The sequence below is a fragment of the Erigeron canadensis genome, chromosome 3 (genome assembly GCF_010389155.1).
Source record: "Erigeron canadensis isolate Cc75 chromosome 3, C_canadensis_v1, whole genome shotgun sequence".
Lineage (NCBI taxonomy): Eukaryota > Viridiplantae > Streptophyta > Magnoliopsida > Asterales > Asteraceae > Erigeron > Erigeron canadensis.
In genome coordinates, this window is record NC_057763.1 from 13,210,140 (window position 1) to 13,282,228 (window position 72,089).

General features: G+C 35.5%; 2 protein-coding genes and 1 pseudogene across 2 annotated transcripts; all 3 read right to left on the bottom strand.

Moving 5' to 3' along the window:
• Positions 1-7,620: 7,620 nt before the first annotated feature.
• LOC122594525 lies at positions 7,621-8,267 on the bottom strand. Its single transcript, XM_043766971.1, has 2 exons — positions 7,961-8,267; positions 7,621-7,862 (listed from the first exon to the last, which is right to left on the bottom strand). Exons 1-2 carry the CDS (start codon positions 8,259-8,261, stop codon positions 7,822-7,824), a joined length of 342 nt encoding a protein of 113 aa, XP_043622906.1. The 5' UTR covers positions 8,262-8,267; the 3' UTR covers positions 7,621-7,821.
• A 21,586-nt stretch (positions 8,268-29,853) lies between these two features.
• On the bottom strand, positions 29,854-53,152 carry LOC122591517 (annotated as a pseudogene).
• An 11,301-nt stretch (positions 53,153-64,453) lies between these two features.
• On the bottom strand, positions 64,454-64,891 carry LOC122591518 (protein argonaute 2-like). The gene has a single exon (XM_043763783.1). The coding sequence runs from the start codon at positions 64,889-64,891 to the stop codon at positions 64,454-64,456; it is 438 nt and encodes a 145-aa protein (XP_043619718.1).
• Positions 64,892-72,089: the final 7,198 nt, after the last annotated feature.

Sequence of the window (72,089 nt, forward strand, 5' to 3'; positions counted from 1 at the left end):
ATATCACTACAAATGTCCCGGCTATATCACATAGAATAGCAATAATATCACACAGCTATGACTCGAATGTGTCTTAAGAAAATGACAAAATGATCAAATGAATGATCAAGCACGATAGCTCTAGACAAAATGTGATCAAATGAAGTCGGGGACTGGAGCAGAATGTCTCCCTTTTTCAATATCAACATCTTCCAAATGAAGAGTCAATAGAAATGTGAAAATCTCCGTGAGAAATGAAACAAGTATTTGTTAAGAAACACTTGAGTGATTAGGTAAAGATGTGCATCGCTTCACTAGGTCTATGAAGTCTTTATCAAGATATCAACAAATGACATCCGAAAGAAATGTGTTTTACCCGGAGATTTGAGAAATTTAGGAAAGGATATCATTTCTTTTAACCCTTTTCTCACAACATATCACCATAACCTCTCACTTTTCGACTTTACTCCCTCCATCCTATTTGCACGAAATCATCATCACTCAAAATACCCTTACAATCTAATGAAAGAATAGAATACTCCGGGGTAGAACTCATCAGCGATGATGAAGTTCATGGAGTGAACGAATCGCTCAGGTGCAAACTAATCAACGAACTTCAATTGATAAAAAGTCATTTGAAAATCATCAAACGTGTGTATGAAAAGATTTGAAAAACACATTTGAAGTTTTGAACTTTTGAAATCACAAACTCCCCCTTAATCTATGCAAAGGTAGATCAAAATGTTTTTCATAGAAAGGTAGAGCAAAAATTTATTTTTGTGAAATCAAAAAGAGTTTTGCTTCAACAACAATGTTCATAGTAAGACTGCTAGGGAGTATACAAAGGCGTTCGATCCTTCACATTTTACATCAACAAGTTGGATGCAAAATAAAACAATTAAGCACATTTAACTCCATCAATTGTTCAAGATGAGACAACTAGGGAGTACACAAAGGCGTTCAATCCTTCGTTTCTCATATCAACAATTGAGAGTCATTTTTAGAAAAAAATTTGTTTAACAATGGAGATTAACAAAATCTTTTGGCGGGAAAAAAAAATTTGCCCAGGGTTTTCAAAAGAAATCATGAAAATTTCTTTTGGAAATAAATAAAACAATGACGCATGGGTTATACACAGAATATGTATAAGCCACTATGATATAAATAAATCAATGAAGCACGGGTTACATACATAGTATATGTAAACCACTTTTTAAAAAATAAAGAAAATCTTTTTTTTGTTATTTTCCAAAATTTTATATTTTTGTATTTGATTTTTGTCTTTTCAAATTTTGTATTTTGTTTTTCAAGAATGTATCAAGAACAAAATAAGTTAAGGTTCAAGATTTAACATGCCAAGCTTGGAGATAAGAAAGTTAAACCTCTTTTCGTCCAATGGTTTGGTGAATAAATCTGCAAGCTGATAGTCAGTTCCCACAAAGTAGAGCTCGATGTCACCTTTCTCAATATGATCTTTAAGAAAATGATATCTCACATCAATATGCTTTGATCGAGAGTGGTTTACTGAGTTGACTGCAATAGCAATGGCACTTTGAGAGTCACAATAGATAGGGATATGATCATATTTCAGACCATAATCAGTTAGTTGCATCTTCATCCATAACACTTGAGCACAACAACTAGCCACAGCCACATATTCAGCTTTAGCTGTTGATAGTGACACACAATTCTGTTTCTTTGAAGAGCAACTCACAATTTTATCACCTAAAAATTGTAAAGTACTAGAAGAGCTCTTGCGATCAAGCTTATAGCCTGCATGATCTGCATCTGAATAGGCAGTTAAATTGATTCCAGTATCCCTTGGATACCAGAGACCTAAATTAGGTGTACCCTTCAGATAACGAAATATTCGTTTCACAACTTGAAAATGTAAATCAGTTGGAGCAGCTTGATACCTAGTACACATATATGTTGCAAACATTATGTCTGGGCGAGATGCTGTAAGATACAACAACGAACCAATCATACTTCTATATCTCTTTTGGTCAAATGGTTTCCCCTTTTTATCAGCATTAATATTTGTTCGAGCAGCCATTGGGGTAGAAATTGACGAACATGTAGTCATATCAAACTTTTTCAACATATCATTAATGTATTTACCTTGTGATATAAAAATACCATTTGTAATTGTTTGATTTGAAGACCCAAAAAGTAGTTCATTTCCCCAATCATGCTCATTTCAAAGTGATTAACCATTAGAGATGAAAAGTTTCGGCAAAATGTTTGACTGGTTGACCCAAAGATAATGTCATCAACATATATTTGGACAAGAAGAACATGTTTACCTTGTTTACAAATGAGCAGGGTAGGCTTAATTGTGCCTTTGGTAAAGCCACCTCTAATCAAGAAAGTAGTTAAGGAATCATACCATGCGCGGGGTGCTTGCTTAATCTAACCTGTAGACATGGTTTGGCCTTTTAGAATCAACAAAACCTTCTGGTTGTTCAACGTAAACTTCTTCTTTGAGTTCACCATTCAAGAAAGCTGTCTTCACATCCATTTGAAACACAGTGAAGTTTCGGAATGCGGCATAAGCTAAGAAAATCCGAATGGCTTTCATTCTTGCAACTTGTGAGTCCCTCGATAGCTACAGATCGCTCTCGAGATCGTCTATTATTATGTCGTGAGTGCGGAATCCTCACGAGATAAATAGTTTGATTAGTTAACGTGTATATCGCTTAATTATCAAGTAGATAATCAGCCGTATGATACTATATTCGTTTCTATAAGCTATAGAACGAACTTAGTGGTCTGGAGTACGTGTATGTCGAATATGATCATGTTTTTAGGGTATTTATTCGTATATATATGTTTCAGATCGAACCGGGCTTGCTGGGCTTTGTTCTTATGAACTTAGCTGCCAAGCCCATGTAACGAAGTTAATCTTCGTTTGTACCAAACGAAGTTTATCTTTGTTTGCCTCTAACGAAGATATACCTTATCTTCGTTAGATGTAAGACTTAGTTATATTCCTTAGTGTTTCATCATTCAAGGAATCCTAACACATATTATGTTTGTACATGTATATCACACAACAAACATCATACATAACACATATATATATAACACCAAAACATGTAATCGATCATTACAAAAACATAAAGTTCATAATCTATCAATTACATATATAGATACTGTTGGGTCTTTTGGGTTTTATCAAAGTCATATTTTCCTTATAAACATGAAAAACGCAGCGGAAGAAATGAACCTTTCATTATGTTATATGTAGTTAAAATCAAATTTTAACATATAAAAGAAAACCCCAAACAATAAGGATCCATGTATATGAATGTCATACAATCAAAATAACAACCATAGGGTGTTTAGAAGACTACCTTCTTCCAAGCTTATGAGAAGGTTGATATGAAGAAGATGATGTTCCTAGAAAGGCCAAGTCTTCAAGATAGAAGTACCTCAAGCTTGCATACCCCAAGTCTCCAACAAACACCCAAATATGCTAGGATTTAGACTTAAAAAAACTTTCTCCTTTTGCCTTGTTTGTGCCAAAATCAAGAGAAGAAAAAGAGAGAGTTTTTGCACTTGAGAGTTGAGAGAACACTATAGCAAATGCATGTAACAATTGTGTGTTTCCAATGTAGCTAGTGGGTTATGTAAAACAAGCAAATGCATGTGCATTTTTGGGTGGGGTTGGCTGGCCACAAGGTGAGACCACATGGGTCTCACCAACTCAAAATCCACTTGCATTTTCCTTTTATACAATATATATAATGTATTATAACATGTTATATACCTTATCTAACATATTATGTATTATACATAACACACATAAGTGTTTATTTTGCCAAATAAACACATTCACATATTTCTCAAAATAAATTATCCATATAATTTACTTATATTTCTCAAGTGCATTTATTTAGAAACCCATTTCCTAAATGCTTCAAGTATTGATATTTATTTAAAGATCATATCATATAAATACATATCATAAGTGTTTGTCTAACTTGTTATTGGGTATGACCTGACTTGGATCATCACATACTAGCCACGTCAATTTAATATGTGTCTTGGGCATCTGAAATTCCAACAATCTCCCACTTGCACAAGATTCATAGAATATTGACGCAAATAGCAAATACCGCGTAACAACGGTTTGCTACCCCTAATACGTGTGACGTAGTGCCATTCAATAACATCATCCCCTTCAAGTCTCTACTTGAAATGATTTAGGTGAATCGATCATTTTTCCTTTTGTCACAGATGTCATGTTAAATCCTAGAGACATAGAGTGATCATTCTCTATTGATTTAACTTTGTAACAGGCCTTAGACATCTAACTCTCAACGAATAAGAGGGACAAATCCCATTTCGACTACATACGTCTTTCACAATCACCTTATATCATACCTGAGCTTAGCCTTATGTACTGCCATGTTTCAGAACAGCGAAGAACCAAGTCAAAGTGTAATATTCAGTGAATATCAAGACCCAATATGTATCTCAGGTCTGAGGACACAATGATATTCGCCTTTTAAATCAAGATTACTTATGATCAATCACAAAGATTCCATGTAGTAATGCTTGAGTGCAGGTCAGTCCAATATTTGTATCCCACAAATATCTATGAACCTTGGCAGCAACACATTGCTCTATATTGAAAACCTTTTGAACATCTACCAATCCAAGTTCATAACAGTCTTACATTCATATTTGTTCCCACAAATATGATCGACTACGGACATTTAGAATAACTAATTTATTCATGGATTTAAACATGCAAAAAAATGGAACATAACACACTTTAAATGCATAATACCAATATTCATATAAAAGTGTTAACAAATACAAACGTTCCGATATCCAAATACATAAAATAGATCAAATCCAATCACTAGAATATCGAAGTCCCATGGCACAAGTATGACTTTCATGCTTAGGCCTTTCAAGGAGCTTCGTGAGTGGGTCCGCAATATTTTGATCGGTGTGAACTTTGCGAATACATATCCTTCCCTTTTCAACTTCATCCCTTATGTAGTTGAATCTCCGCTCAATGTGTCTAGTCTTTTGATGCGCACGAGGTTCTTTGATTTGAGCAATTGCGCCCTCGTTATCACAAAGGATTTCTAGGGGTTCTTGAATGGAAGGAACAACCCCTAGATCGGCAATGAATTTCTTCAACCATGCAGCCTCTTGTGCTGCCAAAGAGGCGGCGATGTATTCTGACTCTGTAGTGGACAATGCAACCACATCTTGCTTCGAGCTTTTCCAAGAAACAGCTCCTCCATTTAGAATGAAGATGTACCCCGATTGTGATCGAGAATCATCTCGATCAGTTTGGAAACTCGCATCCGTGTAACCCTTTACAACGAGCTCCTCCTCACCAGATCCATATATTAAGAACATATCTTTAGTATTTCTAAGATATTTCAATATATTCTTGACAGCCATCCAATGACTATCTCCTGGATTTTGCTGGTATCTACTTGTCATGCTCAAAGCGCATGACACGTCCGGTCTCGTGCATATCATAGCATACATGATGGATCCTATAGCAAATGCATATGGGATTCCATTCATTTTCTCTTGCTCAACTTTTGAGCTAGGAGATTGAGAAGTGCTCAATATAGTTCCTCTTTGAATAGGTACTAAACCTTTCTTAGAGTTTTCCATCTTGAACCTTTTCAAGATTTTATCTATGTATGCACTTTGATTCAAACCTATTAAGCGCCTTGATCTATCCCTATAGATCCTTATTCCCAAAATATAGGCGGCTTCACCAAGATCCTTAATGGAAAAGCAACTTCCAAGCCAGGCTTTTACACCTTCCAAGGTTGGAATATCATTTCCAAATAGAAGAATGTCATCGACATATAATACTAGAAAGGTAATGATGCTCCCACTGGCCTTCTTATACACACAAGCTTCATCAGCGTTTTTGATGAAGCCAAATTTCTTGACTTCTTCATCAAAACGACGATTCCAGCTTCTTGATGCTTGTTTCAATCCATAGATTGATTTCTTTAACTTGCATACTTTATTAGGATGTTTAGGATCGACAAAACCTTCAGGCTGATCCATATAGACATCTTCCTCAAGATATCCATTTAGAAAAGCGGTTTTGACATCCATTTGCCATATCTCATAGTCATAATGAGCGGCTATGGCAAATAATATCCTAATAGACTTTAGCATTGCCACGGGCGAAAAAGTTTCATCATAGTCGACCCCTCGAGTTTGAGTGAAACCTTTTGCTACAAGTCTAGCTTTATAAGTAAGCAAGTTTCCATGCATATCGTGTTTCAATTTGAACACCCATTTACTTCCAACTACTTTGGAATTTGGTGGTTCATTAACTAATTCCCAAACTTGGTTATCATACATGGATTGCATCTCAGCATTCATGGCTTCTAACCATTTGTCCGAATCCGATTTGGACATTGCATCATGGTAGGTGGTAGGTTCATCAGAAATCATCATATAGCATTCATCCATAAGAAATCCATATCTTTCAGGTGGATAAGAAGCTCTACCAGATCTGCGAACGTTTTGTGTGCCTTGATCAACTCCTTGATCATCTTCAACATATTTTTGTTGAAAGCTAGTGTCACCCAAGTGTGTATCTGTCAGTGGTTCTTGATCTTCTTCAAGTTCCACTATTCTAGAACTAGTTCCTTCCATAAGGAATTTAGTCTCCAAGAACTCAGCCTTTCGAGCAACAAATACATTTTGCTCATTAGGATCGTAGAAATAATATCCCAAATCATCTTTAGGATATCCTACAAAGATACATTTAGTGGATCGGGGTTCTAATTTGCTTGAGGTATCATGTCTTACATAAGCCTCACAACCCCATACTTTTAAATATGACAAAGATGGAACTCTTCCATGCTATATTTCAAAAGGTGTTCTCTCCACTTTCTTGGTTGGAGCCATATTTAAAATTCGGGCAGCAGAGATTATGGCATAACCCCAAAATGACAGAGGTAGTGAGCTTTTGCTCATCATAGAACGAACCATATCTAATAGGGTTCGATTCCTCCTTTCAGACACACCATTATGTTGTGGTGTTCCAGGGGAGTTAGTTGTGAGATTATCCCACAACTTCTAAGATGATATTGAAAAGCATCACTTAGGTATTCACCTCCTCTATCAGAACGAAGAATTTTTATTGTCTTGCTGAGTTGGTTTTCTACTTCATTCTTGAAAATTTTGAACACTTCAAAAGCTTCACTCTTGTGTTTTAATAAGTACACATAACCGTAACGACTATAGTCATCGGTGAATGTAATGAAGTATCTTTCACCATTCCTAGTCATTGGCTTAAAAGGACCACATACATCCGAATGTATGATACCTAATAAATCTTTTGCCCTTTCATTAGTGCCATTGAAAGGTGCCTTAGTCATCTTGCCTTGTAAACAAGATTCACATACATCAAATGAATCATTTGATTTTGTTTTCAAAAGACCATTCTTTTGAAGTGTTAGTACGCGATTCTTATTTATATGGCCAAGACGACAATGCCAAATATAGGTTTCACTTAAATCTAATTTAAGTTTCTTGGTGGTAGCTTGGTACATTGAGTTGTCATATGTTGTGCTTTCATGAACCAATTCATAAATACCATTTCTAGGCATGGCTTTAAAATAAAATACATCATTCATAGAAATATGGATATCATTGTTAACAAATTTAAAATCATATCCAACATGTCTTAAACGGGAAACTGAAATAATGTTCCTAGTTAAACTAGGTGCATACAAAACATTGTTCAATACAATTTCCAAACCATTTGGTAGTTTCAAAAGATAGTCTCCTTGGGCTTCAACTTGTACTTTCGCACCATTGCCCATAAAGAGACTAATGTCCCCCTTCTTGATGTTCCTTTTTCTTATGAACCCCTGTAACATATTACAAATATGAGTTCCACATCCGGTATCCAATACCCATATGTAAGAAAAAACAGTATTAAGCTCAATATATATCATAAATATTGTACCTGAGGTTTGCCCTGCATCCCTCTTAGCTTTCAACTCTTTGAGATAGGTTGGACAATTACGCTTCCAATGTCCTACCTCCCCACACTCAAAGCATGGGTCATTGACAGCAACCTTTTGCTTCTTCGTTTTTGGAGTATCCATTTTTGCCTTTCCTGTTCCTCTGTTGTTCCTTTTGTTGTTTCCCTTTCCTTTAGCAACATTTGCCTTTGGTCCGGGGTTGGCCCTTTTCTTTCCGCCTTCATTGATCATGTGAACGGGTTGAACCTTTCCTCCCATGCTAGCCTCGGCCGTTTTGAGCATCCCATGGAGCTCGAAAACGGTTTTGTCCCATCCGTTCATGTTATAATTTAACACGAAGGTCTCAAATCTCTTAGATAAGGAGTTGAGGATCAAATCCGTAGCCAACTCGGTTGAAACGGGACAATTTAGCCTTTCGAGGCGATCAATGTAGCTTTTCATTTTAAGAACATAAGTTGAGACGGGTTGAGAATCATCCATATGACATGCATGAAGCGCTCGAACCGTTTCGAAGCGTTCAACCCTTGCCTTTTGTTGGAACATTTCCTTGAGTTGGGTAATCATGTATGCCCCATGGTGCTCGAACTCCTTTTGGAGTTCGGGAGTCATACTCGCCAACATTATGCAACTAACTTGCACGGAGTCATCGACATATTTAACCCAATCATTGTAGGCATCAACATTTGTTTCTTCGGGCTCATCGGGAATAGGATCGTCTAGTATATAGGATTTCTTTTCATGCTTGAGAACAATTCTCAAGTTACGAAACCAATCCACAAAGTTGTTTTGGTTAAGACGCTCCTTTTCAAGGATGGATCTTAGTGAAAAATTATGGACGTTTGGGTTGGGGTTGATTGGATTGTTAGCGGCCATCTACAAGATTAACAAAGTCTTTATTAGTATTTTCGATATTAAATATAAATTTTAATTGTTAATACCCTTTTATGTCTCATGGACAATTAATAATTAAAATCTAGAATCCAATGTTATATTTAAATGATGGTTAGGTGACCTTTATCCCATTATTTAAATTAACAAGGTAGTCAACGTTTGACAATTGTAACATTTTACAATTTCTAGTGGTATGGATCGGTTTTAACATCTTATGTTAAGTCGGCATGTTTAATCCCATTAACGCCTTTGGTTACCATGCTTCGGTGACCCTAATCACATGGCTTCCAAGTCAAGTTGTCTCACTTATACACACATGTAAATTTATCTATACAAATGGTTAGGTGACCTTTATCCCACAAGTATAATGAATTTACCTTAACTTATAAGTTCCCTCAAGGTAGTTAGGTGACCTTTATCCTACAAAGAGTTCCCAAATAATTAAGTGTTGTATAAAAGATGGCGTTTTAACTTGTTTTTAAAGGGTCGTTTGAGTTTTTATATTCTAGTTAAAACTTTGTATCATGATGATAATTTTGAAATCCATATTTCAAAGTTCTTTTATAAAATCCATTTTTATAATTGTAGCCATTAACTTTTAATAAAAACCAATTTATTTTACCAAGTTAATGTCAATTTTAAAACCAATTTTTAAACTTTTATGTATGTGGTGGTGATGATGATCAGGCTCATGACGATCTTCATGAAGAACGAGCTGATCAGTTTGAGGGACTCAATGATGTTCCTCTATATGCTGGTGATCTTGAGCATGATTCTGATATGGATGCTCTCATGGAGGATATCGATGATCCTACAAATCTTGTACCACCATCTACTGGAGTTTCTACTTCTACCTCTGCTCCAGTTGATGTTGATGTAGGTCCTTCTGAAGTCCCGGTTAATGTTGTTGAGGACTCGGAAGATGAAGAAGAGGAAGAAAGACTGCCAAAGTGAAGAAGAAGACATGCAAGATCTCAAGCTAAAGTTGATAGAGAGTTTGCTGCTTATTCTGAAGCCATGGAGAGGTCTCATGCACCTACTGTTGGTGATACTCCATTGGTTGTTGCTTTAAGAGCTTCAGTTTCTGATGTTCCTGCTTCTGTGTCTGCTCCTTCTGCTGCTGGTGTTGTTGTTGGGGAGAGAAGGTCGAGACCAAAGTTTATAATAAGAGGAATTGGTTCTCGTGCACAAGTTGTTACTGAGGCTACAACTGTTACGATTCTTGCTGCTCCGGAGTCTACAGTTCGTCAAGAGCCAGAGCCGACACTTGTTGCTCCTAGGCCTTCGTCTGCTCCTATTCAGGCGACTGTTCCTGTTTCTACTGTCATGGGACGTCTGTTGGCTCCTCTGCAAAGACCACAGATGCCTCCCACAGGAATTTCCAGTGCTCGTATGCCTTCGTTTGAAGCTACGATGCCACCTCAGGTCTCTACATCTGATGTTGCTACCACGTCACGTCTAGTTGTTCCGGTTCAAGTGCAGCTGAGTCATTTATTTTCAGAGAAGAAGATGTTGGAGATGAGGGTTACAGCTTTGGAGAATCAGCTAAAGCTCCAAGCTGCCAAGCATCAGGAAGAGATGGACATGATGACCGTTCTTGTTCATTCTCTTGGTTCTAGACTTGACCAATTCTTGGCTCAAGGAGGAGATAAAGATGGTTGTAAGGATGATGAGTTAGCAAAGAAGACTAGAGATGATGATCATGAAGATCAAGTACAAGATCGAGCTCAAGATCCAAATCAACAACAATCAGTTGGTGAGCCAGAGAATAGAGGTTAAGATCAAGATACTGCTGGTGATGCTATAGATACAGAGACTGCAAACATTCAGGGGGAGTCGTCAAGACAAAGAGAGTCAGAGATTACTGGTACAGTTGGTGCTAGTACATCTAGGACTCAAGATAAAGGGAAAGCTGTGATGATCGCTCCAGATGCAGATCCTGATGATCCAGATAACAATGATGATGGGGAAGATTCCAATTCAGGTAACTCCGATTCTATTTCTGATATAATAGAAAGGGAGATAGTGAATGATCCTCATAATCATAAAGAAAAAGAAAATCTTAGCAAAGGAAAATCTACTCAGGATAGTGACTCAACTAAGACTGATTCTACTACCAACGCCTCTACAGAGTTAGATTTGCACCCTTTAATTGTGCATAGACTAGAAAAGAGATTGGGATATGATCCACAAGCTCATATGAGAGCTAGAGCTAAGATTATGGATTATGATGATTATTATGATCCAAGATCACTTAGGGATCAAATGAAAGAACAGTCAGGGTTAACTCATACATCTTCAGTGTCAGAGTCAGATTCGGATTCAGATTCAGATTATAAACCTTAGTGCTATTGATTTTGTATTTTTAATTAATGTGTGTACATTAGATTACTTGGGTTATATTAACAATATAAAGTGTTAATCAAAGTGTTATTCAGCTCAGAATAGTAATCAAAGAGTTATTCTGTTCGGCTTAACATATTGACAGTGTAATTTTAAAATACTCGAGTAATGAAGAATAATAATTATAAGATAAATATGAATGTGTTACATTATATTTATGATATAATATTATTGTTGTAAGTTAAAATAGATAAAGATTATAAGATAAATAATAATGTAATTGTTACATTATAGTTATGATATAGTATTATTTATTTTAATTTCTTTTATGTATTTATACTATTTTATTATGTCTTGACTTATGATTTATGTTCTTTATCTTTGTATATGTAAATCGTTTGAATTGCAGATAAGCTTCAAACAATAGGTGCATTGGATGATCTTGATGCTGAAGAAGATCTAGAAAGTATCGATGATGAAGATTTGGAAGAAGGAGAGTTCATTACTTCGGAAGCTGATAGACAAAGGTTGCTTGAGACACCTTATGACTTTGATCGTGTCTTTAATGAAGATGAAGTCATTCAAGTTGAACCAATAGCTGAAGTAGAACATTTCAATCTTAATCCAATCAGAGATAGTCCAGATGAACCTAAGAATGCTGCAAGGTTGAGATTTGCTGTATATGCAAACATAGTCGATGAAGGACATGACAATACTTTTGATCTATACTGGAATATAGATGCTACACGAGAGGTTGACCTTGGAAGATTTAATATACCTCCGGTGCAGCAAGATCATGAGTTTATTGTTAATAGACTGATTCCAGGTTATAGAGGACATACTGGTTTGATGATACGTGATAAAGCATCGATGTTTTGGGAATATATCTCAGACAAGGATGCACCCAAATACTTCTCAGTCATACAAAGTTGGTTCTATGATCTCATAATCAAATTGTTTATTATCAAGAGAAAGGAGGGTTGCCAGTACATGTCAATAAGTCAACGACACTTCCACTCTCTCAGTGATTCTGACATGATAGATTTGGGAAGACACTGGTTCGTTAATCTTCAGAGCAATGGACTTCCAGATTTCTACTGGAATAGATTTAGAGATGAAAGAATTAAGTATTTCAGTGATAGAGGTCTGAAGCTAGAAGAAAGGTTGATAAAGCCAACACCTTTGAAGAAGATTAAGAATCTAGATGGCACATTTTGGTTTGTCCAGAAGAGGATTAAATGTGTTAAGAAGGTTCCCGCTATCAGATGGGATCAAGATATGCTGACGGAGATGACATTTTGGCAGATAGATATCAAGTCAGGCGAAGCACATATGTTTGTTGATGATTCACAGAAACAAATGTTGCCACGCATGTATGATCCGATGCAGGTTGTCAATTTGTCAAGAGGTGATCAAAGAAGACTTTTAGATACACCTTGTTCAGCTGTGGATTTTTGGAGAGTTGAGGAAAGACGCTATCGCAACATTCTCGCTCATTGTTTACAAGAGAGAATTCATGCAAATAGCACAAGATTGTTGTTCAATGGATAGCTTTGAAGTTCAAATTTTCAAGACTTTAAAGAGATCTAGTTGCAATCGTCAAGGGGAGTCTGTAGATGCAGATTCGTTGTGACAATCGCAACATAGATTTGATTATCGTTTATGTTTTTAGGAATTTGTGTGTAATCATTTAAATAAGAACTTGTGTCGATTTTTAATGATTACGTTTGAACTTCAATATTATATCTGTTTGTGTTTTGTATTGTGTTTGTGTGTTATATATTGTTTTGCAGGTACAAGAATATAGAATCAAGGTTTATAAGTGTTGTAGAACACTTAAACGATGATTGGATGTTATGTACGAGCCAAAGAAAGTCAAACAAAGAGTCAAAGGCACGTCCCTCATGCTGACGTCATCAGCATGAAGGATTACCCTCGTGCTGACATCAGCACGAGGTGAATTGACTTATTGTTAATTCGGGCCTAATTACGCAATTAAGGCCGAAGCCCACACAACCCAATACGTAACTAGTATAAATACAAGACCTAATCTACGAAATTAGGTTAATGATTTATGAATTCTTGAGAGATATTCACGAATTTACGAGCTAAGGTTATTTGTTCCTTCGTGTGTTCTTCTACACGAACCACAAGCCTTGTGCATCTCCTTGGGTTGGTTAATTGCTTATTAATCAACAAAAGGCAATAGCAATCTAGTTATCTCAATAGGATTCCGCACTCTTGACATAACGAATCACGTCTTATTACGATCCATGCAACAATAGGGCACCTTACACAATGCATAGCCATTGAAATCTTCAAGAAGAATCTAAAGAATGAGTTGGCTGCTCACAAGTTAGATATGGCGAAAATGGGGACTCTAGATTCCTATCATGCTGGAAGGTTGTGTGTACCAGTTAAGGTTTACAAGAAGATGAAGGATGACCCCAGAATTCATCAATGTATTGCAGCTCTGGATGATGTCTATATAAGATCAATATACTCCTAGGATGAATAGATGTACGATTCAAAAATATATGGGGAGAGTATATTGGATCTGATTGCCAAGAGAAGGGAAGCACTGGAGAAGCTTCAGACTCAAGTAAGAAAGAATGCTGCAGTCCTTGAAAATGAATATAGAAAGAAGTTCAAGGGTCTGCCGAAGCCTCCAGTGCAAAGAACCAAAGCTGATAGAGATGCAGATCTTAGCACGTTCATTCCTTTGAACACTTCTGAAAGAATTGATAAAGAAAAAATTCAACAAGAGGTTGTTTAGAAAAAGGTGTCCAAGGAAGTTGATGATATGGTCAGGAAGGCTCAGACAAAAGAAAAATACGAGCATTTGTCAAGATTCAGAGCTGATGTCCGACCAATACTGGGTGCTAAGATCCATCTGGCAGAAAATCATGATAATTTCTCAAAGTTCCATGTCAAACTCTTCAGAGAAGGGAACTTTACTAATGAAAAAAAAGATACGTCAGTCAGGGCATTTGGATGGTCAGAATTTAGAGAAATTGGCCTTTCCTATAGAGGTAAAGATGTCTCCCAAGATGTAAAATACTTTGTGAAAAGGATTGGCAGGGAATGGATGAGGAAGGAACTAATGGAGATGGAGTTGGGTTTAAGGACTGCACTAACTAAACCACCATCTCTAGGTTCAAAGAGGAAGGCCTCATAAGAGCCATCTAGGCATGCTGAAAAGAGAAGGGCCTGAATCTTTGTTTTGTACTTCTATTTTGTTTATTTTGATGTAAAGTTGTAACTTTCAACCAGTTGATGTCTGTATATATAAGTTGCAAGCTTTATTTTTCACAAGTACTTGAACAAATTAAGTCTAGTAAATTAAAATGTATAATCTGAGAACACTGATGATCTATAAAGTGATTCTCCAGTAACTAAAATTTAGACTTAGTCAAAATCTCAAGGATTTTTTTTGAAGCACAAACTTGTATAGAAAAAAGCTTGAAAATCCTTGCATAATTTCTAAACAAATAGGGGAAATTTGTTAGGTCCAGATTTACTGGACTCGCTCCAGACGTAACTACTGGAGCCCTCTGAAGATTTGTCCAGAAATTATGTGAAGACCAATGAACGACTTACTTGTATAGAAATCTGGATTCCACCAGATTTGTTCACTGGAATTCACTCCAGTCAAGATCTTTCCTCTGAAGAACATTCTCACTGAAGTCGAAGACTGAAGTCTGAAGAAAGAAGTCTGACAAATAGCGGAGCTCACTGGAAGACTTACCAGATCTCCTGACTGGAGCCCTTGTCAGTGTTCTAGACCTTACAAGTCGATTACGAGGAATTGACTTTATGCCTTTACATGCCTTTAACCGGACAATTCATTTGTTCTTTGTTAAAAGCCTTACACGCCTGTAAAGGTGGTTGGTTAATTAGAAGACAAGTCACTATCAAGTGACTTTATTCTTGTACTTTAACCAATGCATTAAAGGAATTAAATTAGTATCCTTAAATGCATGCAACTATATTTGTACGGCAAAAAGAATATTATATTCATTCTTTTTGTCTATAAATACCAAGTCACTTCCCTCGTCCAAATTACACTTTTGCAATTTGGTGTCTTTGCTCAAATACTCTCGATCTAAAAAGTTATACTTCACAACTTTAAGTATTTCGATCAAAAGAGTTTATTTAGCAAATATTAGATCACTTGTAATTCATAAGGTTGTTTAGATACTTACTTTGTAATATCTTAGTTTCGCAACAACCTTGTATTTTATTTAACATCAATAAATAAAATACACTTGAAAAATTACATTGTGTCTCACCATTTACTTTACTTGCTTATCTATGGCATAAAAGGTTGTCCCATTTAAATTTCAAAAATATCAACAAGTTGTCCAGAAAACAACTCACAGATGGGATACCTTCTGTCTCCTTCAAAAAGGAAAAGCCATGTCCAGGATGTGAGATGGGGAAACAGAAACGTACCAGTTTCAAGACAAAGCAGAACTTTAGCATATTTGAACCTCTTCATATGCTTCATATGGACCTCTTTGGTCCAGTGAATGTTCAAACTCGTGCTGGTAAGAAATATACCCTGGTAGTTGTTGATGAATACTCCAGATACTGTTGGGTAATATTTCTTAGATCAAAGAATGAAACTGCTGCTGAAATCATCGCTCTTATCAAGCAAATTGAACTCAAATACAAGCGAAAAGTGTGTCAGTTAAGAAGTGATAATGGAACAGAATTCCAGAATGCAACTCTGGAGAAATTCTGCACTGACACTGGCATCTCCCAGAATTTCTCATCAGCACATACACCAGAACAGAATGGAGTTGTAGAAAGAAAGAACAGAACGCTGATAGAAGCTGCCAGGAGTATGCTTGCTGAATCTGGTCTTCCTAAAATGTACTGGCTGAAGCAATTGCAACTGCTTGTCACACTCAAAATTGCTCAGTATATGTGAAGAGACACAAGAAGACATCCTATGAAATATTGAGAAATAGAAAACCAAATATTGGTTATTTTCACATTTTTGGATGTCCAGTATACATCCTGAATACATCCTGAACGACTCCAGTCAGTTAGGCAAATTTGATGCTAAAGCTGATGAAGGATATTTCTTAGGATATTTAGCCATTCGCAAGGCCTTCAAAGTCTACAACAAGAGACTAGAAAAGGTCCAGGAATCAATACATGTCACATTTGATGAGTCAAATGAAGCAATCAATAAAAGGCCAACCCTTAATTCTCCCCAGAAAGTCCAATTATCTTTGGTGAATCTGATCCTATCAACTTCAATAAAGATTCATCTGAAGATGCTTCCAGTCATCTTGACTTAGAACCAGTGCAATTTGAAAAACCTTCCAGTAATACTTCATTCTATCCTTCAATAAGTTTCAAACTACCCTCTGAACTTGTTATTGGATCAGATGTTCGTACTACTCCTCCAGTATCAGATTCAATTGATTTTGAGCCAGTAATCCAAGAAATGCCTTTAAAGGAAGAATTTCATGATGCAAATCGTGATCTTACAGATTCTGATGAAGATGCTGAAGTTGTCTGGCAAGATCCTACTCCAGAGAATCAATTGAATTCTTGCACTGATATTGTTGAAAAAAAAATCCTGGTCAATACTCTAAATGGACAAAATCTCACCCAATCAACCAGATTATCGGTGACTCCAGTAGAGGGGTTCAGACCAGAAGTGCCTCTAGTGAACAATGTTTATATGTCAGCTTCTTATCACTGATGGAACCGAAGAAGATTGACGAGGCAATGAATGACCCAAGCTGGGTGATAGCTATGCAAGAAGAGCTTCACCAGTTCCAACGAAATAAAGTTTGGAATCTGGTTGCTCCTCCAGTTGACAAGAAAGAACCAATTGGAACCAGATGGGTCTTCAGGGAATAAAGTTGACGAAGATGGTCATGTGATCAGAAATAAGGCCAGATTGGTGGCACAAGGTTATGTCCAGACAGACCTTGACTTTGAAGAATCATTCGCACCAGTAGCAAGGTTAGAAGCCATCAGAATGTTTTTAGCCTTTGCTGCCCATCATAAGTTCAAGGTCTACCAGATGGACGTAAAAAGTGCATTTTTGAATGGAGAATTAGAAGAAGAAGTTTTTGTCAAGCAACCTCCAGGCTTCATTGATGAAAAGCATCCACATTGGGTATATCGTCTGGACAAGGCACTGTATGGCCTCAGACAAGCCCCTCGAGCCTGGTATGATACTCTGACCAAACACTTATCAGAAAATGGTTTCAAAAGAGGTGCAATTGACAATACCTAATTTATTCTTTGTGAAAGAGGTAATCTTCTATTGGTACAAGTTTATGTTGATGATATTATTTTTGGTTCTACTGATGAATCTTTGTGCAAGAAATTTTCAAAAATCATGTCTTCAAAATTTGAAATAAGTTTAATGGGTGAATTAGCATTTTTTTTCTTGGACTCCAGATTAAACAAACCAGTGATGGTATTTTTATTAATCAAGAAAAATATGTTAGAGATATTTTAAGAAAATTTGATATGAATTCCTCACCCTCAAAATCAACTCCTATTTCTACACCTTTAACAATAAATTCAGACCCTAATGGGAAGCCAGTGAACACCACTGTCTATAGAGGCATGATTGGTTCACTAATGTATTTAACTGCCAGTAGACCAGATATAATGTTTGCAACATGTCTTTGTGCCAGATATCAGTCTAACCCAAAAGAATCTCATCTGGCGGCTGTAAAGCGCATTTTGAAGTACCTTAAGGGTACTCCCAGTTTGGGTCTTTGGTGTCCCAAAGGCTCAGGCTTAGATCTAATGGGTTATTCAGATTCAGATCATGTAGGTTGTAAGATAGACAGGAAATCCACTACTGGTGGATGTCATTTCCTTGGTGGCAAACTGGTGAGCTGGACCAGTAAGAAGCAAACTTCAGTCTCTTTATCCACTACTGAAGCAGAATATGTGTCTGCAGCCAGTTGTTGTGCTCAGATACTCTGGATGAAGCACCAATTGCTTGATTATGGTATTAAGTATTCAAAGACTCCTATCTTTTGTGACAATACTAGTGCCATTGCTATCTCAAACAATCCAGTCATGCATTCCAAGACGAAATACATTAATGTCAGGTATCATTTTATTCGCGATCATGTAATGAAGAATGATGTTGAAATCCACTTTATTCCCACTGATAAACAACTTGCTAACATTTTTACAAAACCTTTGGATGAGAAAACTTTTCAAAATCTTGTCAGTGAGTTGGGAATGTTGAACCCTTAATCTGGAACCTTGTTATGAACGCCTTTGTGACACTGGCAGGGTTCTTTGATTCCAGATTTATAAATCTATACCAGTAAAGCTATCGAACGCCTTTGTGATACTATCTTTGCACTGATAGATTTATGGATCACCATTCCAGGGGGAAAGACTCAGACCACATTTTGTTTATATATATATCTAAGTTTCAGGGGGAATTTATTAATTTATTTTCTCACTGGACAAATTTTTCTGAAAAATGTTTCTAGTACCTTGTAAATGTGTCCCTCTCATTAATACTGGATAAGTTGATGTGCATGTTTGAAGTAACCTCTGTTGCTTTTTAAATGTGTCCCTCTCATTTGTTTATATTAGTTGATGTGCGTGTTTGAGGATTACCAGAATGGTCAATCTGGGTACTTACTGGAGTGTCCCTCCAGTGTACCAGTAATGCATGTTCTAATGGCCTAATCCACCAGTGAAACTGGAGTGTCCAGTCAACCTCCAGATGCATTAAAATGAGTTTGTATGTGTCAAATCATTTCTTTTTAATATTTAAGGATAGTGCATGTCAACCTTACAAATTTTTCATCTGGACAGTTACTGTTCAGCTTACGTAGCATGACACTTTCAATTTAAATGATGGTTTTTGTTACCTTGGGAAGACAAAAAGTGTTAGTGGGTATTTTTTTGTGGGCTGTCAACCGTCATACATTTATATGTGATGGGAAACATTAAATGCGGATGTCCAAACCGATCAAAACTGTTTTGAACTTTTTCAAACTTACCGTTTTGAATTCCATTTTCTCTTTCCTCTATAAATACTCGCATTTACCTTCACTTTCAGATTCATCTCGAAAAATCATTTACTCCCAAATCTTCAAATTCCTTCATTTATTTCCTTCTTCATTTACTCTCCAATCATCATCATCTCTCTTATTAAATTTCTGCTTTCACTTTCATTTTCATAATATCTAAAATGGCTCCTAAACCATCTCCCAAAAATCTTCTTGCTGCAAACTATAATCCTGCCGATAATGTCAAGAAGGCATCTCATATATCTCTTTCTGCTGATGCCATCCGCATAAATATAAATAACTGGATGGCAAAACTCTCAACAAATCACACTGCCACTTCTATCATTGGAAGGTTGACCACCTTCTTCTTAAGTAGTCCACTCTATGGTGCCCTAACTCTAAATCCGGGCAAAATGTACCATGAATACCTTTGTGAATTCTGGTATACTGCTCTGTACGTGGAAAGTGATGAATCCATCCACTACACCTTAAAGCAAGGCACCAAACACTTCACCATTACTATTGATTCCCTCAGAGATGCCCTGAGGATGAATTATTTTGATGATAATGAAATGCCCATTGAGATTCCATCTGGAATCAATACCAGGGAGGTGTGCAGGTTGATGGGGCACACAGAAATAGTGGACAAGAATGGTTAGCTGCTCAGGAAGGGCACTATATATATATGAGCATGCTGACAGACTCATGGAGGTACTTCTTCACTCATCTTGTTAAGTGTTTGGGTGGCTGTTCTGGAGGTCTGGATCAGATTAACCAGACATAGCTCCAGATTGCTTACTGCCTAAGGAATGGATACAGGGTGGACTTTGCCCAGATCTTCTTTAATGATCTGGTGGACAGACTGAGGTTCAAGAGCAGGAAGGCCTTCATTCCTTACATTCGATTTCTGTCCATCATATTCAGAAGGGCCCTGAAGAATTAGTACAATGTAAATACAACTCATTTTTCAATGTGTGAATACCTGAGGGACCTCAACCACTTGACCTCATCTCCTACTGAGGTCGACATCCCATCGGTGATGCTCTATCAGTTCAGAATTCAAGAAGATGCAATTGCATCATCACCTGATGAGGAGGTTGCTGGTGAGCCTCATAATGATGAGGAAATTGTTGATGAAGTTAATGCTGAAAGGGTGCAACCTATTTCCCAGATCGTCCCAGATCTTCAGCAGACTGGTGTAAATATTGTTGAAATTCCACCTAACCCCACCAGGCCAAGAAATAAAACTCGTCGTCTGAGGAGAGACAGAGTTCTGGTATCAGTCCTTCCAGAATCTACTCATCAAGATTCTAGAGAAATGGGTCAGGAGACTGCCCCAGTAACCACTTCCCCAGTCCAAGTAGAAGGAAGTGGTGAACAAGAAAGAGGATCTGGATCACCTTTTGTCATTCCAGTGGCAACTGCTGAAAGTGGGGACATCATGGCTGCTGATGGGTCCCTGATTGTTGAAGAAGTTGAAAGGGAACAAGTTAGGCAGGTTGAAGGAGAGAATCTGGAGCAGGTGGCTCAAATTGATTTGAATGTTGGGGTGGAAAATGTACAAGTAGAGGACCAGGCAGGTGAAACCGGCCCAGATTGGGATATGGTTGATTCTCCACTGTCTGAGGATAATGATTTTGATGTGAACATGAGTTTTCTGGGAGAAGAAGAAATTGATCGCACCATCCACTCTGTCTCCCAGTCAATTCTATCTGATATGCCTCCTCCACCCCTAGTAAATACACCAACACCCCTTCCAGAACAAACAACAACAATTCTTGAATCACCCTCTGCTCCAGAAATTCAACATTCTGACCAACTGGCAGTCACCCAACCAACTGAAAATATCACAAGGGTGTTGCCAGTATCAACTATCACCAGAATTACCAATCCTTCCAGTGGTCTCTCCTCTTCTTCTTCAACCGAGGTCCAAGGCTTTTTTGATAAGGTGGCGGACCTGGAGAGATCACTTCAGGCTTCTTCTCAAGTTATTTATGACTTCAAATCTATCATTTCCAATAATCTTAAGTCAGAAATGAACATTTTTGCTGGTAATGAGAGGATAGTCTTCGAGAAGCTGGATGAACTTGTCATGGCTACCAATAGAAATTCTAAATCAGTACAAGTTGCAGTCCAGGGTATCAAGGAGGATGTGGTAAGAAGTGTTCAGACTGCCATTCAAGCTGAAGTTGCTTAACCTCTGGCAAGTCTGACTGATGATGTTCTGAATCTGACCACCAGAATAAGCTCAGAGTTCCCAGATATCACTACAACAATGAAAAGTCTCAAAAGAAAGAAAGTGGTATCTGGGGAACCAACAAATGAGGTAGAAGAGTATGTATCTGCTGATGAGGCCAAGGCAAAGAGACTGGAGCAAGAGTGCATCTTAATCGAAATCTTTAAGAAAAACTTAAAAGATGACTTGATTGCTCACCAGTTGGATATGGCCAGGCATGGGACTCTGGATTCTTACAACGCTGGTAGGTTGGGCGTACAAATTGAAGTTTACAAGAATATGAAGGATGATCCCAGGCTGAAGAAGTGTCTGGATGCCTTGGATGATGTCTATCTTCGATCCATGTATGCTCAGGATGAACAAGTATATGATACTGAAAATTATGGGGTGAGCATACTGGATCTTATTGCCCAGAGAAGAGAAGAACTGAAAAATCTCCAGCAACAAGTAAGGAGTAATGCAACTGCTCTGGAGCATGAATATAGGAAGAAAGTCAAGCGTTTGCTCAAGGCACCAGTCTGGAAAACCAAAGCTGCCAGAGATGCAGATCTCAGTACCTTCATTCCCTTGAACACAGCTGGAAGAATTAATAAAGAAAAATTTCAACAAGTTGCTGAACAGAGAAAGGTGTCAAGGGAAGTGGATGAAATGGTGAAAAGGGCTCAGACAAAGGAAAAGTATGAACATTTGTCACAATTTATAGCTGATGTCCGACCAATAATGGGTGCTGAGATCCATCTGGCAGAAAATCATGATAACTTCTCTAAGTTCCATGTCAAACTCTTCAGAGAAGGGAACTTTACTAATGAAAGAAAGGACACCTCAATCAGGGCTTTTTGGTGGTCAGAGTTAAGAGAGATTGGGCTTTCATTCAGGGGTAAAGATGTCTCCCAGGATGTGAAATACTTTATGAAGAGAATTGGCAAGGAATGGATGAGGAAGGAGTTGATGGAGATGGAGCTGGGCTTAAGGACTTCTCTTACTTCATCTTCATCTCCAGGTGTAAAGAGGAAGGCCACTGAAGAGCCAGCTGGGCATGCTGAAAAGAAATAAGCCTGACTCTGATATTGTGCTTGTATTTATTTTTATGTTGATAAAATTGTAACTTTCCTCCAGTTGATGTCTGTAAATATAAGTTGCAATTCCTATTTTTTTTACAAGTACTTATCCAGATTAAGTCTAGAAATTAAAATATACAAACTGGGAACACTGATGATCTATAAAGTGGCTCTCCAGAAATTTAAATTAGACTTAGTCAAATTTTTCAAGGATTCTTCAAGCACAAACTTGTATAGATAAAAGCTTGAAAATCCTTGCATAATTTCTAAACAAATAGGAGGAATTTGTTAGGTCCAGATTTACTGGACTCGCTCCAGACGTAACTACTGGAGCCCTCTGAAGATTTGTCCAGAAATTATGTGAAGACCAATGAACGACTTACTTCTATAGAAATCTGGATTCCACCACTGGACTTCACTCCAGTCAAGATCTTTCCGGTGAAGAACATTCTCACTGAAGTCGAAGACTAAAGTCTGAAGAAAGAAGTCTGAACACTGATTACGAGTCTGAACACTGATTACGGAGCTCACTGGAAGACTTACCAGATCTCCTGACTGGAGCCCTTGTCAGTGTTCTAGACCTTACAAGTCTGAACACTGATTACGAGGAATTGACTTTATGCCTTTACATGCCTTTAACCGGACAATCCATTTGTCTTTTGTTAAAAGCCTTACACGCATGTAAAGGTGGTTGGTTAATTAGAAGACAAGTCACTATCATGTGACTTTATTCTTGTACTTTAATCAATGCTTTTAAGGAATTAGTGTAATTTCCTTAAATGCACGTAACCATATTTGTACGGCAAAAAGAATATTATATTTATTCTTTTTGCCGATAAATACCAAGTCACTTCCTCGTCTAAATTACATACTTTTGCAATTTGGTGCCTTTGCTCAAATACTCTCGATCCAAACAGTCATACTTCACAACTTTAAGTATTTCGATCAAAGAGTTTATTTAGCAAAGATTAGATCACTTGTAATTCATAGGTTGTTTAGATACTTACTTTGTAATATCTTGTTCCGCAACAACCTTGTATTTTATTTAACATCAATAAATAAAATACACTTGAAAATTACATTGTGTCTCACCATTTACTTATTTGCTTATCTTTATATTGCTTAAGTACGTATTACGTTATATATTCTTGGATTTATATTAATCGTAATACTAGTCCAATCTAGTGCTCTCTTGACGTTTAATACTAGTCATCTCTAGTGATTACTTGACTTGTTATTCTACAGTTGTGGGTTAAACCATCGAGTGAGGGACTTCACAATCCCAAAATAACCCTAACAAATATATTTAAATTAGTTAAATTTTGCATCTTATTTTTTTGCATATAATCGTTGACTTATATTTAGAATGATAACCACGGTTAAATATCTCATTGTCACATCTCATTAAAGTAAGCTAAACAACTTGTATTACTGTTACAACATCTCACGCGTTATAAATTGTTACCGTTGCAATATGCGAACACCCTTTTAGTTTTAATAAAGCAGGTTTTCTCTATTCATTAACACGTTTTTACAACAATCCAAAATGTCATATCTATGAATCGTATTTACGTAAGACAAAAAACATACTATATTAAATGGACAACGATTTTAATATTGCAACGTTTTACAACAATTCAAACATCGGTATCTATACTCCTATATAAAGATTATCTATCCTTAAAAATAGAAAGTGTTACACAATAGTTACATACGAAAGTACGAAATTCCCCTTAATAAACACACCATATGATAAGGGTTATTAGACATTACCAAATTTGTCATTAATGAATTAATCTACACTCTAAACTCTTATTTTAATAATTAACACTTTAAGCCCTTATCTTTTTAAATATTCCACTACCACTTTTACATCAACCTACACCACTTGACACCACCATCACTACCAATAGTATTGTCACCAGCAACACTAGACCACCTTCCCTGCCACTGTCGCTGCATTGCGCGGATACCTTACTCGTACATAGATCATGTTACCGTAAGACACAAGTACATCACGACATGAAATTACATAGATACAGCTAAATGAAATAGAATACAATAAATATATTCCCAAAATATGAGTTCAAAGTCATAACGATGCTAGGAAAACTTAATACAATATGTCCCTAAACAAGACATACTAGTGTTCAGGAAAAACTTAATACAATATGTAAATCTTCATGAAAAACGGGTTTATAAATATATATTTGTAAAGATATCGGATTCAATATATGTATATATATACACATACTAGTGTTCAGGTTCGTCGAATGGACGGGTAGTATCAAAATATATTAATCAAAGTTAAAAAATTGGTATTCAAATACATTAAATAGATATACCAAAATCAACTTCGAAATTTGCTAGTTGAATAGCCATTCCATCGGTCAAAATACTTCTAAAATTTTACGCCCATTCACCATTGATCGAGCCATGTATGATAGTGTCCTGCAAATAACAAAAAAAATATGGAAAATTTCTCTCATTGTGTTTCTATGTATTTAATCCAATTTTAGAGAATAAACCCCAAATAAATTAACCATAAGAATTGAATAAACATATTTGCATACAGATCCAGGAAATTTATTCAGGATACCCAACCAAGGACATTCCAAATGTCGATCAAATGATTTTATTGGCTAATGCAACAAAGATAGGGAAACAAATTTCTGATAAAAAAAAAAAGAGTCGAGCCAAAAACCTTTCAAAGCCATCTCCTGTTGTGTGAAATCCTAAACATAACATCGATCAAAGAGTTTTATCTAAAAATATTATCATTTAAATTTGATATCATGCTTATCATAAGATCCGAAGTATATCTGTCATACACAAACTAAAATGATAAATTGTTCCACCATGCTAAATAATCATATTAAAACATTTAACAACATCTCAATGTGTAGCATTTTCCCCTGATAGAATAACAGCGGCTAAAAAGTTACACCATTGATGAGCTAGTTTCAAAACAGATTCAAAATAAACATAGTCGATATATTAAAGTAATCAAAATCTTACTCATAGCAAAATTCGAATTTTTATCTAAAAGCTTATAGAAATATATAATCGTAAATTTTAAGTATACACGATTAATGAGGTACTTTCAAAACGATATCAAAATAATCAAAGTCAATATATTAAAGTAATCAGAAACCTACTCATAGCAAATTTAGACTTTATATCTAAAAGGTTATAGAAAGATATAATCGTAAATCCTAAGAGTTCATATAGGTTACAAATATAAAGTTCAATATATAATATTTAGATTAGTTAAGTCATATATCACAACTTAATCAATACGAAAGCTAAAGAAAAAACATACGAAAATTAACTCCATATAGATATTGATTCCAGTTTACCTTTTTTTTTTAACTTTAGTTGGATAAAAATTTTACAGTTTCATATATTCTAAAAGTGTAAATTACATAAATTGAAAATTTTGGAAGGAGCCTCATTTCCTTCATTTGAAAAAAAAGTGTCAAACCCCCTTTGAAACAAAAACAAAAGGTTCCAACTTGGAACTAAGAATGAAAAGAAAAATGGGAGTAAATACCAAATACCAATCGTTTTTACTCCTGGACCTGGAGCTGATGAAAAAGCTCCAGATTCAGCCTCTAGTTGAACACCACAACAATCAACTGAGACTTCTCATGAGAAGTCCAGTGAACCCTTCAAGAAAACATGGGTTCACAAAGAAAACTAATAATTTTTGTGGGTGTGCAGGGCGATCGAAAGAAGCAAACCTAGTATCTAGACAGTGCAAGTGGACGGACTATAATTGGATGTAAGCCCCTGCCGGAGGAGTTCACTGTTCAAGATGGACTAACAGTGATGTTTGGTAATGATGGTAATGGAAAAACCGAAAGATATGGTGTTCTCAATAATGGACAAATCAAATTCACTAAAGTTGCATTTGTGAATGGTTTGAAATACAACCTGATCAGTGTTAGTCAACTGTGTGATGATAGCTTCAGAGCTTTGTTCAATATTGCACAAGGCACCATATTTTACAAGGATTGGCAAGTGGTTATGATTGCCCCTAGAAAAGGCAATGTGTACATCATGGATATGAAACCAGCTCCAAAAGAGTAGTGTTTCTATACCAAGGCTGATGAGGACACAAACTGGTTATGGCACAAGAGGTTATCCCACCTTAATTTTAAAAATACTAATAAGTTGTCTTGTAAACAACTAGCAGATGAGATACCTCCAGTTTCCTTTAAAAAGGAGAAGCCATGTCCAGGGTGTGAGATGTACAAGGCAAAACTTTAGCATCACTGAACCTCTTCCCATGCTTCATATGGATCTTTTTGGTCCAGTGAATATTCAAACTAGAGCTGGAAAGCGTTATACTCTAGTTGTGGTTGATGAATTCACCATATTTTGTTGGGTGATATTCCTCAGGTCCAAAAGTGATGCAGCTGTTGATATCATCTCTCTCATTAAGAGAATCGAACTCAAGTATACTCACAAAGTGTGTCAGTTGAGAAGTAATAATGGTACATAATTTCAGAATAATGTACTTGTATCATTTTGCAATGACACTAGCATCAATCAGAACTTTTCTTCACCCAGATCTCAAGAGCAAAATGGTGTTGTTGAAAGGAAAAATCGTACCTTGATTGATGCCACCAGGAGTATGTTATCTGAATCTAGTCTTCCAACCAGTTTTTGGGCAGAAGCAGTGGCGACAGCTTGCCATACCCAGACTCGGTCAGTTTATGTCAAAAGACATAGGAAGACTGCTTATGACGTCCTTAGGAATCGTAAACCAAACATTGGTTATTTCCATGTGTTTGGTTGTCTAGTTTATATCTTAAATGATTCTAGTCAGCTAGGAAAATTTGTTGCAAAAGCTGATGAAAGTGTCTTCGTGGGTTATTTAGATATTCGAAAGGCCTTTAGAGTTCATAATTATAGACTCCAAAAGGTCCATGAATCGATTCATGTCACATTTGATGAACCAAATGATGCAATCAATAAAAGGCCGAACCTTGATATTTCTTCAGTTGTTCCATTCAGTTTTGGTAACTCTTACCCAACTCATCAGTTAGATGATTCACCAGACAATGTTTCCAGTCAACAAGACATGGAACCAGTTGCAAGGAAGAGTACCACTAGTGACACTTCATTTTATCCCTCTATCAGTTTCAACTTACCATAGAAACTGGTGATTGGATCAGATGTTCGTGCCACTTCAATATCAGCACCAGTTCAGACTTCAACTTCTCTAGTTCTTCAAGAAATGCCTTAAGCTGAAGAATTTCATGATGCAAATCGTGACCTCATTGACTCTAATGAGGATGTTGAAAAAGTCTGGACTGATCCTCCCCAGTTACAACAACTAGAGAGGCTCACCAGGTGACTTGCACTGATATTGTTGTCCATAATCCGAGTGAATACACTAAATGGACACAAGAACTTCCAATTGAGCAGATAACTGGAGATCTAAGTAGTGGGGTTCAGACTAATAGAGGTACAAGTGAACAATGCTTGAACGTCACCTTCTAATCACTGATTAAACCGAAGAAGATTGACGAGGCTATGGCAGATCCAAGCTGGGTAGAAGCAATGCAAGAAGAGCTTATCCAGTTCGAAAGGAACAATGTTTGGGAACTTGTTCCTTGTCCACCAGGGTTGAAGAAAGAACCCATTGGTACAAGATGGGTCTACCGAAATAAGATGGATGAAGATGGCAATGTTGTTAGAAACAAGGCCATATTGGTTGCCAAGGGTTACTGTCAAGCAGAAGGTGTTGATTTTGATGAGACTTTTGCTCCAGTTGCAAGACATGAAGCCATAAGAATTTTCTTGGCTTATGCAGCATATCTGCAGTTCAAAGTCTACCAGATGGATATCAAAAGTGCATTCCTGAATGAAACATTGGAAGAAGAAGTGTATGTTAAACAGACTCCATGCTTCATTAATGAGAAGCATCCTCATTGGGTTTATAGACTTAACAAAGCTTTGTATGATTTTAGACAAGCCCCTAGAGCCTGGTATGACACTTTAACCAAATATCTTCTCAAACATGGCTTTCAAAGAGGTGCAATAGATAATACCTTGTTTATTTTGAAAGAAAAAGGTAATATCTTATTGATACAAATTTATGTTGATGACATTATATTTGGGTCAACAGATGATGCAATGTGTAAAAAGTTTTAAAAATTTATGACAACTGAATATGAAATGAGTTTAATCAGTGAATTAACATTTTTCTTGAGTCTTCAAATTTTACAAACCAATGTTGGTATATTTATTAACCAAGAAAAATATATCAGAGATTTGTTAAGAAAATACAAATTTGATTTAATCCCATCGAAAACTACACCAATTGCAGCACCTTTGAATTTGGACTCTAACCTAAATGGCAAACCAGTGGACCAAAATGAATATCGTGTAATGGTTGGTTCACTGATGTATTTAACTGTCAGTCGACCAGATATAATGTGTGCAACATGTTTATGTGCCAGATTTCAAGCTAACCGAAAGAATCACATTTGCATGCTGTAAAGCGCATCTTCAGATACTTGAAAGGGTGTCCTAGCCTTGGTCTTTGGTAACCCAAAAGCTCAGGGTTAGATCTAATGGGTTAATCAGATTTAGATCATACAGGCTGTAAAATTGATAGAAAATCAACCACTAGAGGTTGTCATTTCCTTGGAGGAAAACTGGTAAGTTGGACCAGCAAGAAGCAGACGCCAGTCTCTATGTCCACAGCTGAGGTAGAGTACATATCTGTGGCCAGTTGTTGTGCCTAGATTCCCTGGATCAAGAACCGGTTGTTAGATTACGATCAAAAATACAAAATAACACCAATCTTTTGTGACATCAACAGTGCAATTGTTATATCTCACAATCCAGTGATGCACTCCAGAACAAAGCATATTGACATCAGGTAGAAACTTTTTCCTTAGCTACTTTCAAAGTTGTGAGTTAATTGTTGCACATTTTTTTTTCTTATGTTTTCTATCCTTGTAGGCGATGAACTCCGAAATTAAATAATAACGATTAAAAACTCGTGCTGACAACGTGTTGTAAAACTGTAAAAAGGAACAATATGGAAGAACAAAAATATAGAGAAAATGGAAAGAATTCTTTTATTTATCCCATAAACAGGTATATATTTTTACAAAAGTTGAAGTACTCTCATAGAAAATAATCTTCTGATTATAAAAAAATAACTATTCAATATATCCACATCCATTCTATATATAAATATTTATAACATTCCTTGGAGTTTTCCCACTAATTATTGAGCCGAAACTATTACATAGACATGCCATAATAATTATAAGATAACACATGTTCAATTCTTTTTTTCAAAGTATAACTTGAGCACAAGCTTTGATACTGCAAAGGGATTTTTCAAGATCATCGCATAGCTTGTGAGGGTCTGGTATGGTTTCTTCATCCGCCGATATCACAAATGTTAATTTGCTCATGTAACTGACTACATGAATCATAAGGGCCTACAATAACAATAATAATAGTCAAAAATATAAATCAGATCGAGTTTTTTTATGATGTTCTTTTTGTTATTTTTTTCTTTACAATATTCAAAACATGATCATATGTAAGAAGTATATACACAACTTACATTTGGTTGGCCATAACAACTTGGAGCAATTTATGCTACTTTATGTCCAAAATGTTGGAAAACCAGGAACATTGGAAAACCATAATGTTGTGTTATAGAAAACTTTGTGATTTAACTTTCCTGCAACCTGTTTTTCATGTTTTGTTGTGTGAACAAAAAGCTTCCATAACTATATTATTCTAAAATTTATATATATAGTGTGTGTAGACAACGAGCTTAAATATTATCATTGAAAGATGTTTTTGGTAAATAGCTCTAGTGAAAATTGTAAGAGTGTATAATAAGTGGGATGGGATTAATTCTCTCTAGTTCTGATGTTATGATAATCTTGACCCTTGAATGGAAATCAAGACAAAGATTCAAAGATAGATCATCTTTATATCTTGACCCTTAATTTTCATCCAAAAACCAAGATAGTTTTAACTTGACCCCTTAAGATAAAAGTAACTATATATCTCAGCTCCATCCATAATAAATTAATAAGTACCTTGATAAACAGCTTTTAGACTACTGATGCAAAGAAATAAGTAAACAAGGGCTCCAAAGAAGCCTTTTTGCACTTCATGGTGACCGTTGCATCTCTTACATAGTCTAAAGGATCTTTTCTGAATTTTATATTGAATGGAATTAATGCATAACCTATCTTGTTTCCTCATGTCCCATGTGTACTTGTATCATTGAAAACCTGATATATCAAACATAGATTAGTGATCAAGAATTATCAAAATGTTACATAACATGAATATACTTAAAATAAGATATGTTACTTGCATCAATCATGGTAGTAGTGCGAAGATTGAAGAAAAAAGTTGCACGGAAGCGGATGTTATCAAGAACAGTAACAGTTTTATTATTTGTCTTTCATGTGATAAGATTTATATACAAAGTGAATCTCATAGAAAGTCGCGCGACTTAATAATAGTGTATGATCAGAGACAAGCCTGAACCCAAATTTACCATTTAAAATTTAAAAGAATAAGAAAGTAACGTATTAATATGTTTATTGTACAAATACAATACTTACTATATCTCCCTTGTAAATACCTATAGAATCCAACTTGTGTGATTCCAAGTACCACATCATTCATTGTCTACAAAAGAAATAGCAACGGATTTTTAAGTATCATAAATTGAAATAGATTTCTTTTGCTATTTCTTCTGCTACAAAGGAAATAACAACAAAGAAGCATTTTGAAGTTTTTCTATTAGCTCAATTGACATTGACAATATTTATAAAGAAAGAAAAGAAAATTGAACGTACCACATTCATAGCTTTTTTTACGAACTTCACATCGTCAAGGCTTACATTTCTAGTGGCAAATCTTCTAGGCCTATGTTCCACACCTTTATTGGAGGCTTTCATTGGAGTTTTTGTGTCTTCTAGAAACAATGCAGTTGACACAAACATTAAAAGCGCGACAAAAGAGTTCCATAGGACACCAAGTCATAACCAGAGACTAGTAGAACATTTGGTAACTCCCGTCTTATCGTTTCTTGGAAGTGTAGGCAGGGCTTCCGGATCAGACACTTTTCGTGTGCAAGCAAGTAAAAGATTCATCAAAGACACGCCGTCACCAAGTGAGTGCTGGAATCGGAAGACACAAGTGCCTTCCGTGTTTGAGGTCTTTACATTGAGTATATGGAGCTCCCACAAGGGTTTTGTGTTTTCAATAGGTGATCTACTGAGGTAGGAGATGTAATGGTTGATGAAATTTATCCAATTTTAATTATCACTTTTAAAGTTTATTTTTTTTATTAGTTTTGTCTTTAAATATTTTTGTTTGTACAATATAATGGTTGATAAAATTTATCGAAAAATACATGAAAAACCCAAGGCAATCATATTTTTTATGTCAAATGTTATATAAAACTAATAAAAATATTTATAGTCTAAGTTAAAGAAAAATACTGAAAAATCAAACAAAAATAATACAAGCTTTCTATATGACATGATATGATAGTTTGGACAACATGTAATCAAAGAATGTCTAGTTTTGGAAAGTGTAGTTCACCTGCAAGCTTGAAAAACGACAATTTTTCAGGAAAGTATGAACCAAATTTTCTTTAAAAACATGGGGACAAATTTTTGTTTGTGACTCAATGATTGCAACGATATAGATGTTTGAACCCGGCTCATGAAACAACCGAGCCATAGGACTTAGTGTCTGCCCGTGGTCATCGTCTCCCTTCTAATTAAACCCACTCTGATTTCTCCATTTTTGGATGTTCGAATACTTTTAAGAGTGTTCAAAGTTTGCATGTTTATTCAGTTCTGGTGCGATAATCATATCATATGAACTCTTTGTATAGTAACGACTATCAACATTGCCTACTATAAAATACGTGATTCTTTCATATCCATAATGTTGATTTGTTGAAGTCATTTCATTGTCCAAAACCTTGTGATTTATTTTGAGTGTGACACATAATAATATGCAAACATGGAAATCGTTTTAATTTCTCTTTTAATCAATAGTACGTATATAATGGCTGTCGCTCACTGATTGTCGATCACTTCTCTGGTCCGCTTGCACCACTTCGTTCTTGAACGACACCTTAAGTGTTTGATAGCTATCAAAAATGATGTTGCATAATGTATACACACATGTAATATATGTAACGAACCGAATCAATGGATAATTCTAGTAATTGTTGCATAAAACAAAATTACTTTATCAATTACTTGTTTTGTCGATATGGAAAAATACATTATGCATTCGACGACAGTTCCTATATATTAAAATAGTTTAAAACCAAATTAAGCTGATACATAGGATAAATAAAGTCAAGCTTAGAAAATGTCTCAATGGTCGTTCCAAAAAAAAAAAAAAATTTAAAAATGTAATGCTAGTAAAACGATATCTATGAGATATTCATGTAAGGTTTACAACGATTTTGATATCTGTGAAATAATGAGGTATATTATGTTGCACACAGCAAGGGCGAATCTTTTTATCTTTGGGTAATTGTCTACACTTTATTTTCTTCATCCTAGCTGCTTCAACAAATATGAAATATTTTAAGTCATTAATATCAAAAAAAATTTGAACGGAAAACTTTGAAAGGAAAACTTTCATTCATCACTGTCAAGGATCTCACTACCGTAAATAATATATACACCAAATAGTTATATCGCACAAGATACATTGTGTATTATAAATATATGTCAAAGTAAGGATCACCTACTACGTTAAATAAGTGAAATGTTCATTTGAAAACTAAATTTTTTGTGAAAACTAGAAAACTGTCAAAACACATTGTGATCTGAGTTTAACCCAATGTGTTTTAATTGTGTTTTTATAAAACATAATGTGTTTTAATTGTGTAATCTAAAATACGTTGTGTTAAGTTTTAAATCACAGTGTGTTTTTGATAGCGCTGTAAATCAGAAATTGTTCAAACACACTGTGATATAAACTTAACATAATGTGTTTTTGAAAAACATATTAAAAACATGTTGTGTTAAATAAGATCACAGTGTGTTTTAGTCAATTTTCTGTTTTCACAAAAATTTTAGTTTTCAAATGATCAAAACCCCTTAAATAAATAGGATGTTTTGATTTATAATTATTTTGTAACAACTCATTTGTCCACAGTAAGTAAAAAATTAACATGGACAAATGAGATGTTATAAAATAATTGTGAAATTTCACACTAAAAAGTGTGAACTTTTAATTTTCTACTCTTTTAAGTGTGGAGAAATGTCTACACACTTTTAATTCTATATATTTTTACACACAAAAAACCGTGACAAAATTTTTAATTTGTTCATACTTACTAAAAGTGTGAATAAATGTAATATTATTTATAGCGATATCAAATGATTTTTTAAGAAAATTTAATTTTAAGTAAAGTTTATTCAATGCTTCTTTTTACAATGGAAACCTAATATTTATATATATATAAGGGGACAATCAAATAAGAACAGTTTTAAAATAAGAACACAGTAGAACATTAAAAACTACATTTTGATGCATTAAAAGACCATAAAACCAACATAGTGTATAATTAATTATCATTATTTAAGTGTTTAACAACATATTGGCCTGTCAAAATCAAGAAAATCATGTTTTTTGTTTTGTGCATCCATCTTGGATGCATATTTTTCAAAATGATGCATCCAACAAAAAACGTGATTTTTTTGATTTTGACAGATCAATGTGTTGTTAAACACTTAAATAATGATAATTAATTATACACTATATAGGGGACACTTAAATAATGACAGATCAATGTTTTTAGGTGTTCTCACCGTTCTTATTTTAAAAGTGTTCTCACCGAAGTGTTATATATATAGGGGACCCTTATTTTGAGAACCCTTATTGGATCAGATGTTTTTTTTGTTTATTCACATGTGAAACGTCATAAAAACATATGTTGTAGAAGAATTTTTTTTTTCAAAACCTTATATATAGTTGTTTATCACATGTGAACAAAAAACATGAACAAATTCATTCATAAGTTCATAAAAAGCTATTTTGAATGTTTTTTAAAAAAGTTTTCTTCTACAACATATATTTTTATATTATTTCACATGTGAATGAACTAAAAAAACATGTGAATAAATACATATTTTAGGAGTTGTCATGATTCTTAAAAAAAATATTCTCAAAATAAGGAACACTATATATATATAAGATGAGGTTGGGAGGACACTTGGCCCCCCCTAATCCTGCTCCTTTAGCCTAATACTCTCTCTTTATTAATCCACTATTTTTTTAATATTTATTTAATAAAAAGTGGCCGACCTTTAATAAAAGAAATCTTTATTATTATTATTATCTATGCCAAAAAAACCCTACAATCGACTACCAAAAAGGTTTTTATTATATACTTTGTTCGTATTTAATCATTATTATTATTATTTAATATTTAATTCTTATGTTATTGTTATTATTATCTCTTTTAATTTAGTTTGTTGTCCATTATAGGTTGATTATGACTTAATCTTCAACACCAAAAAATAAGACCACATTGTTCATATTGAAGATCTTAAGCTAACACATGTTAACAATCATCTACAACTCTGTGTTGTACATGTATGGACTGTGTCGGAGTGGAACAACCTGAAGAAAATCAAAACGTTCGAGATGGTCTTTGTTGATGAACTGATATGTACTTTTCAAATTATATACTAAACACTTTTTGTTTCTCTTTTTATTTAACTAAAGTTGAGAAAAAAGGTAAACTGAAATCAATATTTATATAGAGTTAAATTTCATATGTTTCTTCTTTAACTTTCGTATTTGATTAAGTTGTGATATTGGTCATAAACTTATTGTTTCTCTTTTTATTTAACTAAAGTTGAAAAAAAGGGGTAAACTGGAATCAATATTTATATGGAGTTAATTTTCAAAAATGTTTCTCCTTTAGCTTTTGTTATTATTAAGTTGTGATATTGGTATAAATTTTTTGTTTTTCAATTGTAATAAGATTTATATATCTTGGTACTAACCGTCCAATGGACGAGTCTGAGCACTAGTGTGTGTATATTGTAACACCCCGACAGCGGTGGAAAACTCGGGATGTAAGATAAAGCACACACGCACATGGATGTTACATAGGAATACTAAATGAGTGCTTAGAATAAACATAAATAGTCAATTTCATAACCAAACAAGCATAGTAGTAGTTATTACACACAAGTTCAACAAAGATGATCAAATCAAGTACGAAAAGTCCCACGCAGGGGATACGATTGGGCATATTGCCACCAACCACAAAGTACAAGCATGCAAACTCCAACCCTAAATCCTGAAGTCTGCTAATAGTCCCATGCTACCACTCCTAGCCACGATTAGCCTGATTACCTGAAAGGAATACTTAAAAGAGTCAACACAAAGGTTGGTGAGTTCGTAGGTTTGAGTATAAACAAGTAGTATAAAAACATTTTATGCCGTCAATAGATCTCAAGTGTAAAGTAGTATGTAGTGGCTAGTGACCAACTTGCACATAAGTAAGCGAGCACACACAATCCTCGATAGGACCGGCTAATAGTACCAATAGAGCACACACAATCCTCAATAGGACCGGCTAATAGTATCAATAGAGCACACACAATCTTCAATAGGACCGGCCAATAGTATCAATAGAGCACACACAATCCTCAATAGGACCGGCTAATAGTATCAATAGAGCACACACAATCTTCAATAGGACCGGCCAATAGTATCAATAGAGCACACACAATTCTCAATAGGACCGGCTAGTAGTATCAAGTAGTCAAATAGCCGAACAGTAGTAAAAGTAGTTACGACATGTATAAAAGCATGAGTAGTATTCCTCTCACCCCGAAATAAGTAAAGAAAAAGGGGCTACGAAGACTCACAGTGATCTGCTACAATGTAGTTCTGCGAGCACAGAGTATAAGCACAAATATAGTAAAATATATCTACTCGAATCCAAGTATGTCTTGATGTCAACCTAATCACAAACCATTGAGCATAGATGGATACATGTATTAGTTCTCGTGATTATTTATTCACTAAGTGTCCTTGATGTACTGATGATTTGGTTCACTAAAGATCTTTAAACGTTTGACTCAACAGTGTTTTTCATACACTAGACCCGTAATGTACGTCTTTGAACTCGCACTTTGATAAACAAGATCGCATATGTCTTGATTATACCTTAATTAGGGTTTCCTTGTACATGATAGACTTGGATTACAACTAAGTATAAAATCTGATTTCTATAACTAACGAAAATAGACTTTAAATTCGTAAGGTGTATCTGAACGAAGATAGACCTTAAATTCGTAAGGTGTATCTGAACGAAGATAGACCTTAAATTCATAAGGTGTATCTGAACGAAGATAGACCTTAAATTCGTAAGGTGTATCTGAACGAAGATAGACCTTAAATTCGTAAGGTGTATCTGAACGAAGATAGACCTTAAATTCGTAACGTGTATCTGAACGAAGATGGACCTTAAATTCGTAAGGTGTATCTGAACGAAGATAGACCATAAATTCGTTTGAGGACTTAAGTCTGTTTTGAGCTTAAGTTCGTTTGCTAAGTTCGTTTTGAAGCTTAACTTCGTTTTGGAAGACTTAAATTCGTTTCTAGGATACTAAATTCGTTTTAAGTGTTTTTAGGACGAATTTGGGACTGTTCAAACAAAAACGAGGGTTTTGAAGATTAAGACATGTTTACGACCCAAATTTGATCACGAAAAGGTTACTAACCACTTTTAGACACAAACCCCACTAACTTTTAACACGATTTTTACACCAAAAATGGACCAAATCATCAAGAACATACACTTGAAAAGTAAACTTTTATTTTGATGAAAATCTCAAAATTTGTTGTGGTTACCTGAAAATCGATGCTAGAAATATGTTTTGATTATCACAAGGAAGCTAAAAATGCAAGAAATCTTGGTTTAACAACTCAAAATCAAATGATGAATTTTTGTGGGTGAAGATGGTGAATGTATGTGTGTGTTCTTAGAGAGAGAGAGAGGTGAGATGGGGAGAAAATGGTGAAGAAGTGGAAAAATGGGGTTTTCTAACCCTTTTATAGTTTTCCCTTAACTAATGATTCTAATAAATGTAGGGTCTAAATGAAAAATTTCCGGACTAGAATTTCTTGAATACAATCGCTTACGTCTTGAAACCTAATATTCTTATCACAATAGACCATACACTCGTCTTATAATTCAAGATTTAAGATTGAATAGACCTTCATGTGAGCACATATTCGAAACTAGAACATATCATGGATTTATTTAAATTATTTCTAAGGCGGTTGTTACATATATATATATATATATAAGATACATATATCATCAAAAATATTTATGACAATATGATTATCAAATTTGTTGTTAATAATGTTATGAACCCAAAGTCATGATAGTGAAATATATACGGATAGCATTGTTTTTAAGTTTTACAATCCTCTTTTCGTTTAGATTAAACTTTTAATATATACTCCCTCCGTCCCATTAATAGTGTTCAGTTTTGAATTTTTAAAGATTTTTTTTTACAACTTTGACCAAAAATATTTTAACTTGTATTACGTTATACTTCATGAAAGTTATATGATTAAATTGATGTTTAGATGTGTTTTCGTTAGATAGCACTTTCACCCAGTATTATATAATTTAATTAAAAAAATATTTAAGGTCAAACTTATAAAAAAATAGACTTTGAATATTCAAAACCGGACACATTTAATGGGACGGAGGGAGTATTTCTTTTAGTAAATGATAATAAATTTCTTTAATCGTAGGTTTATTTGTATATACGTATGTAAGTCCCTTGGCCACCAGATCCAACGAGATTAAGTAACTAATGTATAAGTGCGGATATTCTTATACAAAAGCAATCAACAACACGAACACGAATATGAATAAGAACTGTATATTACTTCAGTAAATGCAATTACAAGTAAGATACCAAGTTCGGAATATGAAATAATGAAAACAAAGCGACTGGAAATTTAACCTTAAACATAAGGTTTAATCTCTATTTATACTAAGCTAATGGACTAGTTGGGCCTCAAGTTTCATGGACCGAACCCAACTCGTATGACCATTCGAGCTTGACTAGGTCGAGGTCAACCAAGTCAACTCATTAACCAACCCGAGGTTGACTTTATTAAATGAGATAAAATAACGTTTGACTTTATTACATAAACTAAAGACTCAAAACGACATTTCACGAATGTTGTTGTCACTGGGAAATGCACCAACAAACTCCCCTTTGACATCAGCATCTTGAAATCTTCAGTAGTCTTCAAAATCTTTAGAATCTTCAGAATTCAGCAATATTCACAATCTTCAAACATATTTGGCATACATCTTATCTTTCAACAACTACTTCACCATTAGTTGATACTGTTGAACTAATCTTAGACTACAACCCATGGATATCATCTCAGTATTGTCTAATTTCACAAGGTCTTTCTTACACAGATTAGCCAAATTAAAAACCCTCATAGACTCTGAGAAGCTCATTTGAATCACTGTCTTCAACCACAACTTCAAAAGATTTGACATCCATCCTCCAATACTTCATATTTAACAATATATTCGGCTTCAACTTTTTCATCGGAACTTCCTTCAAGCATTCAATTTCATTAAAAACTATTCGTCATTTAGGCTTTTAGTAATAGGGTCAACTTCATTTGGTTTAACTAATAATTGACCTTTCTGGGACGAAAATGTCGATAAAATCCTTCACTTGCTTCCCTCTTCATCAATTCAACAAAATGATTAGCAAGTAGACTATTACCATAATTGTAAAAAGGCACTTTTGTAATATCAACAAAATCCCTTTTTGGCAACGTACTCAATGCTTTCTTACTTGGTGGAAAATACATGACACCAGGAGTTCTCTTTACACCAAACTTTTGAAGTTCTAGATCATAAAACAAGCTCAGATTCTAAAATTATTTAAGTCTACAAATCTCAAACTTGATTGACCTAACTTAAACCAAACTCAAATGAGTTTTGTTAGAGCATATAAAGTGCACAATTTGTTGTCCGATGCAATAATTCTAAAAGGCTGATAAATTCGTACAATTATGCTTACGAAGTTTAAGTTCGTAAGAACTATTAAGTTAGTAAGGCCCAGCCCGTTTGTACGAATTTGACAGCCCAGTCTGTTTGTACAACCTATAAATATAAGTCTTAGGTCACGAATTTAGGTTGATGATTTAGTTGCAACATAAAGTCATTCACTAGGTTCTCGAGGTAGAGATCTATACCTCGAGATACCGCCCAAACTATCACGATTCGTCTCAATGATTGTAATCCGTAATCATTGTAGATGTTGTTCATACGGATTCATCTTGTAATCATATGATTAATGATAGTATTTTTGTGTTTATCTCCTGTTCTTATTATCTTCGTGCGTGTTTATCATGATAATCATTAATTAACCCTAAAGACGATCATAGACGGATTCCGCACATCTATGATTGTTAGATCTCGTGTTAATCGATCCGGGAACGTGCTGAAACACGTTTTCACAAGTGGTATCAGAGCTTTGGAGGATGATATTTCCTCAAACGAGATCTGAAAATTAGGTTTTTGATGAAGAATTCGACCGGATCTGCTAAATTCGTTTTAAGTTCATCTCACGAAGATAGGAAACGAATTTAACTTTAAATTCGTTCTAAGTTCATCTCACGAAGATAGGAAATGAATTTAACTTACGAAGTTAGTTGTTCTTACGAACTTAAGTCTTAACTTCGTACAGATGAGGTCTTCACCTTATGAACTTAACCCAAAATAGCCAAAAACACCTCACGAACTTAACCTTTTTCACCTCACGAACTTACACTTACGAACTTAGCATTTGGTTGCAAAGTAACTTTGTTCTTACGAAGTTAGATTGCATTTACGAAGTTAGTTGTTCTCACGAACTTAAACTTCGTTTCATGCAGACTTAGTTCTTACGAAGATAACATCTAAGTTCGTGCTGATGTCATCAAGAAGTTAGTTTAACTGAGAGTTGATGTCATCACGAAGATAGTTGTTCTAGCTGAGACAAGTTCGTATATGGTTCTTATCAGACGACGAAGATGTTCTCAAGATACTTTAGAGGTTCAGTGTGTTTCAACATCAGAAGATCAATTACATGGAAGCACACAACAGGGTAGTTATAAAAAAAAAAAAAAAAGGTCGAAAGATTCATGGATGTGAAGACAGCATTCTTGAATGGAGAACTCAAAGAAGAAGTTTACGTGGAGCAACCTGAAGGTTTTGTTGATCCTAAGAAGCCAAACCATACTACAGGTTAGACAAAGCTCTCTATGGTTTAAAGCAGGCACCCCGAGCATGATATGATTCCTTATCTACTTTCTTACTCAAAGGAGGCTTTATCAAAGGTACTATTGACCCTACCCTGTTTATTCGTAAGCAAGGTAAGCATGTTTTACTTGTCCAAATATATGTTGATGACATTATTTTTCGGTCAACTAGTCAATCTTTTTGTCGAAGATTTTCATCTCTAATGGTCAATCATTTTGAAATGAGCATGATTGGGGAAATGAATTACTTTTTGGGTCTACAAATCAAACAATTACCAACTGGTATTTTTATATCACAAGGTAAGTACATAAAAGATATGTTTAAAAAGTTTGAAATGACTACTTGTACTTCAATTTCAACCCCAATGGCTGCTCGTACAAACATTAATGCTGATCAAAATGGGAAACCATTTGACCAAAAGAGATATAGAAGCATGATTGGTTCGTTGTTGTATCTTACATCATCTCGCCCAGATATAATGTTTGCAACATGTATGTGTGCTAGGTATCAAGCCGCTCCGACTGATCTACATTACCAAGCTGTGAAACGAATTTTTCGTTATCTGAAGGGTACACCCAATCTTGGTCTCTGGTATCCAAGGGATACTGGATTCAATTTAACTGCCTATTCAGATGCAGATCATGCAGGTTGTAAGCTTGATCGCAATAGCACATCTGGTACTTTACAATTCTTAGGGGATAGGATTGTAAGTCGGTCATCCAAGAAGCAAAATTGTGTATCACTGTCAACAGCAGAAGCTGAATATGTGGCTGCTGCTAGTTGCTGTGCTCAAGTGTTATGGATGAAAACACAACTTACCGACTATGGTCTGAAACATGATCGTGTCCCTATCTATTGTGATTCACAAAGTGCCATTGCAATTGCTGTCAACTCAGTCAATCACTCACGCTCAAAGCACATTGATGTGAGATATCATTTTCTCAAAGATCATGTTGAGAAAGGTGACATCGAACTCTACTTCGTGGGAACTGACTACCAACTCGCTGATTTGTTCACAAAACCACTGGACGAAAAGAGGTTTAATTTCTTAATCTCTAAACTTGGTATGTTAAATCTTGATCCTTAATTATCTTTACCATGGAAGGAATTCTTGATTCATTTTTCAAAAATTATAAAAATTGAAAAATCAAAAATCAAATACAAAAATATAAAATTTTGAAAAATAACAAAAAGATTTTCTTAAACTTTTCTTCTTTTTATTTATAAGTGGCTTGCATATGTTCTGTATGCAACCCGTTCTTCATGAAACTATTTATGGTTTACATATACTCTTTATGTAACCCGTATTTAAATGATGTATTTATTACTTCGTGGCTTATGCACACTCAGTGTATAACCCGTGCTTATTTGTGTTATTTATTTTATAAATAACTTGCATATACTATGTATGCAACCCAGTTTTTTTTAAGAAAAATGAATAATTATTTATGTTTCAAAATTGAAATTAATTCATGTTGTTATACATATAAATTGATATAGGATAACATGGAATTGAACGCCTTTGTGTTCCAAGTGGTCTTATATGAATGTATATGTGTAATACAAGATGTTGATTGCAATTTTGTTACACCTGTTTCAAAAACTCTCAATTGTTGATATGAGAAACAAAGGATTGAACGCCTTTGTGTACTCATGAGTTATCTCATCTTGAACAATTGATTGAGTTCACTTTTCATAAAACCTGTTTTGATTTCCCACAAATCATTTTTGCTCCACCTTTTTCTATGAAAATCTTTTTGCTCTATCTTTGTATAGATTAAGGGGGAGTTTGTGATTTCAAATCTCTTTCACAACTTCAAATGTGTTGTTTAAATTTTTTTTTCACATTGGATGATTTTTTGTCAAAACATTTGCTTCAAAAGAAGTTCGGTGTTTAATTTGCACATGAGCGACAAGGTTTTTCTCAAAATTCTACTCCATGAATTTCATCACCGCCGATGAATTCTAACCCCGGAGTTTTCACTTCTTTCATTAGATAGTGAGGGTATTTTTGAGTGATGATGAATTCGTGCAACTAAGCTTGGAGGGAGTACAGTCGAAAAGTGAGAGGTTATGGTGAACAAATTTAAGCTAGATTTGTGCAATTTATGGAGTTTATGTGAGAAAAGGGTTAAAAGAATTGATACCCTTCCCTAAAATTCTCAAATCGCCGGGTAAAACACATTTCTATCGGATGTCATTTGTTGATATCTCGATATTGAAGAAGCCTTCATGGACCCAGTGAAGCGATGCACATCTTTACCTAACCACTCAAGTGTTTCTTAACAAATGCTTGTTTTATTTCTCACGGAGATTTTTTCATTTCTATTGACTCTTTATTTGGACGACGTTGATATTGAAAAAGGGTGACACTCTGCTCTAGTCCCCGACTTCATTTGATCACTTTGTGTCTAGAGCTCTCGTGATTGATCATTAATTTGATCATTATTCATTCTTTAGGACACATTTGCGTCATATCTTTGTGATATACATGCATATCTTTGTGATATAGCCGAAACATTTGTAGTGATATCTTAATTGATATTTCACGATGATCAAATGGAAATCCTACCATTGCTAACATCATTTCCAACTTTGAACGTAGGTCTCATAATTGCATTTTTGTAATTATTGAGTTAACAAGAAGTCTATTGTGATCTTGGATTTTTCCTAAAAGTCTTTAAGGATAGTAGAACATGGTTATCGAACGCTTAGGTGACACTGACCATGGTTTACATTCTTTGAAGCATTCTTGAAGTTGAAAAGCCAAAAGACCGACCTATGTTAGAGGTTTGCTTTATGCTTTTCTCAATGATACATAGGAAATCCGATAAATGATAATACATTTCCTTCGCTCATTTCATTAATCCTTTCGATTTTTGAATGCAAACGGATCATTCTTATCTGGTTTCCTTTCTCATCACCCGACCACAGAAAACACCAACAGCATGATACAATGTTTATCCCAACAACTTCAATCTTACATTTTAGTCATCCATAGGAACAATTGGGTTGGTTTATATGGTTAGATTGATGTTTTGATGGTTGATAATTCTCCATGAGCATAATGTCTAGATTTTAGTCATGATTATTGTAATCAACACGATTTTATGAACCGAATTCACATCGACAATTGTGTTTGGTTAGTGTGTGTTCTTGGTGTTTGTGTGTGTGCGTTCTTGGTGTTTGTGTGTGTGTTCTTGGTGTTTGGTTTGTGTGTGTTCTTTGAGTAAAAAGGCGGGAAATCTCGAGTAAATTTTACTTTCTTCTATGGTCTTAGAAGTGGATTTTTACGTAAGATTCAAAATTTGGTAATGGTCGAAAAATTTTGGTCCGTTTTCGCGCATATTTGACACGGTTTCGGCACAAAATTTCGACAATCATCAAATTTTTCCTAATTTACGTGAATACCAATGTTTCACGTAAAGGTGTTTTTCCCAGAAAATTTGGAGGGAAAATGGTGTACCCTGTTACCGGCGAAGAGTTTGCAGTTGTTATATGCTCTAGGCCATTTGGAACCTCATACAGGATAGGAGATTCCTAAGACAGGCTGAAGTTCAAGATTTTTGCAGAGAAATGGGGGGGATAAAACTTTCAGTCCTTGGTATTTCTAAGCAAAAATATGAACTACTCGACATTCATTGAAGATCAAAGGTTATTCTGTTCATTCATTAAACAACAATCTTTTGCTATTTGCATGAATATTTTCATGTAAGCAGAGCTGAAGTATCTTACGATATCTACTTTCTTCATGCTTCCAAAATGGCAAAAACGAACACTCTGTATCGTACAGCTTTCTCATATCATTTCTCGAGAAGTTCACAAGCTGCATCGGATCATAAATTCTTCTCAACAAAATCTGCTTCTTTGAATCTGCATACATCTTGGCTTCACCAGAATTTCGATCAATTTCCGAATTATCCATCTTGTCCAAGACATCTTGTGCCCATTTCTTGGCAGGGACCTTGATCATGCATTTAATATCATGTTGAACAAACTCAACTGTTTTATCTGGTTTGACCACTCTTTTCTTCGATCTTGGCTCGATCTTAAACTGTGGTTTATCAGAATCTTTCATATTCTTCCTTAACCAGAAATCTTTTCTGAGATTCTTACCAACCACATCATCTAAGCCATCATCGCTTGGATTGATAATCCAGTTATTTCCAAGCTCATGTAAATCTTCTTCACACAAACTTCTGAAATGTCTCTCACACCATGCTAAGTACTGACAACCCTCTGGTCTTTTAAGCACAAACAACTTCAATTCATCATCATAAAACCAACTCCAGATGATTGTCTTGTACTTTGCAGCATCTTTATCTGAGATATGAGTCCAATACAAATTCGGTTTCCACGTTTCCCTATGTACTATCCAATCATTTACTCTTTTCTCGGGAACACGTCGATCAACAATATGTAATGAATCATCATCTCTGAGAGAAACTGGAAAATCATTTGAATTGAATGGTCTTGTCACATTAATCTCATATTCAGATGGAATCGACACATCACCATTCTTAGCATACACAACAAAATGTAGAACTGGAGTTAGGCTGCTAAATGGGACTTGAAGCATGCTTTCTCTAACATCTGATCTCTGCTGATCCAGCACTTTATTCTCATCAATCAACGAATCTTCAGGAATTGAGTCCCATACTTCGTCAAACCCATAAGGCTTCTTGAATATATCTAGATTTGGTTCAGGGACAAATTCGCCTTCCTCGAGCTCATCACCATCAAAGAATAAATCTGTATAATCTGGATCATCTATTTAAATTTACACAAAATGAACACCAGAATAAAAGAATAATCATGATAATTATAATAAAGATGAAATGTACTTGTATTAAAATAAGATAAATTACATTTTCATTACATAAAATGTCATAACTTATTACACACAATCAATTATACATTATATCTAACAATCGTTATCATAGACAAAATTAGAAACCTGAATCACGAGGAGCACCAGAAGGACCAGCACCAGAACCAGAAGCACCTTGCTGAGAAGTATCACCTCCTGTCTCCCCCTCGATCGCTGCACCCTTTCCTCTATCTTCAACTGGGCGAGAAACATTCCTTTCAGCAGCATTATCAGCATCATCATCGTCATTCTGACGTCGTGGTTGAACCGCTGACAATCTGCAAACTTCTTCAGGAACTTCTCCCCCTTGATTCTTGACCCAGTTGATCAAAAATGTTAAGGCAGCGCGAGTCTCAGTGAGTTCAGACTCCAAAGTGCGAACCCTGGTCTCCAACAGATCAACACGACGACCAAGAACAGGAGCAACAGCAGCAGTCGGTCTTGGAGGATCAGGCATTGCTACAGAAGAAGCTTCAACAACACGTCGACGCTTAATTCTGGTATATTGAAGATCAATACTCCCTTGCCTCTTCACTGGAGTAACCAAACTTGCTCTGTTCACAGGGTCTTCCATATCTTCAAAGATTTCTCTCAATTCAGAATCATGCTGAGCTGCAACATCAGGATCAATCTCAGCAGCAGGAATTGAGTTAGCAGAATCTGAAATTGCTGGAACAGCGTGACAAGCTTTGCTTCTGCGTTCTCTATGAAACAAAACACCCGCTTGATCAAACGACTGATGCGAATGATCGCTTTCAGAAGCAGCCGCAATATCATGAATCATCTTAGTTCGACGTTCAGCAGCAGCAGAATCATCTGTGTCTATCGCAGTTGTAGCAGCAGAACCGTCGGAACTAGCAACATCATCATCATCATTTCCAACATCCGAACCAGTAGACTCATCCCAAGAACTCTCAACACCATTAACAGAACTCGCTGAAGAACCAGAATCAGAATTGTCATCAGCAGCATCCACAAACATATCATTCTCAAGACGAGATTGATAGTTTGGATTAATCAGGTGACCAAAAAGTGGTGGATCATGGAGACCAGCCACATTACTCGTATTTGCCTCTAGATCAGCAAAAAGACGCGAAGGCCAAGCATGAAGAACGTAGCGAGGACCTTGGTCATATTCTAAGTCTGGACAAAAATGTCTAACTATAGCCATCACAAATCGAGGATACAGAAGAAATCGCTTTCTCCCCCTAGCATTAATCTGATCAACAAACTCTTGATAAAAATATCGGGAGAAAGGATAAGGGCGATTATATACCAAAGCAACCATCTGCGACGCAATCTGTGCAGATAGTTGATCAAAGCCAGCCTTGCGATTGCTCAAACAGACGAGCAATGCATACGCCAGATACCTCCATCTTCCCTGAAAACCACTCTTGTCAAAAGGAAGTTTGACCTGGCCAACAAATCCCATTCTCTGAAAGCAGCAAAGAAGGAGGTCGAACTCGTAAGTCATTTCAACATCTTCCTCTTCTTCTACGTCTGGTTCTACTCCTAGATGCAAAATAGTGCGGAGCGACTCAGCATTGAAATCAAATGTTGTGCCTTCAACAGTTGCTCGTACAAAACCTTGGCCATCAACCATAACTTCATGAGCAGTAGACCAGAAGGAATTAATATACAGCTGAATCAGTCTCGGCAAATCACAAAAAGCAAAAAATAATCGCGAGCGAGCAATGTAGTTGAACATTTCATGAAAATGTTCGCAATTATGTTGATCTGGATCTAGGTTCAGTGCAAGATTGTGCTTTTTCACAAATTGACGAGGAGCAAGAGCCATTTCTGCAAAACCAATCACAATATCGAAACAAATATAAATAATCATGATAAATGGATTGCAGAATTGAAAAACTCTAATTTGAAAAAAACCCTAATGTGAAAAACCCTAATCTGAAAAACCCTAATCCTTAATTTCGCAAAACAAGTCTGAACGAAGATAACCAATAAATTCGTTAAGTAGACAGAACGAAGATAGAAGCTAAATTCGTAAGTAATAACTAAACGAAAATAGGTCTTAAGTTCGTAAGAATTAAACCTAAATTAACACCTAACGAAGTTTAAGTTCGTTAAGACTAAACTGTACATGCAAGTTCGTAAGTTATAAAACTTATCTTCTAAGTTCGTAACCTATAAACGAAGTCTAAGTTCGTTTGAATAAACCTAAGGGTGTTAAGCTAAATTCGTTCCTCATCAACTTGGGTCTAAGTTCGTAAGGCATAAAAGTAACTTCGTTTCTACCCAAGTTAAATTCGTTCAATTCAAAATCTAAGTCCATGTGCACACATCTAAATTCGTTTTGAACTAAAGTCTAAATTCGTTCACACAAGTCTAAATTCGTTTGATCAAACCAGGTGAGTGATTACAAGAATTTTATAAACATAATCAACACAAATCAAATCGAAGATACATGGAACCTGAATCATATTCGTGAATGAAAAGAACATTAAAAACTTACTTAGATCTCAGTTTGGACAATGAATCAAGAAAACGAATTAAAGTGAGAGAAAAGAAAAAAGTTTGTGTTTTTTGTAGGGTTTTGCTCGAAAATGAGAGTATTTTTCGTTTGATAAAGAAATAACGAAGAAAAACACCTTTATATATGGAACTAACAATGGGCCAACTATGGGTCGGGCATAACTTCACAAACGAAGTTAGCCAAACGAAGATAAACTTCGTTTGAACAAAGGTGTGTCGAACGAAGATAGCAGTTATCTTCGTAAGAACAAATTTAAAGTATTCCGTAGTTCAGCAAAAATTTCAGAGTTTCATCCAAGCAATCTTCCAAAACACAACCCTTTATCACAATCTGTACATAGCAAAAACTCGTTAGATAGCAACCTGTTCATGCCTTGTACTAAAAACTGGCTTAGCACCCAAATTCATAATCATAATGTAAGTAGATAACCGAACATTATAATCTTGAATGAAAACCCATGGTTTAAACGCTATCCTGAAAATAATCAATTTAAATATGAACCTCATTACCAATATGATTATGACACCGAGAACTTCCTTGGATCATAGGTATGCATGACAGCAAACCATCTTGAAACACTTAAGTCCCATACTAAATGCCGTCTACAAAACTTAACAAACAATGAACTATCCAACAAAAATTCACTGAAGAACTTAGTAAAGTTTCCAAAAGTATGTCATAAATCACAGCATGAAATTCAAAGGAAACTAATATCAAATTTGATTATTTTCATTAAATACATGAATCATAAATAAATAGCCATTCCAAAAACCAGTTCATGTATTCATCCTTCACATGCTCTAATCTGCATCACAAATATTATCACTACACACCAAGGATCTTATCGTAATGATATCATCCATGTAAATAACAATGCAATAACAGAAGTCAGCATTCCAACGTTATCTTCTTAACCTAAACACTGCACACTTACCACAGAACTCATCAACGCATTGAGAACAAAATAGTATAATGCAGAAAATTCAAGTTACAATCATACTCAATCAGGGTTAACAAATATGAAATAACTAAAAATCTAACAAAAGATCAAGGGAGGTCATTTCTTGTCAAACCCTAAAATGTCACCACACAAATTTAAACAAACCGATTAATAATTTGGTGACAAGTGAAAATCATGAGATTTCAAATGACTTTGACATTTCACATTACACTTGAAAAGATCTTTTTCTAAACTTTAAACAAATTAATGTCCATATTAGAAAATCTTCTTTGTGAACAGTCTACACAACCTCATTAAAAATTCACATGAAGGAATTCAGTAAAAATATACTCAGAATTTGAATAGGATCTCTCGTGCAATAAGAACTTATAAAAATACTATTTTGAATCAATTAAAAAGAAAAATAACACAGAATAAAAATTGCAGAATAATAAACTAATCTAAATTCTAATTAACTAGACTTTATACATTATTCACATTAAGCATGATTACTGCTGATTAGATCAGTATAGCATGTTACATAAGCCTGCGAGTGAGAAATAATTCTCTTATTATAAGTTCTGAACCGTGACCCAACAGCGATTACCGGTATGTTTGTCCTCTTAAACACTCGGTACATCCAGTTTCCATTGAGTTATGACACTTTCGACATACCCTGGCCAAGGACAGTCACCATGTAACCCGAGTAGCCTAATATGCCATTTGAATAGTTTGTGAACTTATGTAACCCACATTCAGATATACTTTTGTAATCGATACAAGCACTAAGATAAAAAATATTCAATATATTCAAGAACATCCTTAACCAATCATGAGACACTTTGTGGATAACTGAATTGAATTACTTTGTGATTTCACATATATGCTTCTGCATTTCATGATTTATAAGGAACCCGTGATTTTCTATGAGATCCATGTAGCGAACTTTCTGACAACCTATCCCAAGTTGGAAGCTTTAGGTAGGCTAGGTATACAAAGATACCCCGAGGACATACTTGTCCGAATCTCAAAGACCACATTAGCCCCGTAATTTGCATATAATTGATTTGCATAACAATATCACATTTACTTTTATGTTCATGATTGGTAGAGGTTCGTGCCTATTCATTGAACAAATCTTATAGTAATGCTAGATCTTTCACAAAATTTAAGGACTAGATCAATTCATTACTGAAAAGCAAGCAATCTCAGCCATATATCTGAATATGTTTCCCACAAGAACATTATATAATTTAAGTTCAGATTGAAGGAAACCTTGGTACTTTGTGTCTACCAATATATCCCAAATTGTAATCACTGAACTAAGCAGTTATATTACGATTAAGCAGGCTTAAAAGCAGTTATATTACGATTCATTGAAGATCAAAGGTTATTCTGTTCATTCATTCAGTTTAACGGTTGATGGTGATTAAAGTATTATAATGTTCGAGTTTGAAGATCATCATGTTATTATTGGAATATTATTAGAAGTTGATCTTTTTGATATAGCGGTTTGAACTGTTGAAGTGTTGGTGCAATGAAGCTGGTTACTTGTTGTTGAGTATTTGAAGATTGAATCTTATCTATATTCCAAGACATAAAGATGATATCAGGTGACTGAGAGGAGCAGTCACGAAGATAAAGATCTTTGTATATGGCAGCGTATACAACTGAAGAGGATATCTGATTAGAAAGGCTTCGGGTGATTGGTAAAGTTGTGAAGATACAAGACAGAGTCAGACACTGCTAGATGAGACAGGATTCATGATACTACAGTTTGTGATTCAAGCTACAGAGTTTCTTATTTTTGTGAGAGCTGATTGATTTGATGTTGATTGTTGGAAATTCAACTCCGCTATTACATGCCAATTAAGCAAGATGAGCAGAGTCTCCGGCAATAAATCCTAGGGTGGAAGATTGCTGATGTTTAATTTAGAGGTGCTACTACTGAGGGGGAGAACTACAGCGAGAAGTGTTGGGATGGTTAGTTTTCATGAAGATATAGAGATTTTGCAGGTTGAAGATCAGATTGAAGTTTCAGTAGATCGAGTCTCAACATTGAAGATCCGATATCTCAAGTTAAGGGGGAGGCTATTCATTTAGACTTTCTATAATTAATATCGGTTTGTGAAGAATTGATTGCACCGGCCAACGGGGAGTTTGTTAGAGCACATAAAGTGCACAATTTGTTGTCCGATGCAATAATTCTAAAAGGCTGAGAAATTCGTACAATTATGCTTACGAAGTTTAAGTTCGTAAGAACTATTAAGTTAGTAAGGCCCAGCCCGTTTGTACGAATTTGACAGCCCAGTCTGTTTGTACAACCTATAAATATAAGTCTTAGGTCACGAATTTAGGTTGATGATTTAGTTGCAACATAAAGTCATTCACTAGGTTCTCGAGGTAGAGATCTATACCTCGAGATACCGCCCAAACTATCACGATTCGTCTCAATGATTGTAATCCGTAGTCATTGTAGATGTTGTTCATACGGATTCATCTTGTAATCATATGATTAATGATAGTATTTTTGTGTTTATCTCCTGTTCTTATTATCTTCGTGTGTGTTTATCATGATAATCATTAATTAACCCTAAAGACGATCATAGACGGATTCCGCACATCTATGATTGTTAGATCTCGTGTTAATCGATCCGGGAACGTGCTGAAACACGTTTTCACAAGTTTTCAAGTATAAAATTAGTACAAGTCCAGATCAAAACTAAAATAATCTTACAAGTTCCTTACAAAAAATCAAAACCGAAAATTGTTCAATTTTACAAGTCGCAAACTTGATTGACATAACCTGAACCAAAACCCAAATGAGTTTTCAAGTTCAAAATTAAGACAAGTCGAGACCTAAACTTGACCAATTTTATAAGTTTTGTATAGTTGAGTCTAAAGTACACTTTTTATTCAAACCACAAATTGTCCAAGTCACTAGCATTTTGTGAAAACAAAACAATTTCAATCATTAAGCACCTTCAAAAATAAATAAACTTAACAACCATTTAGAAGATACTTTAATCAATTGAAATATATACAAATGGAATTGCTACTGACACAATTTATAAACATGAAACAGTAGACTTATGTGACTCATATAAACATAATAACCATCTCAGCTACGACATGTCAACCAAATCGAGTTCATTAAGTCGTAATGAATCAAAACCATTTAGCATAATAATTATAGATGTAATTAGGAGATTAAAACAAACAATTTGCGATTCATCAATCCTTAACATGACAGTAATGTATAATCGAGCTTGAGGAAACAAGAAAACCATTAACATTGGAGTCTTGAATGAGGTCGAGTTTAACAAAACTCATCAGACCTCAAGTCAAACAACGCGTATAGGTCAATTCGAAGGGGCAACCTATTACGGGTCAAACTTGGTTCACCAAGCAACAATTAACCAAGAAGCATACAAGCTTTACGGAGTCGAGCTCATTTCGTTTGAGCTCTATTGAGGTCGTCCTCATCATGTTCAAAATCAACTAGATCATATAAACTTTCTAAAATTTAAGCATGAAACTAAATAGATTGGACAACAAAATTCGAGCATGTAGTCAATTAAGCACGAATTCAACAAACCTTGGTAACTATGATATAACGAATCTAATGAAGATGATTTACCAACATGCAATATTTTAGATTTACCACAACACAATTACTTTCAGGCCAAAATTCAATATTCAACAGCCCGAAGCATTAGATCCCGAATGGGTCGAGCTCGAGTGGAGCCTATACACATTTATCATGCGTAACGAATTCTAGATTTACCAACATGCAAAGCATAATTAAGCACAGACCATAATCTTGCAAGCCATAGAACATTATTATAGATGTAAACTAGCAATGCAATTCGAAATAACCAGAAGCCTCCAAGTGGGTCGAGCTCGAGTGAAACAGTTAACCCGAATGTGGGTCGAGCTCGGGTAAAACAAGCCATCTTTGAAACAAACATAATCAAAGATTCAATAATAAGAAACTTGAATAAAGAGTACTTACTTGTTGGTAGATTGAAAAGAAAACAGAAGCAAGATAAAACCCCTAATCGTGTAAATCAAAGCCAGATCCAAGCAAGTTCAACCCCAAACAAAACCCTTCCCTTCGATCTCAGAAGGTGTGTCTAGAGTGTGTTTGTGTGTGTATTCGGATGTGTGTGTGTTATGTGTGTGGTTGAGCTCCAGAGAAAGAGAGGTGACAGTGAAAAGGTTCATAAGATGAAAAAAAATTTAAGGTAAAAAAAAAGGCTTTTATTATAAAAAGGATTTTATGGTAACTTTAGTTGGAATTTGACCCAAACCGGCCTTCAAGCCCGAATCCAGCCCACCCCAAGATCGAGCTCAAGTCACTCGAGCTCCAGAGATATCGAGACACCAATTTTTCATAAAAAATGAAGTTCCAAAACCCATAAAATTAAATTAAATCAAGTTTAATCAAAAACCATTTAAAAAAATTTTTCACCTTTATTTTTTTTTAAGTTTTCTAAAAAAAAATTTCAAAACTAATTAACAAGTTTAATTAAAAACCTCTTAATTATTCAAGTTTTTTAGAAATTAATTTTCCTTAACACACTGTATAAACGTTTTTTAAATAATTTAATGAAAAATTATTTAGACAAGATCAGTTTTTCAACATAGATATGCTAAATCTTACCATTTGCTTAACTCAGAATGATGTTCATCTGTAACGATTTTTCGCAGCATAAGAAACACCAACTGTACTTATTATTATATAACTATAAATAAATAAACAAGAACAAATAAATAAACTTTAGTGAGAGTCACTACGAAAACAATCGGATTAACACTTTAAGCCAAGTTTGCACAGAGAAATACAATTCTCTTTGTTTATTATATGAGATTAAGTAACTAATGTATAAGTGCGAAAATTCTTATACAAAAGCAATCAACAACACAGACACGAATATGAATAAGAACCGTATATTACTTCAGTAAATGCAATTACAAGTAAGATAGCAAGTTCGGAATATGAAATAATGAAAACAAAACGACTGGAAGATTAACCTTAAATATAAGGTTTAATCTCTATTTATACTAAGCTAATTGGTATCAGAGCCATTGGAGGTATTCTTTTGGTTCGGGATTAAGGTTTTGGCAACGTTTAAGGTGTTTTCTTCGGTTCAGACAAGCTTCATCCGCTCCATTCAAGCTCGACCAGATCTATTCGGGCTCGACCAGCCTACTCGGGCTCGACCAGATCCATCCGGGCTCGACCAACCTACTCGGGCTCAACCAGATCCATCCAAGCGACCAGACCAACTCGAGCTCGACCAAACCCACTCGAGCTCGACCATTCGAGCTCAACCTATTTTTCAAGTTACAATATTTCTAGCACGAGTTTATTAACAGGTTTTGTGATATATATATATATACACGAAACTTTTGTCCAAGTAATTGTCTTTTGAGAATTTGCATTCTTGCTTACACTTAGGTTCGAACTTGGTTGAATATTGAACCCATAACTCTTTTGAGTTTAAGTTTGATTTCTGTAAACGAGTTTTGGACTTGTAAACGTGATCAAGTTTGGATTCTAAACTATTACTCACTGATTTTTCAAGAACTTGAAATCTTGTTTAAGTTTAGGTTTGAAACTTGTTTGAATATTAAACTTGTGGCTTTCTCGAGTTTAAGTTTGAATTCGGTTAATCAAGTTTTTAAACTTGTAAGCTTAGATAAATTTTGGTTCTCGCATTTGATCTTCTAGTTTTGAAGAACTTGTTATCTTGCTTAACTTTTGGTCTGAAATTGTTTGAACTTTGAACTTGAAAATTCTCTTGGAGTTTTGGTTCAATTCTTGTAAATCAATCTTTGGATTTGAAAACTTGGGCAATTTTAGTTTCTTTGACTTCAAAAATGGATCAAAAAATGTTAAGTCGATTAATGGAGATGGAACATGTTGTTGGCAAATCCACCTCCTCTCCGAAACTACTAAGTATTGAGGACTATCCATCATGGAAGACTCGTTTTGAAAACTATCTAAGATGGACGGATGTTCGTATGCTGATTTGCATAAAGGATGGTTTTAGTCAAGCAACTATGAGTTTTCCCAATGTCAAAGAAAAGGCCAAATGGATAGCACTTTCTGATGATGACAAACGGATGTTCGAGGCCGAACATAAGGCATATGGTTGTATTACTATGTGTTTGCCAAAGGACATTCTGCACACTTTTGAGCAAGAATCATACACTACGTCGAAGGAACTTTGAGATGCCTTAGCTAATAGGTATGAAGGAGATGATGTAGTGAAGAAGGGAAAACAAGAACTTCTGAAAGCTCAGCACTTAGTTTTCAAGGCGATGAAGAATGTGACACTTGATGAGTTGGTGAATAGGTATTACCATCTCATGACGGAGATGAGAAATCATACATTGACTCTAACGTCCGCTGAAAAGAATGAGAAATTCCTAGATGCCTTACCATCTCAATGGGATTTTTATTCGGTGTTGATCAAACGTGACCCTACATATGCTCAGATGACTCTTGATACGGTAATAGAGCATTTGAGGGGATTTGAGTTGAATATTAAGAAACGAGAAACTCAAACTGATGTCATGCAAAATCCGGAGATTTATCGAGCTAGGAAGCCAAATACGGTTGAACCATCTGGATCAAGAGCAAGTGCATTTCTTTCAAATTCTGTTGAGCAAGCTGAGATGTTGGGAGATGAAAATGGTTACTGTTTTGTTGCTGCATCGACTGAGAAGAATAAAGTTTCATCAGATTTTTTTGGAGGTTTGCAAGGACTCTTAAGACCATGCCTCTGAGTGTCAAATCCGCTGAAAGTCATATTAGTCTGTTGGCTGCTTTCATGACATCTTATGAGGCATTGATCTCTGGAAATCTGATAGCTGATCTTGAGTATGAGCAATTGGACCCTGATGATCTTGAAGAAATGGATCTCAAATAGTAGTTAGCGATGGTAGCTCGTAGAGCAAGAAGATTCATGGGACGTACGGGAAGAGACTTGACGAATGGAAAGGTAAAGTATGATAAATCTAAGGTTAAATGCTATAATTGCAATGGATTCAGTCATTTTGCTAAATAGTGTCATCGACCGAAACAAGAGGCGACCACTAGTTTCTCGAAGCCAAATCTAATTGTTGGAAATCAATCTGGGGCTTCTACTGGATGTAAAGCTTTGGTTGCGCAAGAAAAAGCTAAAAAGTTCGATTGGAGTACTTTTGTGGATGAGTCGGGGGAATCCAGCCAATGCTTTTATGGCTGAAATTGTTGATCATGTGGCATCAGCTGAAGAAGAGGCACCAAAGTCGACAGAAACAAAATCTTCTTCTGAAAATAAGGTTATTGGGAATACTAGTGAAAAGAATGGTGGAGGAAAAGTCTTTAAGCTGAATATTGTTGAAGGATTAAAGATTGAAGAAGCCATTGGTTATATGGCTCGAGTTTCTGCTCGAGAAGATCAAAAGGTACATTTCAATTTTAACTTTATTGCTGATATCTGTGCCATGTATGTAGATTTGTCTAAGAGAAATGAAGGCTTGACTAGACTCAATGATGAATATGCTTTAGGAATGCAAGATATTCATAATTTACAAGAAGAAAACTCTATGTTTCGATAAAGAATTAAAGATTTAAAATCAAAACTGAAAGAAGATGAAAAATATCATACTGTGTTGAAAGCTAAAATTTGTGAGCAAGGTCAAATCATCGATCTGGCTACAACAACTTTTGAAAATAAAGTTACAGAATTGAGCACAACCCAAAAGGAATTAGTTGAGGCAAATGCGCAACTACTTTCAAGCTTAAAATAGATGATCTTCATTTGAAACAAAAGAGGATAGATGCTTTTGAACCATTACCTAACAAGAAAGAGAAGAATAAGTTGGGTTATGGTGAAGTAGAACCTCCTTTTAATGATAATTATTCTTTTCAAAAAACTGATGAAATAGAGTTGAATCCAGTTAAGCCTGAAGATTTTTCTAAGACAGTTAGGATTACCGAACTTCTTGAAGTACATACTTCTGAGGAAGTTAAGTCTGATGAGTCAAAGTCAGTAGTTTTGGCTGAGACAATTGTAACACCCTACCGTTGTCGGAAACATGAGGTGTCATGAAAAGTACAGCACGACATGGAATTATATAGATACTGCTAAATGAAATAGAATATAATAAATATATTCCTAAAAACATGAGTTCAAAGTCATAACAGTGCTAAATTAGCTTATTACAATCAAGTCCATAAAGAAATAATTTAAGGCATGTAGCCTTAAAGTCTGACAATAAACAAGGAGTACTAATCTCCAAAGTCCAGTCTAGCATAGCAATCTTTATCCCTGATTAACCTGAGCACCTGAAAAGTATACTAAAATGTGTCAACACAAAGGTTGGTGAGTTTGTAGGTTTTAGTCAAAAGTCTAGTCAAAGAAATAAGTCTTTTGTCGATTATTTTAAGTCTAAACCAGTAATAGTTCAATATATAACGAGCAGAGTTACGCCATAATAAGTCCAAAAGTCTCAATGTCTCAAAGTCCGGTCTTACGGTACCTGCCTTAGTCCAAAGTCTCAAGTCTCAACACACACAACGAGTACGTCCAAGCACAACAAACAAACACATAATCACACACATACAACAAGATCAAAGCACGTCAAATGGCACAAGTAACTCTATACGCACAGGCTCAATATTGAACATAAAACAAAAATCGACAAAACTGTTTGAAAATAAGTATACTTTCCACCCCAAAACTTATAAAAGAGGGGTTACGAAACTCACCTGAAAGCAGCACAAGTATAAGTACCCTAGATCAACGAACAAGAACACGAACAGTCAAATACACTTGAAATGAGCTCACTATCTGTCGAAAAGTCCTACATTGTCCACAAGTCATCCAGTAAGTACTTACTTAACTGCACAAGTCCATGTCCTATACTAGTGTCTTAGGAAATGCCATTATGTCTTATCCAATGTCTTAATATATATATATATATGCATATAATAGCCGTTTGTCCTTATAAGTTGTCCAAGGAAAAAGTTCATTTAATAATGTCACATTTTATTGTTTATATCCGTTAAGTCTTCGTGTCAACATCATTAAAAAATATATTAAGTCCGAAAAGTCATATAATTGGTACATCGTCTTTACAAAGTCTTTTAATCTTTGTCTTTATATATAGTCGTTATAAAGTCTAAGAAGTCCGATAAGTCATTAACTGTCGTTATACGAATGTATAATTTATACATGGTCCTTTCAACGTCTTTATAATACATTTATATGTGTATACTTAAATTAGTCCTTAATATATTTATATATATAAGTCATTAACTGTCGTTATACGAATGTATAATTTATACATGGTCCTTTCAACGTCTTTATAATACATTTATATGTGTATACTTAAATTAGTCCTTAATATATTTATATATATATATATAAATATATCTATATATATATATATTAATTTAATTATTATAAGATAAAAAAAATTTGGGATTAATAACATTGATCAAATTGTTTAAAAATGTAATTTAACTTTATTTAAAACTTTAATTTGACTAAATCATCAACTTAAACATTTCTGGCCGGTTTGACCAATTTTGACCGGCGTTGACCGAAACGAAAAACGAGATTCCGGTTGAATCTATGATCCATAACCGATTTCCAAGACCAAAAATTACTAGGATAACTCGGATCTATAATAGATCTAGCCAAAAACAACCAAATAACTCGAAAATGACATACTATCACAGATTTAAGATGTGTTCGGTTTATATACATATGAACAAGGGTCAAAAATCAAACTACAACATCAATTCCATCCAACAACAACCCGAAATATATATATATAGTCACGGTTTTTGAACAAATCTGGATTCAAGTTTCCGGATCTAGAAGTTTTCGGATCAAAGTTTCCGGATCTAAAAGATTTCGGGTGTAAACATTCCGAATTTAAAGATTTCGGTTCATAGCTTTTCGGATTTAATGATTTTTAGACCTATAGATCCGGATCTAATCATATATATAAACATAATACAACGGATTTATATGTATACCAAGATAAAGTTTTCGGATATATATACATATACATATATAGTCGAATCTATATATATATATAAATGAAAGAAGAAGTGTGATTATTAAGAAGAAAACCGTTTAGATTCAAATATCTAAACAAAACTTACCACAAGATAAAAGATCTTAAAGAAAGAGATCGAGATTGATGATTGTAAATGGTGGTTTGGTGGTGTTTTTGGTTGTAGCCGAAAATAGAGAGGGAGAGGAAGAAAGGGGGGCGGCTGGAGAGAAAAATAGGGGAGGGAGGAAGTGTGAGGGTGGAGTGTGTGTGAAATGAGGGGGAATTAGGGTTAGGAGGGGTTTTGTTGGTTCTTGCTCCCCCTTGACCGAGTTTGACCACCCTTTGACCTTACCAAAGCTCGTTTGACTCGACAAATTCACAAAACCCGAGACTCATTAATTTATTTTGTCGACACATTTGAATGTAACTTTTTAATAGCTTTCTAACGGATATAAATATGACTATATTTATTAATTAAATCTTTAATTGATTAAAATTTTAAGTATTTCACTAAATTTGGCATTTCCACAAGACAACTAGTATTCCCCTTGTTCTCAAGTTCACGTACAATTTTTCTAAGGTCTAGATGCTCATAAAGCCCGAATCAAACATAAATTCATTTATTCCATGATAAAGTCTTATAAGACTAATTACATACATAAACTAACGAACTTAAAATGATCGGAAAGTGCTTCGGAAGATACGGTCAGATGACGGTTGTCACAGCATTACCCCGTTAAAAGAATTTCGTCCCGAAATTTAACTCGAACTAGTCCCATTAAACAATTGGGGGTATTTTGACTTGAAATGATCTTCCCATTCCCATGTATACTCAGGCCCTCGCTTTGAATTCCATCGAACCTTGACAAGTGTATACTTGGTTTTCTTTAGTTTCCACACCTTGCGATCCACAATCTCTAAAGGCTCTTCAACAAAATTCAACTTATCGTCAATCTGGATTTCGTCCATAGGCACATGACGATCTTCTTCAGCCAGACATTTTCTAAGGTGCGACACATGAAATACGTCGTGAACTCCCTTAAGCTCTTCTGAAAGTCTCAATCAATAAGCTACCTCGCCAACTCTTTCTAGTATCTCAAAAGGTCCAATAAATCTAGGTCCAAGTTTTCCACTCTTGACAAATCTAACCACTCCTTTCCAAGGGGAAACCTTAGGAAGTACACGATCCCCAACATTGAATTCCAAAGGTCTACGTCTGACGTCCGCATACTTCTTTTGTCGTTCACGTGCTAATCTCAGTCGCTCTTTAATCTGAATTATTTTCTCGGCAGTCTCTTTAATAAGCTCAGGTCCAACCAATTGGCTATCGCCAAGGTCAGACCACGCGACAGGTGATCTACACTTCCGTCCATACAATGCCTTGAAAGGAGCCATATCAATACTCGCATGATAACTATTGTTGTAAGAGAATTCTATCAAATGTAGATGATCATCCCAGTTACCACCAAAATCTAAGACACAGGCTCTCAACATGTCTTCTAACGTCTGAATTGTACGTTCACTTTGACCATCAGTTTGAGGATGGTACGCCGTACTCATGTCTATCCTAGTCCCAAAGGCCTTCTGAAACCCTCGCCAAAACTGAGAATTAAAGCGAGTATCTTTGTCTGAAATAATCGAAATTGGTACGCCATGTTTCGATACGACTTCCTTTACATATTTCCTCACCAATTTCTCTGTGGGATCTTTTTCACGAATGGCTAGGAAATGAGCAGACTTTGTCAATCTATCAACGATCACCCATATCATATCATGACCCTCCTTTGTCCTAGGTAGTTTGGTAATGAAATCCATAGTTATGTTCTCCCACTTCCATTCAGGAATTTTTGGTTGCTTGAGTAATCCCGCAGGCTTTTGATGTTCCGCTTTCACCTGTAGACATGTCAAGCATCGACTTACAAACTCAGCAACATCTTTCTTCATGCCAGGCCACCAATATAATTCACGCAGATCATAGTACATCTTGTTAGTGCCCGGATGTACCGAATATCTTGTATTATGAGCTTCGTTCAATATCAATGTTCGTAAATCACCAGTTGAAGGAACCCATAGTCTGTCCACGAAATACAAGCCATCGTCGTCTCTTCTATCCAAATGTTGTTCCATTCCTCGTAGTTCCTTCTTAAGAAGATCCTTATCGCCAACAACCACCAATTGTGCTTCTATGATCTGATCTCTAACACTCCTTTGCACTGTGATACTCATAACACGTACTCGTCTAGGCTTAAACCTTTCCTTACGACTTAAGGCATCAACCACTACATTGGCTTTCCCCGGGTGATAACGAATGTCACAGTCATAATCATTGAGTAACTCAAGCCATCTTCGTTGTCTCATATTCAAATCTTGTTGATTGAAAATATGTTGTAAACTCTTGTGATCCGTGTAGATTACACACTTGGTTCCATACAAATAATGCCTCCAACTCTTTAATGCAAAAACCACTGCTCCTAATTCCAAGTCATGGGTTGTGTAATTCTTCTCATGGACCTTCAATTGTCGTGAGGCGTAAGCAATCACTTTGCCTTTTTGCATGAGCACACAACCTAATCCTTGACCCGATGCATCGGAATACACTACAAAGTCATCAGATCCTTCAGGCAGACTCAAAATCGGCGCATTACATAGCTTATCTTTCAAGATTTGAAACGCTGCCTCTTGTTTTTCACCCCAGACATACAGCCTATCCTTCTGAGTTAATTGCATAAGCGGCAACGCAATCTTAGAGAATCGATAAACTTTCTATAGTAGCCAGCCAGTCCAAGAAATTGTCTGACTTCAGTCGGTGTCTCTGGTGTTCTCCAGTTCTTGACTGAATCAATCTTGCTAGGATCCACGTGTATTCCATCCTTGCTCACGACATGTCCCAGAAAGTGTATCTCATCAAGCCAAAACTCACATTTAGAAAATTTTCCATACAGTTTTTCCTTTCTCAGTAATTCCAGTACTTTTCTCAGATGTTCAGCATGTTCTTCCTTTGTCTTTGAGTAAATTAGGATATCGTCGATGAACACAATTACAAACTTATCCAAATACGGTCGACACACTCTATTCATCAAATCCATGAATACTGCTGGAGCGTTGGTCAATCCAAAAGGCATCACAGTGAACTCGAAATGTCCATATCTCGTCCTAAAGGCAGTCATTGGTATATCGTCCTCGTGTACACGCAGTTGATGATACCCTGAACGTAAGTCGATTTTTGAGAAACACTTCGCACCTTGAAGTTGATCGAACAGAGCATCAATTCTAGGAAGAGGATAACGATTCTTTACTGTTAACTTATTCAATTCACGGTAGTCGATACACATGCGAAAAGGGCCATCCTTCTTTTTGACGAATAAGACAGGTGCTCCCCACGGTGACTGGCTAGGTCTAATGAATCCTTTGTCTTGAAGTTCTTTTAATTGTGTGGCCAATTCCTGTAATTCAGTTGTTGCTAATCTATAGGGAGATTTTGCTACAGGAGCCGCATTAGGAACGAGACTAATGCGAAAATCAAGTTGTCGAGACAGAGGTAAGCCAGGTAATTCATCAGGGAAGACATCCTGATAGTCCAGAACGACGGGGACATCAATCAAGCTAACCTCTTTAGCAGACGCACTCATGACACGACCCTCAAAAGAATCAGACACCTCGCCCTGAACTTCTAGTATCTCACCATTTGGTAAGGGAATTCTAACAATTTTTGTACTACATAGAATCGTCGCATCGACCAAAGACATCCAGTCCATACCAACAATAACGTCAAAACTCCCCATTTTAAAAGGTACTAAGTCAATAAAGAAAGCATAATTATTAAGAACTAATGTGCACGAACGGATGACTTGGTCTAGTCTGACTAACCCACCATTAGCCATTTCTACGTCAAAACATAAATACATAGGGCTCGGCTTAGCACTCAATAAAGGAACGAAACTAGTTGCGACAAAACTATAATCAGCTCCAGAATCAAAGAGAACAGTAGCATAATGACCATTTAGAAGAAAAGTACCTGCAACAACGTTTGGGTCGTTGCGAGCCTCGGCAGCATTTAGAACAAAAGCACGACCTCTAGCAGCTGGAGCCTGATTGCCCCTATTCTGATTGGGTCCAGTAATCTGTAGCTGGTTAGGATGAACTACCACTTGAACCTGTTGCCCAACCCACTGAGGACATGTGTTCCGATAGTGATCAGTGGCCCCACATTCATAACATCCTCCACGAACTCCGGTTGGTCTTCTTTGGTTCAATGATACAACATTTAATGGTGCCCTATTCAATGGTGCCACCTGAGTCCTTGGTTCCCGGCAGAAATTTGCCAAATGCCCAGTCTTATTGCAGTTGTAGCATGTTAAGCAATTCTGATTTGCTGCATGGTGAAGATTGCACTTGGTACACTTAGGATGAGGACCCACATATTCCTTTTTGCCAGCATCAGTCACTGCAAATACCTTGCCTCTGTTTTGTCTCTTTCCATCAGATCGCCAAACTTTCTTATTATTACTCGTTCCACTGCTTTCCTTCCTTTTTGTCCCAACAGCAGTAATGGTTCTACACTGAACCAACTCCTCTGTCATAGCCTCAGACCTCAATATAGCCTCCTCTAGGGTAAGTGGATGAACAGCAGCCATAGTCGATCTAACCTGAGGAATTAACCCACGAAGATACTTCTCTATACCTTTGTTCTCAGGTTCAACCAAATGTGGAACGAGCCTTGAGATTTCATTCAAACGGGTAGTGTATCCAGCATGATCAGCACCGACCATCTTATGTTCTAAAAACTCTCGTTCTAGCTTCACCAGTTCGGTTGCTGTGCAGAACTTTTTCATCATCAACTCTCTGAAGTTATACCAAGACATCGCCTCTGTCGCTAATTTGCCTCTGATTCTGCACTGAGTGTTCCACCAAGACAAAGCATCTTTAGTGAAAGATTTTGCCACATACTTGACCCTCTATTCGGAAGTACATTCACTAATACCAATCACAGCTTCCATCTTCTCTAACCATTGAATAAACTTGACTGCTCCACCTCTACCATCATACTCTTGCACACCACAATCCTTAAAGTTTTTGTAAGTGCAAGTCTTTACACCACTTCTAAGTCCCCTTGGCACATTCCCAAGTCGAATTCCTTGATCAACGTCTTCATAATATTCACCATCCTGATCATCCTCAGCGTCTTCATACTAAGCATCATCATCATACTGAGCATCTTCATTCTCTGCATTTTGTGCATTCTGAGCATTTTGTGCGAGTATAGTATTAACCACTTGGTTGATCATGGCAATGATGGCTGGGTCTAGTTTCATTCCAGTTTGCTCATTAGTAGTTTCATTTTCAGCTTCACCACGACCACGTCCACGACCACTACCTCGGCCGCCACCGCGGCCTGCACCACGACCAACACCACGACCAGTACCTCGACCTCCAGTTTGTTCATTTCCACGACCTGCACCGCGGCCAACTCCTTGAACTACTTCAGGCCAAGTGCCACGACCAATACCACGGCCTCCACTCCGTCCAGTTCCTCGACCCATACCACGACCTTGACCAGAGTCTTCGTTTTCACCACGGCCTCTTCCACGACCGCCGCTAGTTCCAGCACTAGTTCTTGTTCTTGCCATTGTTCTATAACCACGCATCGTTAGTCGGGGAAGAATACACTCGACGATGTTAATATCACAAGATACTCTCAGTGAGCTCTCTCGTCTTATGGTCTAAGGAATGCTATCTAGAACCTAAACTATTCATACAATTCATGTCAATGCAATACATATATATATACTAATAATATATAACCCTAAATCGCAGTTAAAATGTGGTCCGAATCTAACACCTACATCCGTTGCACTAGTGGTGTATGTATACAGGGTGTACCAGCGGCTAACCCTCTACACCCCTAGTACATCTAATGCAAGGTCGGATCACGGTACTGGTATGCTCTCTAGGTATTGGTCGGGTATGTATATAGGGTGTACCAGCGGCTAACCCTCCACCTAACCAACACCCATTAAGCATCCCAGAGTAGCTACCACACTTTCACTACAAGTGCAATCACTGATGTCAATAATTGTCGCAAGGCATGGTGGTAATCATAGAACAGTTGATCAGGCTTTTCTATGATTATCGCTATGCGATACTAGTTAGCGTCATCACTTCATCTTGCTCTAATACACATAAGTAATCACAATAACACCGAAAGCACACAGTCGCCAAATAATAGCCATAGTCAAAATAAACACAGGGTCAATAAGTCTAAACAGACTATGAACTCAAAATATAAGCGACGTTAGCACGTCTAGAATGCATCTATGATTCCTATCGTAATGCTATACGAGGTTCTTAGGTTACAGTCTAGGCGTTTCCACCTAATTCTATACAACCACAACTCTGATACCATTCTGTAACACCCCACCGTTGGCGGAAACATGAGGTGTCATGAAAAGTATAGCACGACATGGAATTATATAGATACTGCTAAATGAAATAGAATATAATAAATATATTCCTAAAAAAATGAGTTCAAAGTCATAAAAGTGCTAAATTAGCTTATTACAATCAAGTCCATAAAGAAATAATTTAAGGCATGTAGCCTTAAAGTCTGACAATAAACAAGGAGTACTAATCTCCAAAGTCCAGTCTAGCATAGCAATCTTATCCCTGATTAACCTGAGCACCTGAAAAGTATACTAAAACGTGTCAACACAAAGGTTGGTGAGTTTGTAGGTTTTAGTCAAAAGTCTAGTCAAAGAAATAAGTCTTTTGTCGATTATTTTAAGTCTAAACCAGTAATAGTTCAATATATAACGAGCAGAGTTACGCCATAATAAGTCCAAAAGTCTCAATGTCTCAAAGTCCGGTCTTACGGTACCTGCCTTAGTCCAAAGTCTCAAGTCTCAACACACACAACGAGTACGTCCAAGCACAACAAACAAACACATAATCACACACATACAACAAGATCAAAGCACGTCAAATGGCACAAGTAACTCTACGCACAAGCTCAATATTGAACATAAAACAGAAATCGACAAAACTGTTTGAAAATAAGTATACTTTCCACCCCAAAACTTATAAAAGAGGGGTTACGAAACTCACCTGAAAGCAGCACAAGTATAAGTACCCTAGATCAACGAACAAGAACACGAACAGTCAAATACACTTGAAATGAGCTCACTATCTGTCGAAAAGTCTTACATTGTCCACAAGTCATCCATTAAGTACTTACTTAACTGCACAAGTCCATGTCCTATACTAGTGTCTTAGGAAATGCCATTATGTCTTATCCAATGTCTTAATATATATATATATATATATGCATATAATAGCCGTTTGTCCTTATAAGTTGTCTAAGGAAAAAGTTCATTTAATAATGTCACATTTTATTGTTTATATCCGTTAAGTCTTCGTGTCAACGTCATTAAAAAATATATTAAGTCCGGAAAGTATATAATTGGTACATCGTCTTTACAAAGTCTTTTAATCTTTATCTTATATATAGTCGTTATAAAGTCTAAGAAGTCCGATAAGTCATTAACTGTCGTTATACGAATGTATAATTTATAAATGGTCCTTTCAACGTCTTTATAATACATTTATATGTGTATACCTAAATTAGTCCTTAATATATTTATATATATATAAATATATCTATATATATATTAATTTAATTATTATAAGAAAAAAAAATTTGGGATTAATAACATTGATCAAATTGTTTAAAAATGTAATTTAACTTTATTTAAAACTTTAATTTGACTAAATCATCAACTTAAACATTTCTGGCCGATTTGACTAATTTTGACTGGCGTTGACCGAAACGAAAAACGAGATTCCGGTTGAATCTATGATCCATAACCGATTTCGAAGACCAAAAATTACTAGGATAACTCGGATCTATAATAGATCTAGCCAAAAACAACCAAATAACTCGAAAATGATATACTATCACAGATTTAAGATGTGTTCGGTTTATATACATATGAACAAGGGTCAAAAATCAAATTACAACATCAATTCCATCCAACAACAACCCGAAATATATATAGTCACGGTTTTTGAACAAATCTGGATTCAAGTTTCCGGATCTAGAAGTTTTCGGATCAAAGTTTCCGGATCTAAAAGATTTCGGGTGTAAACATTCCGAATTTAAAGATTTCGGTTCATAGCTTTTCGGATTTAATGATTTTTAGACCTATAGATTAGGATCTATAGGATTTTCGGGCGTGTTCATAGCCAAGAACTCAAAACCACCAAAATTAAATAAATATATATATATAAAGATTTCGGATATATATATTTATGTATATATATACCACCGAAAATATATATATTTATATGTAAAAAAATTCGGATTTAATCATATATATAAACATAATACAACGGATTTATATGTATACCAAGATAAAGTTTTCGGATATATATACATATACATATATAGTCGAATCTATATGTATATATAAATGAAAGAAGAAGTGTGATTATTAAGAAGAAAACCGTTTAGATTCAAATATCTAAACAAAACTTACCACAAGATAAAAGATCTTAAAGAAAGAGATCGAGATTGATGATTGTAAATGGTGGTTTGGTGGTGTTTTTGGTTGTAGCCGAAAATAGAGAGGGAGAGGAAGAAAGGGGGGCGGCACATTTGTTGGTGTGAGGGTGGAGTGTGTGTGAAATGAGGGGGAATTAGGGTTAGGAGGGGTTTTGTTGGTTCTTGCTCCCCCTTGACCGAGTTTGACCACCCTTTGACCTTACCAAAGCTCGTTTGACTCGACAAATTCACAAAACCCGAGACTCGTTAATTTATTTTGTCGACACATTTGAATGTAACTTTTTAATAGCTTTCTAACGGATATAAATATGACTATATTTATTAATTAAATCTTTAATTGATTAAATTTTAAGTATTTCACTAAATTTGGCATTTCCACAAGACAACTAGTATTCCCCTTGTTCTCAAGTTCACGTACAATTTTTCTAAGGTCTAGATGCTCATAAAGCCCGAATCAAACATAAATTCATTTATTCCATGATAAAGTCTAATAAGACTAATTACGTACATAAACTAACGAACTTAAAAAGATCGGAAAGTGCTTCGGAAGATACGGTCAGATGACGGTTGTCACAGCATTACCCCGTTAAAAGAATTTCGTCCCGAAATTTAACTCGAACTAGTCCCATTAAACAATTGGGGGTATTTTGACTTGAAATGATCTTCCCATTCCCATGTATACTCAGGCCCTCGCTTTGAATTCCATCGAACCATGACAAGTGTATACTTGGTTTTCTTTAGTTTCCACACCTTGCGATCCACAATCTCTAAAGGCTCTTCAACAAAATTCAACTTATCGTCAATCTGGATTTCGTCCATAGGCACATGACGATCTTCTAGACAAATCTCACTCAATCCCAAGTGAGATTCATAAAACTGTGAAGAGTTCGCTTACCAAATTAGAAAAACTTGAACCTAAAATGATAACTGTTTTACTTTAAAAGGAAAGTCTCAAGTGTTTTCTGAAAAAGAATTTAGTTTGGATAGTTTTAATCCTGACAACATTGATAAGGCATGGTGTGTTGACGAAAATGAAGTTTTGTACATTTTGATGAAAGTAACAACAAAGTTGCACACATTGAAGATCTTGAGACATCGAACTCTTCATCGACTAGTTCAACTGATGAACCTAAGGTTACTCAAAAGATACCAGTTGAGCAAATGATCTGTTTTAAGTGTCGTGAAAAGGGACATGTTTCAAGTATTTGTCATTACAAGAAAAGTAGTGACCAACCTGGCTCTGATACCAATTGTAAGTCTCTTGGCCACCAGATCCAACGAGATTAAGTAACTAATGTATAAGTGCGGAAATTCTTATACAAAAACAATCAACAACACGAACACGAATATGAATAAGAACCGTATATTACTTCTGTAAATGCAATTACAAGTAAGATACCAAGTTCAGAATATGAAATAATGAAAACAAAACGACTGGAAGATTAACCTTAAATATAAGGTTTAATCTCTATTTATACTAAGCTAATGGACTAGTCGGGCCTCAAGTTTCTTGGACCGAACCCAACTCGTATGACCATTCGAGCTTGACTAGGTCGAGCTTAACCAAGTCAACTCATTGACCAACTCGAGTTTGACTTTATTATATGAGATAAAATAACGTTTAACTTTATTACATAAACTAAAGACTCAAAACCACATTTCACGAATGCTGTTGTCACTAGGAAATGCACCAACAACATATTTTAAGAATAACATGAAAAATTATGTTAAAATAATAATAAAACACAATAATAGAAGATACAAATAAATAAAACAAAAAATAATTAATATACAAAAACGATTATGTTTTAATATCATTTAGTCTTATAATTGATTTATGTAAGGTGCCCTATTATTGCGTGGATCGTAATAAGATGCGATTCGTTATGTCAAGAGTGCGGAATCCTCTTGAGATAAGTAGATTGCTATTGCCTTTTGTTAATTAATAAGTAATTAATCAATCCAAGGAGATGCACAAGGCTTGTGGTTCGTGTAGTATAACACACGAAGGAACAAATAACCTTAGATCGTAAATTCATGAATAACTCTCAAGAATTCGTCAATCATTAACCTAATTTCGTAGATTACGTCTTGTATTTATACTAGTTATGTATTGGGTTGTGTGGGCTTCGGCCTTAATCGCTTAATTAAGCCCGAAATAACAATTAGCCAATCTACCTCGTGCTGACGTCAGCACGAGGGTAATCCTTCATGCTGATGACGTCAGCACGAGGTACGTGCCTTTGACTCTTTGTTTGACTTTGTTTCATAACATCCAATCATCGTTTAAGTGTTCTACCACACTTATAAACCTTGATTCTATGTTCTTGTACCTGCAAAACAATATATAACACACAAACACAATACAAAACACAAACAGATATAATATTGAAGTTCAAACGTAATCATTAAATATCAACATAAGTTCTTATTTAAATGATTACACCCAAGTTCTAAAAACATAAACGATAATCAAATCTATGTTGCGATTGTCACAACGGATCTGCATCTACAGACTCCCCCTTGACGATTGCAACTAGATCTCTTTAAAGTCTTCAAAACTTGAACTTCAAAGTTATCCGTTAAATAAAAGTCTGGTGCTATTCGCATGAATTCTCTCTTGTAAACAATGAGCGAGAATGTTGCGATAGCGTCTTTCCTCTACTCTCCAAAAATCCACAGCTGAACAGGGTGTATCCGAAAGTCTTCTTTGATCACCTCTTGACAAGTTGACAACCTACATCGGATCATACATGCGTAGCAACATCTGTTTCTGTGAATCATGAACAAACATCTGTGCTTCGCCTGACTTGATATCTATCTGCTAAAATGTCATCTCTGTCAGCATATCTTGATCCCATCTGATAGCGGGAACCTTCTTAACACCTTTAATTCTTTTCTGGACAAACCGAAATGTGCCATCTGGATTCTTAATCTTCTTCAAAGGTGTTGGCTTTATCAACCTTTCTTCTGGCTTCAGACCTCTAGCACTGAAATACTTAATTCTTTCATCTCTGAATCTATTCCAGTAGAAATCTGCAAGTCCATTGCTTTGAAGATTAACGAACCAGCGTCTTCCCAAATCTATCATGTCAGAATCACTGAGAGAGTGGAAGTGTCTTTGACTTATTGACATGTACTAGCAACCCTCCTTTCTCTTGATAATAAACAATTGATTCTGTGATCATAGAACCAACTTTGTATCACTGAGAAGTATTTGGGTGCATCCTTGTCTGAGACATATTCCCAAAACATTGATGGTTTATACGTATCACGTATCATCAAACCAGTATGTCCTCTATAACCTGGAATTAGTCTATTAATAATATAACTCATGATCTTTCTACACCGGAGGTATATTAAATCTTCCAAGGTCAACCTCTCGGTGTAGCATCTATATTCCAGTATAGATCAAAAATATTGTCATGTCCTTAATTAAGATGTTGCATATACAGCAAAATGTCACCTTGCAGCATTCTTAGGTTCATCTGGACTATCTCTGATGGATGAGATTGAGATGTTATACTTCAGCTATTGGTTCAATTGTATGACTTCATCTTTATAAAGACACGATCAAAGCCGTAAGGTGTCTCAAGCAACCTTTTCTATCAGCTTCCGAAGTAATGAACTTCATTCTTCCAACTTGCATCGTCGATACTTTCTAGATCTTCTTCAGCATCAAGATGTCCAATGCACCTATCCTTGAAGTTATCTGCAATTCAATGATTACATATACAAAGATAAAGAACATAAACCATAAGTCAAGACATAATAAAAAGTATAAAACATAAAAGAAATTAAATAAATAATACTATATCATAAATATAATGCAATAATTACATTAATATTTATCTTATAATCTTTATCTATTTCAACTTACAACAAAATATTATATCATAAATATACGTAACACATACATTTATATTGATCTTATAATTATTACAAAAACAAAAATCATAGCACTAAGGTTCATAATCCGAATCTGAATCTGACTCTGAATATGTATGAGATAACCCTGAGTTCTTTCATTTGATCCATAAGTGATCTGGATCATAATAATCATCATAATCCATAATCTCTGCTCTAGCTCTCATATGAGCTGTGTGGATCATATCCCAATCTTTTTTCTAATCTATGCACAATTAATGGGTGCAAATCGACTCTGTAGAGGCATTGGTATAGAATCAGTCTTAGTTGACTCACTATCCTGAGTAGATTTTCCTTTGCTAAAATTTTCTTTTTCTTTATGATTATGAGGATCATTCACT

What these genes read in the sequence shown, in the direction of transcription:
- LOC122594525 (XM_043766971.1), bottom strand. Translation starts at nt 8,261, where the DNA reads ATGCTCAAAACGGCCGAGGCTAGCATGGGAGGAAAGGTTCAACCCGTT. An exon ending in GGATGCAGGGCAAACCTCAG is followed by an intron (nt 7,863 to 7,960) that starts GTACAATATTTA and finishes AATATGTTACAG; the next exon opens with GGGTTCATAAGAAAAAGGAA.
- LOC122591518 (XM_043763783.1), bottom strand. Translation starts at nt 64,891, where the DNA reads ATGGCAAGAACAAGAACTAGTGCTGGAACTAGCGGCGGTCGTGGAAGA.